General features: G+C 54.1%; 3 protein-coding genes across 4 annotated transcripts in view; 2 read left to right on the top strand and 1 right to left on the bottom strand.

The window, feature by feature from the left end:
• Positions 1 to 9,146: 9,146 nt before the first annotated feature.
• On the top strand, positions 9,147 to 17,477 carry TENT5B (terminal nucleotidyltransferase 5B). The gene is made up of 2 exons (XM_004592359.2): positions 9,147 to 9,843; positions 15,841 to 17,477. Exons 1-2 carry the CDS (start codon positions 9,580 to 9,582, stop codon positions 16,873 to 16,875), a joined length of 1,299 nt encoding a protein of 432 aa, XP_004592416.2. The 5' UTR covers positions 9,147 to 9,579; the 3' UTR covers positions 16,876 to 17,477.
• A 5,970-nt stretch (positions 17,478 to 23,447) lies between these two features.
• On the bottom strand, positions 23,448 to 25,008 carry TRNP1 (TMF1 regulated nuclear protein 1). Its single transcript, XM_058677419.1, has one exon. It carries the CDS (start codon positions 24,901 to 24,903, stop codon positions 24,202 to 24,204), a length of 702 nt encoding a protein of 233 aa, XP_058533402.1. The 5' UTR covers positions 24,904 to 25,008; the 3' UTR covers positions 23,448 to 24,201.
• Positions 25,009 to 53,992: 28,984 nt separating this feature from the next.
• Positions 53,993 to 60,948, top strand: part of KDF1 (keratinocyte differentiation factor 1) — a 7,126-nt gene continuing 170 nt past the window's right edge. Inside the window, exons 1-4 of one of the 2 annotated variants that reach the window (XM_058677401.1) lie at positions 53,993 to 54,139; positions 58,580 to 59,650; positions 60,082 to 60,156; positions 60,589 to 60,948. The exon at positions 60,589 to 60,948 is cut by the window's right edge and continues 170 nt beyond it. In XM_058677401.1, the coding sequence (XP_058533384.1) occupies positions 58,612 to 59,650; positions 60,082 to 60,156; positions 60,589 to 60,671 (1,197 nt within the window). In that variant the 5' untranslated portion in view covers positions 53,993 to 54,139; positions 58,580 to 58,611 and the 3' untranslated portion in view covers positions 60,672 to 60,948. Of the gene's footprint in view, positions 54,200 to 58,579; positions 59,651 to 60,081; positions 60,157 to 60,588 lie in introns of both variants that reach the window. The other variant, XM_004592205.3, reaches the window with a different exon arrangement.

The raw sequence follows: 60,948 nt of genomic DNA, 5'->3' as shown, positions 1-60,948 counted from the left end.
AAGCCAGCTCAGGTCGCTGGCAAAAGTCTGTGCCCAGGCCTACCCGGAGCCCAGCTGTTCCAGGCTGGGCCCTGATTGGGCCACAGAAACCATCCTTTGGCTTCCATGCAAGCCCAGCAAAGGCCCCAGCTCAACCCCAGACTCCTATCAATGCCTGGAGTCTCAACGTGTCCAGAGAGGGGCTGATCAGTGCCTCCCACCTCTGTGCAGGGGCTCAGGCCACCAGAGGGAAGACAAAGCCTGGTTCAGACCCACGCCTGGAGCTGATGCTGTGACCTAGTGGGAAGAGCCACCATCTGCAAAGCTAGCATCCCATTTGAGCACTAGTTTGAGTACCGGCTGATCTGCTTCTCTGTGCCTGAGAAAGCAGTAAAAATGGTTCAAGTGTTTGGGTCCCTACACCCATGAGGAAGATCCAGATGGGGCCTCCTGCCTCCTGGCTTCAGCCTGGCCTGCCCTAGCTCCAAGCCATTGTGGCCATCTGGGTGTGAATCAGTGTATGGAAGATTCTCTGTCTCTCTCTCTCTCTCTGCCCTTTCTCTGTGGTTCTTTCAAATAAACAAATATAGGGCCCAGCACAGTGGCCTAGCAGCTAAAGTCCTTACCTTGAACACACTGAGATCCCATATGGACACCGGTTATAATCCTGGCAGCCCCGCTTCCCACCCAGCTCCTGCTTGTGGCCTGGGAAAGTAGTCGAGGACAGCCCAAAGCCTCAGGGCCCTGCACCTGCATGGGAGACCTGGAAGCAGCTCCTGGCTTTAGATTGGCACAGCACCGGCCACTGCAGTCACTTGGGGAGTGAATCATCGGATGGAAGATCTTCCCCTATGTCTCCCCGCCTCTCTATATATCTGACTTTACAATAAAAATAAATAAATCTTTATATATATAGAAGCTCCTGGCTCCTGACTTCCAATCAGTCCAGCTCCAGCCGTTATGGCCACTTGGGAAGTGAATCAGCAAATGGAGGATCTTTCTCCTCTCTGTAAATCTGGCCTTCTAATAATAAATAAGTAAATCTTGAAAAAAAAAAAGTCTTATCACCCCCTTGCTTGGGTGACATGTACCCAGGCGTAGGCCCAGGCCCCAGTCTGGAGAGGAAGCTGGGGAAGGCGCAGGAACCTCATCCGAGAGCCTAAGAAGTGCAGGAAAGGACCTGGCCTGGCTTGCCAGCTTCTCCACATGCATAATGGGACGGTTCACCTTCCAGCTCCTGTCTCCAAAGTCAGGAATCCTGGCCGGAATTCTGAGCCCCACCCAGGGCTCAGCCGAGTCAGACTTCTGGATCAGCTGGGCCTGGAAACCCATAAGGTGAGACAGTCCCAACCCTGGTGACCCAGCCACAGCCTTGTCATCTGTCAAATGGCAGTAACTCCAGGGGTGTGATGGTGACAAGACAAATGGTGATAAAGCCCTCCTGGAAGGACGCTTTGGGCGCTGTGGTCCTGAGGGTTCCAGCAAGGACCAGGGCATGCGTCCCCCAGGACTTGCGGGGCCCCTGTCTGCCCAGAACCAGCACAGCCACTATTGAAGCCACTATTGAAGCCTTGCCTAGACAGAAGGAAAGGGGGCAGAGGCCAGCTGGGCCGTCCCTCCCAGACAGAGCCCAGCCTAGCACCAAGCGAGGGTGGCGGTAGCAGAAAAGGGCGGCGGAAGAGGGTGGCAGAGGAGGAGAAGGGGGGAGGGCTTGTACACCACAAGGGGGTACGAACACGCCCTCGGATGACCAATGCCAGGGCGGGGCGGGCGGGGACGCCTCTATGCCCAGCGGTCACGCCGCTCTGGGCAGGGGCTCCTCCCGTGGGAACTACTGTCGGGGCTGGCCTTGGCGAGAGGGGCTGGCCCTGCAGCAGATGGGCAGGCCCTGGGAGCTGCCTGGAAGCGCCGCCTCTACAGCCTCTCCTCGAAGGTGACTCAGAAAGCCACCTGCCGCTGCAGACATGGGCCCCAGGCAGTACTGCGGACTATCCTGTCGGTTCTTTACATTTCATTTAGGGGGCTGGCTGGCTGCCTCCCCAAAGTTAGGCATGTGTAATGGGATCTAAGCCTGAGGGTCGTGTCCATGGTGGGAGACAGGCATTCAACAAGCCCATGGATGACCTTTCTCTTCTCTTTCTTTCTCTCTCTCTCCCTCTCTCTCTTCTCTCTCTCTCTCTTCTCTCCCTCTCTCTCTCTTCCTCTCTCTCTTTTGCTTGCACCCAGTCACACAGGTTCCTGAGGGCACAGCCGTGGTTTGGGAGGTGGCCTTGAACTCCTAGGAGCAGGACATGCAGATTGGCACCTTCCTGCGTGGGGTGAGCAAGTGCCAGGACGGGTCTCAGATTACCTAGCCTATGTGAGGGGCAGCGGGGAACATGGTTTCCGTGAATGTCTAGAGACTCGAGACACCCCTGCACCCCGTCCCCCAATCGGGGATCCAGGCAAGCAGACTCCTCACAGGTAAGTGGGTGAGACTACCCACCCCACATGGCCAAGGGGGCTTGAGAGGCCAAGGGAAGCGGGAGGGGGCCTTAATGCACTGTATCAGCTGTCCCTGTTCACAGGTGCCAATTGCTGAGGTCTCGAGTCTCTAGGCATGCATGGAAACCATGTTCCCGCTGCCTCTTGCATAGGCTAATAAGCCAAGACCCGTCCTAGCACTGACTCACCCACATTCCTGCACCTCAGTTTCCTCACCTGTGAAATGGGCTCCCTCACCAGCCATCTCCGCCTGATGGGCTGCACCAGCTGGTGGACAGGGAGGGACCTGGTGACTGAGGGAGATGCAGTCCACCTTCTGTCCTGCTCGGGCCTCTGCCCAGCTGCATCCTCTGGTGCCCCTGAGCCCGATGTCCATTCAGGCTCAGCCCTCAGGCATCCCTTCATTCTCTCTCTGGGACTCCACATTGAGTTTCCAGGGGCTGGGTTACCCAAGAAACCAAGCCAGGTAAAATCCCCGATCCCCTCTGGAGCTTCCTGTGCCAAGGAGGAAGCAGGTAAGAAAGACACAAGCAGATGCAGGTATTGGGTGCCAAGTGAACAGAGCAGCAGAAGAGGCCAGCTGGTGTGGGGGGAGCCTGCTGTTCTAAGTGGACAGTCAGAGAAGGGGATACACTGAGGGGGAAAAAGAGGGGGAAGAGAGGTCAACTGGCTATCAGATGCAGCAGAGTGAGTGCAAAGGTCCTGAGGTGGGAGTGGACCTGGCAGGTTGAACGACCAACCAGGAGGCCTGGGGAGTGTGGGCAATGAGTGGGAGATCACAGCCCTCGGGTGATTGGAAGGGCGTTGGTTTTTAGTCCAAGTGAGACAGAGGCATTAAAATGACGTGAGCCAGGGGCCAGTGAGAGATAGAAAGGTCTTCTATGCACTGGTCTACTCGCCAAATGGCCGCATTGCCTAGAGCCAAACTGATCTGAAGCCAGGAGCCAGGAGCTTCTTCCAGGTCTCCAACATAGCTGCAGGATTCCAAGAACTTGGGCCATCCTCCGCTGCTGTCTGAAGCCACAAGCAGGAAGCTGGAAGAGAAATACAGCAGCCAGGACATGAACTGGCACTCATATGGGATGTGGCACTTTGCAGGTGGAGGATTGGCCTGTTGAGCTACTGTACAGCCCTCCCACCCAAAAAAAGTTTAGACCTTGAAAGATTTGTAGAGGCCAATACTATGCCATGGTAGGCTGACTACGCCTCTGTCTGTGGTGCTGGCATGCCCAATGGATGCTGGTTTGAGTCCCAGCTGCTGCACTTCTGACATAAGCTTCCTGCTTATTAAGGCTATGGAAAACAAGAGGATTGTTCAAGCTCTTGTGCCCTTATACCCATTTGGGATACCTGGATTAAGCTCCTGGATCCTGGCTAAAATCACTGAGGCCATTTGGGGAGTGAATCAGCACAGGGAATATCTTTATTTAACTCTATCAAGAAAAAATAAATAGAATCCAACTATCAAAACCACTTGAGCAAGACTCTTGGAGCATGCCACACATCGGGGACCTGGGATGGGGGGAGGCTGGGTGGGGCTCCTCCCTTTATCTCCCCCTTTGCCCCAGATTTAGAAAAAAAAAGAATGTGGAAATAATGATCTTACCCACTTTCCTGTAGCCCTTGAACCTTTGTGCCCCAATTAACCATGTAAAGAATGTCAAAAATTTTAAAATAAATGAATAAATAAATAAAATCCAACCTCAGCAGCATGGAGTTTGAAAAGACTATAAACATACAAGTGGAAATGGGAGTGAAATTAGACCGGGAGCTTATAGGTTTCTGACATAAAGAGGTGAGACTGTGCTGGCCCAGTTAATTACCCTGATTGTATCAGCACTCACACACGTGGTTGCTGTAGCCCAGAAATATGTAACTAGCATGTGTTCATTAAGAATAAAACAGGGTCCGGCACGATAGCCTAGAGACTAAAGTCCTCACCTTACACGCACTGGGATCCCATACATGTGTGGGTTCTAATCCTGACAGCCCCACTTCCCATCCAGTTTCCTGCTTGTGGCCTGGGAACACAGCAGTTGAGGATGACCCAAAGCCTTGGGTCCCTGCACCCACTATGGGAGACCCAGAAGAGGCTCCTGGCTCCTAGCTTCAGATCGGCTCAGCTCCAGCTGTTGCAGCCACTTGGGGATTGAATCATCAGATAGAAGATCTTCCTCGCTGTCTCTCCTCCTCTCTATATATCTGACTTACCAATAAAAAAAAGAAATAAATCTTTAAAAAAATAAGGAACAAAAGCAGAGGCCCAGTGTGACAGTCTGGTGGATAAATACTCTTGAATTCACCAGGATCCCATATGGTGCTGGTTTGTGTCTCTGCTACTTCACTTCCCTTTCAGCTCCTTGCTTATGGCCTGGGAAAGCAAGAGAAGATGGCCCAAAGCCTTAGGACCCTTATACCCACGTGGGAGACCCAGAAAAATTCCTGGTTCCTAGCATTGGATTGGTTCAGCTCCAGCCGTTGTGGCCATTTAGGAAATGAACCAACTGATAAAAGATGCTTCTCTCTGTCTCTCCTCTCTGTAGATCTGCCTTTCCAATAGAAATACATAAACCTTTAAAAAAAGATCGTGCATCCAATAGGCTGATTTTTTCTTTTTTTTTTAAGAGTTATTTATTTTTATTGCAAAGGCAGAGTTACAGAGAGAGAAGGAGAGACAGAGAGATCTTCCTCCACTGGTTCAATGGCTGCAATAGCCAGAGCTGAGCTGATCCAAAGCCAGGAGCAAGGAGTTTCTTCTGGGTCTCCCATGTGGATGCAGGGGCCCAAGACCTTGAGCCATCCACTACTGCTTTCCCAGGCCATAAGTATGGAGCTGGATGGGAAGTGGAACAAATTTGGTGAAAGGAGAGAGATGTGTGGGTTCAAAAGAAACTTAAACACTGCTCGTGGGCGGCGCGATACCCTAGCATGCCTTGCATGTGCCAGGATCCCATATGGGTGCTGGTTCTAATCCCAGCAGCCCCACTTCCCATCCAACTCCCTGCTTGTGGCCTGGGAAAGCAGTCGAGAATGGCCCCAATGCCTTGGGACCCTGCACCCACGTGGGAGACCCGAAAGAGACTCCTGGCTCCTGGCTTCAGATCGGCATAGCTCCAGCCGTTGCAGCCGCTTGGGGATTGAATCAATGGACAGAAGATCTTCCTCTCTGTCTCTCCTCTATGTATATCTGGCTTTCCAATAAAAAATTTTTTTTTACTTTAAAAAAAAAACGCTTGCAATAACTATCAGCAAGAGAGGGAGACTCGCTAGAGTGATTTTGAGAAGGATGGGACAGCGGGCAGACAAGCAGGATCCCCACCACCACCACTGCCACAGCAGGAGAGAAGGTGGAACAATCAAGGCCCAATGGAAGGTGAGGGAGGGTCTGAGCATCCCTGGCAACTCGGTCCTAGTGGTTTGTTTCTTCAGTGACAGTGATGTAAGAAGTCAGGTGATCCTCTGCTAGATCCCTGCAGAGAGAGGGTTTGATGCTGCCCTGTGGGACTGTGGGAGTGAGCAGTGCGAGTCTGATGGTAGCACTGCCAGCCAGCACCAGGGCCCCTGGAGGCTCAGTGGGCACATGAAAGAGAGCCCAGTCAGCAGGGCAGGGTCTCCCTCTGGCTTCAGCCAGAGCTGGGGATTCCCCAGGGTGTGGGTGCACTTAATAAGTGGCGTGGGAGGGAGAGTGTGTATGTCAGGAACTAATTACAGCTGTGCGCCACAGAATCCAAGCTGCGTAAAGAGGGAAGTCAAGCCCGCGGGAGGTGAGGAACGGTGCCCCATAAGTGGGAGGTCAACAGATCAAGGGCTCTTGGTAGATCAAGGCACCATCAGAATTGGGAAAGATGGGAGCTGGTGTTGCACGAACAGACGAGCTGCTTGATCTCAACGTGACGCAGGACAGGCATGAGTGCAATTACAGGTAATGACCAGGTCCAGTCCCTGGGCCATGAGAACCTGCAGTGGGGTGAAGCCCAGGGTGGTGATCCTCGCCAAGGGCGGCTCACCTGCGTGTGATTGAACTCATGACGTCATCTGCCAAGGCCGACTCAGCCAAAGGTGGAAGTGAGGAGCTCTGGGGAGCTCTGGGGCCTTACTTCTCTGGACTGCAGGTTTCTCATCCACCAAGCAAGTGATGAGTCCTAAGCCTGTGTTCTGACAAGCGAATGACAGACACTGCTGGACAGTGTTGACAAGCGCTGGACATTTCCATCACCCTGGAGAGCACCTTTTAAGGTCATAATGAAAATAGGAAATTGGTTGAGGGCGGTAGGGAGGTGCTCGGGTGACATCTGAAGCCAGGGGCCCTTCATGACACACCTCAGCTGTCCCTCCACTTGTTGGGACTATGGGAAGCTGGTCCTGGTGAAGACAGAAGCCTCTGCACGCTGTCCACTGCCCTCGCTTTCAGCCTCCGACAGCTCCAAGTCACCTCCGTCCCCACCACCATGACGTCCACATCCTGTAACTCGGCAAACAAGTGGATAATTAGCTTTGGGAATGGAAGCAGGGTGGTTTACAACAGGTGAATTGTCCAATTGCTTTTCCTAGCCCAGACAGAAAGACGAGAGAAAAAGAAATGAGTTTTCTATCTGAGACAGCGCCAATCAGTGTGTAAAGTGAGGGCTCGTCTGGGGATGGCCTTCCCCTGCCTATGTTTCAGACCTAGTTAATCCCCGTCACATGGCCTACTGGTAACTTCTCCAAGTGCTGGCTGTCCAGGGACAAGTATGGGGAGATGGGGCAGAAGTGGACCCACCAGGCCAAGTGTGTGGTTAGGGAGACATTCCATGAGTATATGCAACGTACCTCTACTCATTCTCTCTCTCTTTCTCTTTTTCTCTCTTTCTTTCTCTTACCCATACACATAGGCTTCTCTCTTAGTGACCTTTCTTTATTTTTTTCTTAGCTGTCTATGAAATGCTTTATTTATTTATGACTATTGTTTTTCTCTCTAGAAAGTTCCAGAAGGGCACAGAATTTGCCAAAGTAGTTCTGAGCTTAACCCAGCACCTGGTACACAGTAAGTTCTCGGTTAATGTATGAATGGATGCATGGATCTTGTGGGTGGTGCCAGAGCCGTGCCAAGCACAACTTTGTGATCTGTGCCAACAACTCCAAGAGGAGTGGCTGCAAAATAGGGCTCTGGAGTCAGGAGACCTGGACTCAAGTCCCATGCTGCCAATTAGTGGTTTGCCCGACCTTGGGTCTGGCACTTGACCTCACCAACCCTCAGTTACTTCATCTGCATGTTGGGCACACAACCCCACACTCCAGGATGTTTTAGAAGTCAGAAATACATAAATCATACCTATGCAGCAGGTACCCGGCAAGGCTTAGCTTCTGTGTTTCCCCTTCTGCCCAACATGGCATCGGGGGTAGCAGACATCTCCAACTCTTCTCAGCATTCGCCTGAGGGACTGAGGGCACAAGTGTAGCAAAATAGCAACCACCACCCAGAGGATTGGAAGGGGCTGTCCAAGGCTGCTGGGCTGAGCAGCGGGTCCCCTCCCCAAGAGCTAAGAGCAGCCCTCAGGTTTGCAAGGAGGAGAGAGGGGACGGGCCAGCAGCTGGCATGGGCTGGCCTCCAGGAAGAGGAAGTGGCATGGGATGGCCCAGCACGAGGCTCCTAAGTTGCAGTGCCAGGCCTGTGAGAAATCACACTGGTGACCTTGGGTTGACCAATTCTGCATCTTGGTTTTGCCTTCTGGAAAGCCGTGCGACTTCAACCCAGGCTGTCTGACAGGACAATGTTAGGAAAATGACATCCAATTTGATCTATTACTAAAAAAAAAAAAAAAAAAAAAAAAAAAAACCAGGGGCCAGAACTGTGGCATAGTAGGCTAAGCTTCCATCTGCAGCACTGTTTGAGCCCCAGATGCCCCACTTCTGATCCAGCTCCCTGCTTGTGCTTGGGGGGATGGGTAGGGGGTTACTTGAGTCCTTGGGCCCCTGTACCCATGTGGGAGACTTGGAGGAAGCTCCTGGCTCCTGACTTTAGATCAACTCAGCTCTGGCCACTGGAGCCATTTAGGAGTGAACCAGCAGGTGGAAGGTTCCTCTCTCTCTCTCAATCTGCCTCTCAGATAAAAATAAATAAATCTTTGGAATGAAGATATTTAAGAACAGTGCAGATAGTTGTTGCCACCACACTTACAGTTACAACCAGGGAGTGAAGAGATGAGTTTGAAGCGATCATGACACGCATCCTCTAGGCTCTGAAGGGTCAGAGAGAAACACAGGTCACCACGTTGCCCACTCTGCAGCTTTGGGAAAGCCCCCAAGGCAGCTCAGGAGCAGCTGGGAGATTCTACAGCCTCGGTTCATGACCAAAAGTCGGCTCCTCAGGAAGTCACGCCCCCCTGCTTAAATAGACTCCCTCTACCCAAACCCAGCCATGCTGTGGTTTGCAGGTGCTGCTCGGGACAGGGCCTTAGAAAGCATCTACTTCTGCATTCACGGGAACCGCCGGAGAACCGCAGCGCCTCGTGCAAGGAAGCCAGCGGCGCAACCTCTCCTGGCTTGTTGGAGAGCGGAGGACCAGGACCAGCACCAGACCGAGTGATGTTTCTCAATTTCTTCCAGTGAATAAAAAGACTCCGCTGTCAACTTTACGAATCCTCTTCCTCTCGCCTGCCTCTGGAGGGCGCTGTCCCTTTAAGTTCCACCCCCGGACCAATCACAATGAATAAAAGTTCTTTAAAGACCAGAAGAGAGAAGTCAGCGTGTAAAGGAGGGCGGGACAGGGGAGTGCCTTCCAGCCAATCGGACTCTCCTTGGAAAACTGACTCACGTGCAAAGCTCTGCTGGCCAATGGCAGGGGCGGGGCGGCTCTCGCTGTGTGACAGCAGCCCGGGCCAATGGGCGTGTGGCCCGCGGCCTATAAGAGTCAGCTGGAGCGGGGGTATCAGGGCGTTAGGGTTGGGGGGGTTGGCGCTTTCGGAGGTGCTCCCTGGGTTTCCCTTGCCGTCGCTGCCGCCCCATCCCTGCATCTCCGCTCCGCTCCACCCAACCCCGACCTTGATCCTAGCCGGGCTGCTCTTGCTGCCCTCCTCCCCCTTATAACCACCCCACCTCCCCGGTTTCTACCGTCGGGGTCCCGGGGCCGGGCGAAGGATGCTGTCGGAGAGCGGAGCTGAGAGCCGAGATGGGGCGGCTGCGCAGGAGGGGACAGCTGCTGCGACCTCGGCGGTGGCTCCGGCCGCCCCAGCAGACGGCGGCCCCAACCCAGAGACCTCTCCGGCCTCCTCCGGCCGGCACCTGAGCAGGCTGAGCTGGCCACAGGTGAAGCGGCTGGACGCGCTCCTAAGCGAGCCGATCCCCATTCACGGGCGCGGCAACTTCCCTACGCTGAGCGTGCAGCCACGGCAGATCGTGCAGGTGAGGGGGCGCGGGCAGGAGGGCTAGGGGTTCCATCCTAAGGCCAGCTTGGGCTGGGAGGTCCCTGAGGTCGTCTGAAAGCTGGGGAAATTGAGGGACGGGGTTGGAGCTGTAAACAGTGTACAGGGCTTCTTCCCTGGTAGACCAGACCTGCACGGATGGATCTCTTCCCCACTTGGCTTTCCCTGCCGCTGCGACCACGGTGGACCCTGGTGGAAAAGGGGAGGAGGGGGGAGGGACTTGGCAGGATGTTGAGCCGCCCCGCCCACCAGAAAGCCCTGGGTAAGGACAGAAGCCGGAGAAGGTGTGCATGCTTGGGTCCCAGAGAATTTTCAGTCCCACCCCCCACCCTCTTCACCTCATCCAGATCCCAGAATCAGAATCTGTCCTTGTGTTCCCATAGTCCTTGGCTCACCTGTCTAGGTGGAGAAATCCCCTCCATGGGCACTCCCCTCCTTCTTTTAGCTGTGGTGGTGGCAGGAGGGTATTCCAGCAGCAGCTTCCCCACCCCCCCACCCCCCGCCCCTCCAGTCCTGAGGACACCTAAGTGTCCAGTGTGGACTCGAGCCCAGGAAAGAGAAATCAGTCCATGCTTGGCTGTTTCTTAGGCTCTAACTCTTGCTCGAACCCTGTGACTCCAAACACGGCTCTTTCATCTGTGTTGCCCGGGCACTGTCATGCTCTGCAAAGCCAGAGTCTACTGTGCCCATCTAATGCCAGGCTTTCAGAGGAGTAGTGAGCTACCTAAGATTGCCTAATAAGGTGACAAGCCAACCCTGGGCTGCAGGTCTTCTGAGCACAGGTTGCCGCGGAGGCAAGGGCTCCCCACTCCTTCCCTGGCTTTCCAGCCCAACTTTGAGGTGTCAGGGGAGTCCCCTAGCAGAGGCATCCATGGACACATGATAGTGCCAGTGCGAGTTGCCAGCCAGGGCTCTCTGTTTCTGGTGAGGCCACCCAGGTAAGCCAGGTGAAGCAGACCCTGCCCCTGCCTCCCTCTACAGGAGCCTCCAGGAACAAGGGAGGGGGCTTACAGCAGGGGGGTTCCCTGCCCTCTCTTTTCCTCATGAACAAGGAATCCAGCCAGAGGGGGTGGAGGGAAAGGTGGATTCCCCGGGCCTGACTCACCGCACCCCAATGCTGTCCGCCGCTGCCGAGGCATTCCTGAGCTGCCCGCTGTCATCTGGGTGATGACAGACTTGTCCAGCCTGGGGCCCAGCTGCTAGACTTCCAGGACTGCGGCCCCCAGGGGACAGGCAAGGCAGAGCCCAGCCTGGCAGCCCCCTCCACAGGGATGTAGGTCCAGCCACCCTGAGGAGGGTCTGTGTGCTGCTCGGGATGATCCTGGCTGCCTCTATTGGGGCATGCTTGGTGCCAGGCCCTGTTGGGGACACCAGGGATGCAGATGTGACTAGGCACTTATGGCCAGGTGGCACAGACCACAAGTCCACAGGCACTGACTACAGTGGGATGGCGATGGTGGAACCACTTCCTCCTGAACCCAGGGCAGGGGGACCACAGAGCAGCGAGCCATCTGCTCAGCTTGGGAACTGGTCTAGGATGTTGGGTGTTTGCTTTCAGAGCTCAGGCCTTTGGCAGTCTGCTTTGCTGGGCTCCTTGTCACCATTTGCTCAATGGGAATGGCTCTCCAGCATCTTTCTGGTTCAGAAGCCAAAGGGAACAGCTGCCCCCACAGGGGGGGAAATCTGTCTTCTGGCAGGACCCTGAAACTGATTGGGATAGGGCAAAAGAGAAGGGGAGATAGAGGAGTGTGTTTGGGGCATTGGCAGGGTAGTGAGGGATGTTGGTTACTGCCTTCCAGCTTCTCGCCAGTGCTGAGCCATTCCATAGCCGAGGACCTGAAAGCTTTTTTCCCCTCTGCCTCACAAGGATTTGCCTACAGCAACCATCTCAGCAGCCAGAGACATCATTCCTGCTGACACTGGGCTAAGGGCTCACCCCAAAGCCCCCTTACCTGTGGCTCTGCAAAGCTTGGTTCTAACTAAGCCTGGCTCCCAACTGGCCCTGTGACCTTGGACCTCTGCCTTCTCAGAGCAAGGCATCTAGCTGCATAGCCTGATCTCCAGCTGCAGCCAGAGGGCCTGCATTAGGTGGTACTGTGAGTTGCACAAGCCTGCTGGCTGGCTGACAGCCGGTCTTTTTCCCTCCCTGCTGGGTCTCACAGCAGCTCCCAAGTAGATGGTTCAGGGAAGGACATTGGCACAGGAGAAAGGAGGGTGCAATCCCTGCCCCCTCTGTGGCTGGAAAGTCTGATTCAGGAGGCGCCAAGCTGCCCCACAGCCCTGGGGCGTGGTAGTATCTGGGGATCACCTGCCAAACTGGCTGTTGTCACACCTAGGAGAGACAACAGCCACTGACTGGCTGACACAGCTGCCTGTGATGCAGGGCCTCAGCAAGAGCACTGCTACCTAGTCATCAAGCCAAATGCCAGGTCCCAAGTTGGGCACCGGCTGGCTCAGGAGCAGGTACTGGCACCTAGTGAGGTTCTGTCAGCTCTAACAGCACTTGGGGAAGGAGCTAGTCTGTTCTGTAGGTCTGTAGGGTCCTTGGACCAAAGTCATTGGCTTCTCTCATTAGCCCACAAATCAGCTGATGGTATGAAAGAGAAGTCTCCAGGCTGGATTGCAGCAATTGACCCTGGCTGGCTGACCAAGACACCCTTAACCCCACCAGCTGCTCCAGCTCTGGGTCTCAGGACTTTGAGGGTTAGCCTCACTGTGAAAGTATCAAAGGCAAGGAGGTTGGGAACAATGGTATCTTTAGTCTCTGCTCCTTCCAATCCTAGGGCTGCAATATGCCTTGGAGACAGCCGAACCTGGCCTTGAAGGTACCTGGTACCTGCCAGAGACCCCGAGCAGGTGCCTTCTTCTGAGCCACGGTGTCTGCGTGGATAACCTGGACATCAGAAGATGTGTCCCTGGTGGACTCAGGTGCAGCCCAGCACCTGGCACTCAGGAGATGCCTAATCGCTTACTCCTCCCTGTGCTTGCCACCACCCTATTGCCTTAATAGCCTCTTCCCTCAACCTCCCGGAAGCCTTCCTGGAGGAGCCACCCTTCAGGATTGCCCCACTGAGCTTGCCTGCTCAGCATTCAGCTGCATTCTTTGCAGTAAGTAATTCCCTGGGAGGTGAGGCGGGCAGCCCGGCCCAGAGCGGGGCGCTGACTTGGCAGCGTGGGGAGGTTACAGAATCACAGTGAGCAGGAATGTTGCCTGGTCACTTTCCAGATGGTGTGAAGCACTTTGGGTTGCTGAGAAAACCAAATGTCCAACCCTACTTGGGTCTTCTCCCTGCCTCCTGCCCAGGGAGGTGCCTGCAGTTAAGCAACAGGTTCGAGAACCCTTGTGGGTTCCCTGAGGTGTCTCTCCCCACCTGGCCAGAAATTCTGACTCAATCCCCTTCCCAGATGTGGAAAGGGTCTGACTTTGAATTCCCACCCTTGCCATTTCTGAACGGTCTCTCCTCCCAGCCTCAGTCCTCCTCTCACCCTAGTGGGTCCTGTTGCCTCCCTGAGGCTTATAGAGATGAATTAAGATGAGTTAACACCTAGAGACTTGTGAACCCCACCCAACTGGGGTCTCATCTCAGCCTAGCAACTCTGTGACCTTGGGAGTGTTTCTTAACCTTAACCTCTCTGTACCCCATCTGCCGACTGGTATCCTGATACTGAAAGATGCAATTGTTGTGAGGGTTAATGTGGCAAGGAACAGGAGATGTTAAGCAGGTCCCAGTGTGCCTGGACAGTTAGCTCGGTGCACAGTGCAAAGCCATGTGTTCCCCTTGCAGGGTCAGAGAAGTAGACTAATGGAGGGAGTTGGGCATGGACCCTAAGTTTAATTCCCAACTCTGCATCCTCCAGCTGTATGGATATGGGCCAGCTATTTGGCCCCACTGTACTATTCTCCATCTGCAAAGTGGGCATGGTAATGACTCCACTTTTCTTTTTTTTTTTTTTTTAAGATTTATTCATTTTATTACAGCCAGATATACACAGAGGAGGAGAGACAGAGAGGAAGATCTTCCGTCCGATGATTCACTCCCCAAGTTAGCCGCAACGGGCCGGTGCGCGCCGATCCGAAGCCGGGAACCTGGAACCTCTTCCGGGTCTCCCACGCAGGTGCAGGGTCCCAATGCATTGGGCCATCCTCGACTGCTTTCCCAGGCCACAAGCAGGGAGCTGGATGGGAAGTGGAGCTGCCGGGATTAGAACCAGCGTCCATATGGGATCCCAGGGCGTTCAAGGCGAGGACTTTAGCCGCTAAGCCACGCAGCCGGGCGCAATGACTCCACTTTTCAAACCTTCTGTTTTTGAAGATTGATTTTCATCTATTTGAAAGGCAGAGTTAGGGCTCGTCACGGTGGCCTAGCAGCTAAAGTCCTTGCCTTGAATGTGCTGGAATTTCATATGGGTGCCGGTTCTAATCCCGGCAGCTCCACTTCCCATCCAGCTCCCTGCTTGAGGCCTGGGAAAGCAGTCAAGGACAACCCAAAGCCTTGGGACTCTGTACCCATGTGGGAGACCTGGAGGAGGTTCCTGGCTCCCGGCTTCGGATCGGCCCAGCACCGGCCGTTGCGGTCACTTGGGGAGTGGATCTTCAGATGCAAGATCTTCCTCCTGTCTCTCCTCTCTGTATATCTGACTTGCCAATAAAAATATATTAAAAATAAATAAAAGGCAGAGTTAGAGAGAGAGAATATTAGACTTTCATACTGGTTCACTCCCCAAATGGCCGTGATGACCAGAGTTGGGCCAACCTACAGCCAGGAAGGAACCTGCAGCTTCTTCCAGGTCTCCCTTGTGAGTTCATGGGCCCCAAGCACTTTTTCCCCCGCTGTTGCTTTCCCAGATGCATTAGCAGAGAGCTGGATTGGAAGTACAGTGGCCAGGACATGAACTGGCACTCATATGGGATGCCAGCACTGTAGGTGGAGCTTAGCCTGCAAATGCTAGTCCTGAATTTATATCTTTCTTTTAAAATATTTTTTCATCTTCTGAAAAACAGAGTGACACACACATATACTCACAGAGAGAGAGAGTAGACATGTCCTTCCACTTCACAACATCTAGGCAGGTCAGTTGAAGCCAGGAGTCAGAACTTCATCTGGGTCTTCCACGTGGGCAGCAGGGGCCCGGACCATTGGTCCACTAACTACCACCTCCCAGGCACATTAGCAGGGAGCTGGATGGAAAGTAGAGTGGCCACGACTCAACTGGCACTCAGCTGTTGGTGCAGGTGTCGTAAACCGTGGCTTAATTTGCTGTGCCACCACACTGCCTCAAGCTCACTTGTTAACATATGAGAGTAGTTGAAAAATTCATGGAACTACATATTATATCAAAAGTTACACATGGATTCCAACATTCTTTGCAACAAAATAAATGTTTATTTAAAAAGAGATACCTTCTCATTTTACTTGAAAGTCAGAGTTGTAGAGGCAGAGAGAGAGAGACAGAAAAGAGTCTCCATCCACTGACTGGTTCACTCCCCCAAATGGTTGCAATGGCCAGAGCTGAGCCATTCCAAAGCCAAGAGATAGGAGTTTCCTTGGGGTTTCCCGTGCAGGTGCAGGGACTCCAGGCCTCATGCCATCCTCTGTTGCTTTGCTAGGCCACAAGCTGGAGGCTGGATCAGAAGTGGAGAAGCCAGGACTCAAACCACCCACAGGGGATGCTAAAGCTAACAGACAGAGGACTAGCCTGATGTTGGCCCCAAAACAAATATTTTAGTTTTATCTTTCCAATGTAATGTGTGTAAAGTGCCAGATTAGGACCTCGCACTTAGCAAATTCCATGCATGCTTGCTATGATTGTTGCTACTCTGGGTATCCCACCACTCAACGGAGGATTCGAGGGGTAAAGGATTTTGCAAAGTTGTAGGGGCTGCTAAGTGCTCACAGGTGATGGGTGCTGCTGTGACCTCTGCATGCAAGTCCCCAGAGGGTTCCTGATACCTGTGCTCATGCCCTCCTCTCCGCAGGTGGTCCGCAACAACCTGGAGGCGCAGGGACTACGAGTGCACAGCGTGCGACTCCACGGCTCAGCTGCCAGCCACGTCCTGCACCCTGAGAGTGGCCTCGGTTACAAGGACCTGGACCTGGTGTTCCGGGTGGACCTGCACAGCGAGGAGTCCTTCCAGCTGACCAAGGCCGTGGTGCTGGCCTGCCTGCTGGACTTCCTGCCGACTGGTGTGAGGCGCGCCAAGATCACGCCCGTGACCCTCAAGGAGGCTTACGTGCAGAAGCTGGTCAAGGTGTGCACGGACACGGACCGCTGGAGCCTCATCTCGTTGTCCAACAAGAGCGGCAAGAACGTGGAGCTCAAATTCGTGGACTCGGTGAGGCGCCAGTTTGAGTTCAGCGTGGACTCCTTCCAGATCGTCCTGGACTCGCTGCTGCTGTTTGGCCAGTGCTCGTCTACGCCCATGTCTGAGGCCTTCCACCCGACTGTGATAGGCGAAAGCCTGTACGGGGACTTCAATGAAGCCCTGGAGCACCTGCGGCACCGCGTCATCGCCACACACAACCCGGAGGAGATCCGTGGTGGCGGCCTGCTCAAGTACTGCCACCTGCTGGTGCGTGGCTTCCGGCCACGGCTGCTCCCCGACGTGCGCGCGTTGCAGCGCTACATGTGCTCACGCTTCTTCATTGACTTCCCGGACCTGGCTGAGCAGCAGCGCACGCTCGAACGCTACCTGGAGGCCCACTTCGGTGGTGGCGCTGCCGACGCCCCGCGCCGCTACGCCTGCCTCGTGACACTGCACCGTGTGGTCAACGAGAGCACCGTGTGCCTCATGAACCACGAGCGCCGCCAGACGCTGGGCCTCATCGCCGCTTTGGCGCTCCAGGCGCTGGCGGAGCAGGGCCCAGCCGCTGCTGCTGCACTGGCTTGGAGCTCTCCCCGCCCAGACGGGCTCTTACCGACCACCATCAGTTATTACGTGACCCCCGTGACCCCCATGCAGCCGCTGCTGGCTCCAGCTCACTCCTACCCCACCTGGTTGCCCTGTAACTGACTCACACCCTGGGCAGAGGACACCAGGCCTTGCCGGATGGTATGGGGCCCTCAGGAGTGGGTGGAGGATGATGGGACCAGGGACAGACAGACTGCATGCCCAGCCCTACTGCAGGGGCCGGCTTTCAGTAGAACTCCCCCAAGCAAGGCTTTGGGGTGGACAGGGACAGGCTAAAGCCCCTTGCCACTCTGAGTGGGGACGATCCTTTGGTGATTGCCCCACTTCTGGATCAGGGTGAGATCCAGGAGCTTTTTGTCTTGGAAATTGCTAGGCTTCAAAAGGAAAAGCAAGTCTGGGAGGGAGGTAGCCTCCAGGCACAGCAGGGGTGGGGGGTGTGGATATGCCCCCATCTCAAAAGGGTCTTCTGGCCAAGAGCCGTGCTCCCAAGGTCTATAACCCACACTCCCTGCCCCCAGCATGAATGGGGACTGCTCACTTTGTGGGGCAGGGAAGGAGTCTGGACCACTAACAGGGCCCCGTGGTGGTCCAACCTGGCTAATCACTGGAGAGGGAAACTGAGGCATGAGGCTGACTCACAGGTCTGGGGAGGGATGGGGAGAGACTCCTGAAAGGCATACCTCAAGACCTGGAAGAGGCTGGATTGAGGCCCAGGAAGGCACCAAGTAACCTGGGGTGGGCTTCCCCTGTGCCGCCGCAAGCTGGTTCTGTGGGAGGTTTTGGGGTGCAGTCCCCTGCTCCTCCCCTCCCCAGCTGGGTTATGGGGCTCTCACATGAGGGAGGGGACTCTGTCCCCACCCACCTCCTCTTCCATCCCCCTGGATTTGTTGTTGTTTTGCACTCTTAGCACATGCCAATAAACACTGTCTACACTGAGCCTGGCACCTTGCGTTCTCCCAGGAGAGAAAGGAGCTGGTGTGGCTCTGGGAGCTACAGGGTGAGCCTGGCTTGTGGTGTATGTAGACAGGTGGGGTGCATTTGAGGGACAGAGTTCCCAGAGGCCTGGGCTGTGGCAGGGGGTTGTTCCAGCTGCCCTAAGTACCAGCCCCAGGAGCTTGAGTCTGTGTGTGTGTTGCATCCACCTCTTGGGGAACAGTGAGTGGCAGTGTTTTCTGTCTGGACTCCTAACAGGTGGGTGAATCTGGACCAGTGCCCCCTCCAGAAATGGCAGCTAATGGGGCAGGAGTTTGAGTAGCAGTAAGTTGCCCACATCTCGTGCAGCAATGTCAGGGTCAAGTCCTACCAAGCACCTCAGCTGTGATCCAGCTGTCTGCTCATGCGGTCCTGGGAGGCTGCAGTGAAAGTTTGAGAACTTGGGCCCCTGCCACCCACAGGGAACAACCAGATGGCATTCCAGGCTCCTGGCTTGGGCCCCTAGCCCAGCCCTGGCTGTTGTAGACATTAGGGGAGTGAACCAGGAGATGAATATCTGTCATTCTACCTTTTTTTTTTTTAAAGATTAACTTTATTTCTAGTTTATTCCCTAAGTGGCCACAATGGCCAAAGCTGAGCTGATCTGAAGCCAGGAGCCAAAAGCTTTTTCCGGGCTTCCCACATGAGTGCAGGAGTCCAAGGACTTCAACTGCCATTCTTCATTGCTTTTGCAAGCCACAGAAGGGAGCTGGATGGCAAGTGGAGCAGCAGGGACTAGGGCCAGTGCTTATATGGGATGCTGGCACTGTAGGCAGAAGCCTAGCCTACCATATCATGGTGCCAGCCCTGTCACTCTGCCTTTCAAATAAAAACAAAAAGAGCAGCTGAGAAGGGGGGATTTGAGTCTCCCAGAGCCCAGATGGCTTTGGCTCACCCCAAGCAGGTCCTCTGGAGCGGGCAGGGTCTCTTCCAAGCCTGGCTGGGGCTGTGCCAGGGCACTCGCCTCAGGGCATCAATAGGCACCCTGGACGCTGCCCATTGTTTGCCCTACCTCTTTGATCCTGGGATGGCAAAGCCCTTTACACAGTCAGCTTCATTAGGGGCCTCAGAAGTGGTGGCTTGGATGATTGCAGCCAGGGTGGGATAAACAAGAGTCGGCACCCCACCCCCAGTACCTCCTGCTGCTGGAAGGGCAGGTGGAACTGCTTTCTCTACTAGATAACCAAAACCAGCACCTCCCACCTGAGCTGTGCCCACCAGCCAGGGCTCTGTGCCTCCCACTTCTCTATCTGGCCATTCGTGTCTGAACGTAAGAGTAGTTCATGACCTAACTGTAACAGGCTCAGGTTGCCCAGGTGGGGAGTGGGCTTCAGCCAGATGTGTTTGATTTAGGAGGGAAGCCCCTGCGGGGCATGTGTGTCCACAGTGACTACCATGTACCACTCTGGGGTAGACAGAACATAAACCATCCAGGCCCAGGAGACCAGCCACATGCAGCCCGAAGGCCCAGGAGTTTCCCCAATGCAATACAGAAGTCGGCGAGCACCTGCCTCATCACACGGTAACACCGTTGGCCAAAGCCTTCAAGGTGGTGGGAAGCCAGCCATGCAGATGTCAGGGGAAGCTGTTCTGGGCTGGGGAAGTCATCCATAAAGGTTACATGTGCTTGCCAGGTGCGTCAGTGGGACAACACGGGTGCCAGAGGGTGTCTGGCTGAGCTGTACGCCACCTGATCTCTGTGTGGATGTGGTGTGTTCAACATGACCATGACATTTTGTCACTTTGCAAGTCAGGGGCCCAGTGTGACAGCAGCCACAGCTTGTGGTGACTATCTGGGGCCTAGGGTGGCCCCTGCTTGCCTGTGGGTGTGTTTGGGAGGGGTGTGGTGTTGCTGGGCGTGACACAAACACTGACTCAAGGAGTGACACTGCTCTCCCACTGGTGGGGATGCTAGTACAGGCAGGAATCAGGAACAGGAACTGGAGACCAGCAGAAGCCAGACAGGCAGAGGCTAGCCCTGTCCTGCATCCTTCCAGCCAGGCCTCGTGGGGTCCTCTCTCCGCCCTTCTGCTCTGACAGCTGGGGAGGCTGCCATGGAAGGATGGGGCATCAATGACTCCCTTGTTCCTGGCTTCCTGTGGGGTTTGACTAGGACAGGCCCCAGCAGGAGAGTGAAGGAAGCCTGTGTTTATTCGCCCCGCCCAGCCACCACCCAACCTGGCTGCCACCAGGCTTCCTGGCCCCATGAGACAATAGCCTGGCCACACAGCTGCTGCCCTTGGCCCTGCAGACCATCCCTAAGGCTGCCCACTGTGGCCCACCCTGGTCAGTTTCTTAAGCCCCCACCCATCCCTTATACTTGCCAGCTGGAATGTGTCCAGTCTGCCGCAGGAACCCTGACTGACCAGCTGGTCCAGGGCCACCAATCCAGGCAAGCACACACTGACAGGGAAGACTTCCTGGGGAGGGTAGGTCATGGGGAGACCCATGGGCACATGGTGACAGGCCCAGTTTGCCCATGCCAACCCAACAAACTGCTCACAGAACTGGCAACCTCAGGAACTGTGACGAGCAAGGACGCAAAGTGAAGCAGCCCGGAACACACACATGTCCGCCTCACCATGTGGGGGGATTTATTTTTCCTGAACACGTGTGTTGGGGGCTGCACTGAGACATTCCCGCATGGAGTTCTTCATGTCCTGAGCGGGACTCCAGGAGCTCCTTCCCTTCCACCCTAAGCCTGGGATACAACTGGACACAGAAAGTTAGCGTAGCCGTCGCCCCTTCCCTTCCCTCGGGAGCCAGCAGGTGCATGGGGCAGGGCGGGGGGCGGGGAGAGCTGTACCCCTACAGGAGAGAACGGGGCAGTGGGTGCGGGAAATGGGATCTCTCAAGCCTCAGTCTTCCCTCCTACAGAACTTGGGCACTACCACATGGCATCCACCCAGGCAGTGACAGCCACCAAAGCAGAGGGACTCGAGCTGTGCCATGGCCAGTTTGTTTCTAAAGCCTTTTCATGTGAGGACGAGAAATATTTGCCATGCTCCTACACCATCAGATTGCATCTCAGGGACCTCAGGGTACACCCCAAAGTCAAGTGCATCTGCACATATGGCACCGGAGTGAGAACTCCCCAGCCCATGTGAAGCGAGATCTCCCATGAGGAGAGTGTCAAGCTTGTATAAAGCCAATTCTGGAAGTCTTCCTGGAGGAGGTGCCCAGGGAAGGCGCAGAGTCCCAGCGTTGGAGTCCAGGTCCACCGTGTGGAAGCTCGGAAGAGCTGAAAAAAAGCATTCCCAGGGCTTGAACGGCTTTTCTCCCAGCCACCTGCCCCCATCCACCCCTCCACATGCACTTTCTCCCGAGGGTGGTGTGGCAGTGACCCAGGATCCACTGGTACAGGTTCCCTGGGGCTTCGGTCCTTGGCTGGGATCTCCACTGGTCTGAGCAGCTGGAATGGAATGTTCCGGGAGGAAAGGCTTGCTCCGCCCCCTCCCCTTATGGAGCTCCCCAGGACTGCTGGGGGTGGGGGGAGACGGTCTAGGGATTCCAGATATGGCGATGATGTGCTGGACCAGCCAGGGCTTGGCACACAGGCCTGGCCCAGGCCCCTGCTGCCCAGGACTCTGACCGACTCTCCCCACCACGTCCGCATCGTCCACCCGCTGCCCTGACTCCAAGCTGAGCTCCCCCTAGCTCTGGCCCAAAGCACAAAACAAAAACACAGAGAAGAGACTGGTTAAGAAACAGAAAAGGATGGCCCCCCAACTTCCCCAGGGACTGAAACCTCAGGTGACCCTTCCCGACCAGCACAGATCCACAGGGAGGGTGCGCCCAGACTCTGAGGGGAGCAGAGGGCCCCCCTTCTGGTATCCTTCCAGGGTCTCCCCGGAACTGAGGAACAGGGGGCACTATGCATAACCTGAGAGAAATTCCCACGCCCCCACCCCACTCCTACCAAGTAAGCTCTCACACAGCCTAAGGCTTAGGGACCTCCGCTGAGCCCTCCCCACCCTGCTCCTGCATGGCCAAGCTAGAGGGAAGACATGGGTTAAGAATCTCCGAGGTTTCCCTCCTTCAGTTGGAAGGAGGCCTGGGGTCTGAGGTGGTCTCCACACATGGGGCTGTGAGGATCCGGGAGCCTCACGGACACCTCAGCGGCAGCCTCCTCACTAGGCGGCCCCTCGGCGTCACAGCTACCACAGCTCACACGTGGCAGCCTCTTTCAGGAAGCCCTTCCAGAAAGACCTTCACCGCCTCGGCGCCCCTTCTCCACGCGGGTCTCCAGGACCACCGCGACACGCTGGTTCTACCAGGTCCTTACAATGCAAATTCCGGGAAGGACTAGTGGGCGGGGAATCGAACCTGCTCCAGGACACGCCCCCAGATCCCGCAAAGCATCTCGCACTGCCCTCTGGCGGCGGCAGCCACGCACTGCTGGGGCAGCGCAGAGAGGGCAGAGCCAAACTGGCTTGTTACTTCTTCCCTTTGCTGAGATCCCAGATTGACTGGTGACCATCTACCTCCTCAGTGCCCAGGTCCCCTAAGATCTCCACATAATCCGCAGGATTGGGGGCTGAAGTCGTGGAGGCAGAAGACGGTCTGTCCCCTGCCCAGGAGCCGAAGCGGGCAGTAAAGGCCTAAGAACAGCGCTCCAGCAACACCTAATGCCCAGCACCAAGCACCATGATGACACCAGGGAGAGCTGCCTGAAGGAAGGTGGCAGCTCCTATTCCACCCGTAGGAGGAAATGTATCCAGGCCCTCTCTAGCAGGCGTTTCCGCTGGAGCCCTGGCTGCAGCCCTGGCTGGACCGGGCAGGAAGGGAAGGAGAGCTGGCAGCAGGGCAGTGCACTGCGCCAGAGCTGGGGTTCAAGTCACTGAGTGTGGTGAGCTCTGACCTTGACCCCGGGCTACTGCGAGCAGAGAGAAGAGGCAGGACTGCACAGGATCCCATGACCAAGCGCCATGGACCCCACAATACACACCCACTCCACTTTCTCTAATTCTCTGCCCACCTGCCCCAACCCCACATTGGGAGAAAGCTGATTATCAACAAATCCTATACAACAGCAGAACTGTGGTGGCCTAGAGTGCTTTACGCCATTAGCTAAAAGCTGCTCTGGACAAAGCACCCTCCCAGGCAACCCAGAAACCCAGCAGTCCTGGCTGGGGCCCAGCACTGTGGCCTGAGCTCCCTTAATGTGTCATCCTCCGTCCCCCTGGATCTCCAGACCCTCTCTGCGCAACCTCCCCCCCCAACACACACACTGATTTCTTCCCCAGCTCAGGGGTCAGCGTAGCGAGGCCGGGGAGAGGGGAGTGCACTGGAATTCAGTTCAGACCGTGGATGGCGGCCAGAAGCCAGCTGTCCCCTCACCCCTACCCAGGGCACCATGGGAAGGACACCTGCAGACCTGGCCTCTCGCTCTTCCCCTCGCTGGCCTGCGCACTCAGGAAAGCCCCCGTGCACTCTGCAAGATGTGGTCTTTCGGTCAGCTCTCAGCTACAGGAGCCAAGAGCAGTGGACACCCTTGGGATGATGGAAAGACCAGGAAAGCCTCCCCTGGCTCCACCTGTGTCCACTGCCCCACGGCCCTTCTGGGGGGCTGTGACACCCAGCTGGCAGACCACAAGCGTGAGAGAAGCTGCAGGGAACTCTGGTGAGCAGCAAAGCCACAGCCAGGCCACTTGCAGATGGAGGAGGGGAAGGGCTGAAGGACATCAGGAGAGCTGCAGCTCTCATTTCAGGTCTGGCCCTTTAAGCCCCTCCCCGCTTCCAGGAGGCTGATGCCATACCTGCCCCCTTGGGGCCCCCTTACAGGGTGTCACCTGGCTCCAACCCTGGTAGAGCCATCCTAGAGACAGGTTGGGAAGGGAGGGCGGGGCTAGGCCAGCAGGTGCCAAGCTCTCCATCCTGGTTTCCCGGGTGATCTAAGCAACCTCTCTGAAACTCCATCTCCTCCAAAGAGCGTCAGGGGCTCTGTCCTGCAGTCCCCAGCCGGCGCCACCCCATCCCGGGTTCTCATTATTCTGCCCTCTCCAAGGTTGGGAGTTGGACTGTGCTGGAAAGCGGCGGCCTCAGAGGGCAGACTTTTTGCAGCCCCAGGAATCAGGGCAGGGAAGGCCGGTGCGGTGTCCGTACAGCGGGCTCCAGCGCGCCCAAGTTTGCCATGCGCTCCTCCTGGGAGCTGGGCATCCCCAATTCTCACCGTCTAACTAAGTCTCTAATAGTGGGGTGGGGAGTCGGGGAGAGGTGAGTAGCTTTATTAGGGACCCAGGGAAGGGAGCTTCCGGGCCCTGCACCCCCACCGCCCCGCCTTTCGAACGCACCAGTCGCTACGACCGCACCGCCACCTCCTTTCCTGAGCCCTGTCCTCCGGTGATCGGCTTGGTCATCCACGCCGGTGACTCCGCCGTCCATTCCTCCACAGCGCGTCGGTCGGTACCTCGGCGATGGGCCGTCCGGGGTGGCCAGGGGTCCGGGTGCTTGGGATCAGCGCTGGGGAGAGGCGGGGCCGCGGGGCGGGCTGCGGCGGAAGGGCGACTCGGGCTCAGGGCCGTGTCCTCGCCGCAGGCGCCCGGCGCCCCAGGGCACGCAACCACCCAGGCCGAGCGCCGAGGCGAGCAGCGCTGGCGGGCGGCCCCGGCGGCCGCGGCGGGAGCCCTTCTTGAGGCGCGACCCGTGCGCCGCCAGGTAGAGCTCGGCCTGCGCCACGCCGCCGCTCAGGCGGCCCAGGCTCTCGGCGCGGTGCGCCAGGCGTAGCTCAGCCGCCAGAAAGACCCGGTGCAGCTGCAGTACGCGGCTCTCCAGCTCCGACACCAGGCGCCGGCGGCCCTCCACCTCCAGCAGCCGCCTCCGCGCTTCGGCCAGCTCCAGCGCGCGCCCCCCCGGCCCCGCCGCCGCCGCCGCCGCCGCTGTGCCCGGGCCGCCGTTCGCGCTCCCTGCCGGCCCGGTGACCCCCGCGCCCGCGCTAGGGCCCTGGCGCCAGCGCTGCAGCTCCTGCCCCTCGGCCGCGCCTGCTGCCGACCCCTGAGCCGCTTCGGGCTGCGACGACGCCGGGGTCAAGGTCGGAGTTGGGGGCGGCGGGAGCTGGGGAGACGGCAGGGACTCCCGGGGCGGCGGCGGCGGGGACCCGGGTTCTGCCGGCCCTTCCTGGGCCCCCGGGCCGCAGGCACTGATGCGGCAGCCCGGCATCCCCCGGTCCCCGGAGGTCTGAGCCTGGCCGTCCGCGCGCGGGTAGACGGACAGCCAGCAATTGGAATAAGGTGGCCGCAGACCCGCACGCCGGCGCCGCGCCCGCCGCCCGCGCGACTTATAGAGCACGAGGCGGAGCGATGGGCAACGTAGCCAATCAGCGGCGAGCATGCCCGGCACCTGCCCCCCAGCCCCAGGCATCCGGGGTGGGGGGGGCCTTCCTTCCCCAGCCCTGCAGATCCCTGGTCCTGGGCCCCGTTCCGGTGCCTGGAAATCGCGACATCCAGGCTCCACGTGGGACACGGCTTTGCTCGAGGCCCCACAGCATGACAGCGACAGCCTGCGATCCAGCTCCGGAAGCCTGACCCCATGGGCTGTGCCCCTTCACACCCTTCACGTCACACGGGGAGAAGAGGGGAGTACCTGGCCAGGTTAGAGTTGCACCTGGAGCCGAACAAACCCCGCACCAAGCAGCTGAGCCCTGCAGAAGTCAGTGGTCTCCCTGGGGAGCCCCAGGATGCCCAGTTCTTTCTTCCGTGTGTGCCCCTCCCCGCAAGTGTCCCCACACCTTCCCCACAAAGAGGAAAACAGCCCCAGAAGGGGTAGCGATGGTTTGCTCAGGGTTGGCGCCCGCCCAGCTAGCCAGGGCCTCTCTGGGCTCTGGTGCCTCCTTCCCTGGGCCGTTAGCTCATCCTTGCCAAATGGTTCGGACTCTGCCTGTCCTCTTGACTTGCAACACCGGGGACCCTTGCCACACCTTTCCCAAACACAGGTCCGGGCGCCATGGGCCTGCCTCAACCTCCTTGAGCCTGAAAGTACCAGTAGGAATGGGAAGTCTTCGAGATGGGTGGGCCCCAGGACCTAGAGGCAGAAACTACTGGTCTGCCGCCAGCGCAGGATGAGCGAGGGCAGGGTGATCACCGCCCCACCTTGAACGCGAGGTCGATGGGGGAGCCGCCATCACCCGGTGAGGCTAAGAACAGAGCCTCAACCCGCCCCCGCGTTCTGAGGGTTTTCAGGTGCCTTAGACTGAGTGACAGGGACACGTGGGCGAGACAGCTTGGCTCCAGGGAGGCTCAGCCAGGAATAGGGAGGGGGGCGCCCAGCTCAGCCAGGAGGAAGGGAGGAGGGCTTACAGAACTAGGGGAAGAGGGAAGGTACCCAGCGACCACTGATGGGGGCTCAAGGTAGGGAGGGGGAGAAATCTGGTAAGGGTGAGCAGTGAAGATGCTGGGGCGCCAGGAAGGGGAGGGTCTCCCTGGCAGACAGGAGCTGGAGGCTCACAGTGGACGCCCCAGGAGGGTCCCCCCCACCCCACGCCAGGAGGAATGCCCTGCTGAAAGGTGTTGTCCGCTTCCAGTCGTCCCCCTCTGGGTCCTCTCCTGGCAGGTGCCCTGGCCCCATCTTAGGGAAGGCTTGGGCAGGTGTTTTGCCTGTGTCAGATCACCTGCTCCCAACTCCTGGGGGAGGAAGGGAGGGAGAGAGGAGCCACATTAAGCCCTAACCCATCATCTGCATATCCCCAAAACCTGATCAGCTCAGAATCCCAGCCCCTCTCCCCATCTCACCCCACACACTCCCCTCACCTCAGCAAGAAACTTCTCCAGGGGGAGAAGACTCAACATGTTCCCCAAGTGAATGGACGCCCTCACATGATTCCCAAAGCTAGAGGGCCATTCCGCTGCAGGGAGGTAGCCAAGTAAGACTTTTTTTTTTTTTTTTTTTTTGAGATTTATGTATTTGAAAGGCAGAGTTACAGAGAGGAAGAGATAGAGACGAGGCCTTCCGTCCCCTGGTTTGCTTCCCAAAGGTTTGCAACGGCCAGAGCTGAGCAGGTCCAGGCCTCCCACATGAGTGCAGAGACACAAGCACTTAGACCATCCTCTGCTGCTTTCCCAGGCACATTAGCAGGGAGCTGGGTCAGAAATAAAGCACCTGGGACTTGAATCGACACCCATGTGGGGTGCTGGTGCTCCAAGTGCAGCTTCACTCACAGCACCCTGCACCAGCCCCCAGGTAAGGGTTTTAACACAGGTCTGGCCCACCTGCAGATCATCCCTCTACTACCCTCCAGCAGTGCCCCTGCTCCAGTGCTCTGTGGTGTGGTGTTTCCTACAAGGCATGGTTGCATGTTGTTATTTGTTGGTTTAGTGAGTAACAATCCCCCCTGCACTGGCTTTCATTGTCACCAGGGCTCCCGGATAGGATGTGGAAGCATTGGCCCCATCAGGCAGTTGATAAACATAGGTTTGAATGAAGCATAGCACAATTCTAGGACTAGGAGTCCCCTTACTCATTCAGTTTTTATTTCTTTTGGTTTTTTTAAGATTTTTATTGTTTAAGTCAGATATACAGTGAAGAGGAGAGACAGAGAGGAAGATCTTCTGTCTGTTGATTCACTCCCCAAGTGGCCACAACAGCCAGAACTAAGCCTATCTGAAACCAGGAGCCAGGAGCTTCTTTCCGGGTGCAGGGCCACCCTCGACTGCTTTCCCAGACCATAAGCAGAGAGCTGGATGGGAAATGGGGCTGCCAGGATTAGAACTGGTGCCCAAACGGGATCCGGGTGCATGCAAGGCAAGGACTTTAGCTGCTAGGCTACCATGCTGGGCCCAACTCGTTATTTCACTCAGTCAACAATTTGTTGCTCCCCTCCCCTGGATTCACTTCTGGAACAGAGAAGCCCTGCCCTAGGTGAGTTTCATAATTTAGTGGGGTTTGCCCTGGTGAGGCACCAAGAGCAGCCCTGGGCCCAGATGGAGGGGATCCAGAGGGTGTCCTGTAGGAGGTGACATTTAAACTGAGATCCGAAGCATGCAAAGTGGGTGGGTGGAAGGGAGGAGTCTGGACAGGACACTGTGTGCCAAGGACCAGCGGTGACACAAGTTTGGCTTCTGCTCACTTCCTTAGCTGAGTGCCACACTCCCAGGAAAAAACAGGGCCACAGCACCCTGGCTGCTAGTGCGTAGCCACCCTGGCAAAGACAGCATGAGGAATACATTCTTTGTAAATATATATGCCTACTTAAAAGGCAGGCAACGGGGGGAAGAGAGTGAGAGTCTATGTACCAGTCTACCCTCCAAGAAGCCACGATAGGCAGGGCAGAGCCATGCAGAAGCCAGGAGCCAGTAACTCTATCCAGGTCTCCCATGTGGGTGGTAGGGACCCGAGTATTTGGTCCATTGTCCCCTGGTTTCCCAGGGGTATAGCAGGGAGCTGGGCCAGAGTAAAGCAGCCAGGACTCAAACTGGCACTCACATGGGATGCCAACATTGCAGGTGCAGGTGGCAGTTTAGTTCACTGTCCCACAACACCAGATCCCAGGAAATACATTTGTTAACTCTATGGATTGCTGCAGTTTTTCTTTTTTTTTTTTTCATAATAAACTTAATAACAAAAACAGGGTTGGTGTGAAAGACAGACCAGTTCATTGAGGTTGCATGGCTTCCTCACACTGGTGCCACTCTCTCTGAAGATGGTGGGCATGGCCTCCTGGTGAGTTAGATTACCAGGGTCCTTGTCCTTGCTCCAGGGCTGCCAGGGACTGTATCCGTCATCCAGCAGCCCTGGAGGGCATGGATGCTTCTCTGAGCAGAAGCCAGTGTGGAGCATAGCATGTTAACCCAGCACCTGTGGCATCCCATGTGGGCACTGGTCCCTATCCCAACTACTCCACTTTTGATCTAGCTCCAGCAGAAGGTCCAAGTGCTTGGGCCTCTCCACTCACACGGGAGAGCTGGATGAAGCTCCAAGCTCCTGGCTTCTTCCAGGGCTACAGTGGGAGAGTGAATCAGCAGATGGAAGAATCTCTCTCTCTTGCTCTCTCTTTCACTACCTTTCAAATAAATATGTAAAAAATAAAAAGTGCTGAAAATAAAAGAAGACTAAAGGGAGGGGTAACGATCTCTTCCCATCCACCCCCCGCAAAAAGTAACATTTTTATAAAATATGCACAGTTCTGTTGTAGAAAAGTTGGAAAACAAAAACAACACTAAAATATTTTTTAAAGACTAAAGAGAGGGCAGGATCTGAAACCAGAGAATCATGTGTTTGAAATCCTTGCTTATCTGTGCAACCTTGAGAAAATGCAATTTTCTTCTCTAAACATCAGGATCCTCATCTGGGAAATGAGACTGGAGATGCCTTGCCATGGACAAGGACACGGCACGATGCAAGCTCTGCGTCCCAAGCCTGTGATCTGCATCACAGACCCTGCAGGAAGAGGCAGCCCAGACAGGATCAGGTTCCAGAGTACTGGTCAGTTTCTCTCTCCCCACCCCAGGAAAGCAGAAGCCGACAGGAACCCAGGGGTTGGAGATGGTGAGTAGGGCAAGGCTCCAGCGGGATCCCTTCCTTCTGCTGGGCATGGGGTGAGGCGGGGTCAAGGCCCAAGGTGTCTGTTTCCATCCCAGCCTAGAAGACTGCCCTCTCCCTTTCTGTCTCTTCCTGGCTACCTGGCCTGGCACCCCTCTAGGATATGATCTCAGTTTAATAATTTAGCAGATGCAGACAAAGATAGCAACTCTGAAAATAACCCAAGCAGGGCCTGGCCTCCAGCTCTTCTTTCTCCAACAGCCTCCCTTCACCCCTCCCCACCTCTCCAGGCCCCTGCACTCTAGACCTGCCTGCGGTAGACACCTGATTCAACACCTCCCTTCCTCCCACTCCCTCCTCAGCACCTCCTCTTTCTCTCCATCCTCCTATTAGAGCTTCTCCATCAATTAGGCCTTAAAGAGATCTGGTCCCCATGAAGGCTCACCTGCTGCCAGCTGTCCCACAGCTCCATCCAGAGAGCTCAGTCTTTCTTTGTTGTTAATTTTTCTTGTGCTGAAAATGTGTCCCAGTTATTCTTCCTAGAATAAAAGACTGGGACTTTTGTTCACGATAAAAGAAGCAGGTGCCATGTGTTTATGCTGTGTGTGTGTGTGTGTGTGTGTGTGTGTGTGTGTGTGTGTGTATTCGCACGCGCCTCATCTGACAGGTAGAATTTATACCCTTTGCCACTTGAAGCGTTGTGCAAATCACACCGCCTCTAGGGTTTCAGCTTTCGCATCTCTGCAACAGTCAGGTGTTGATGGGTAAGTAGGACAAGGCAAGCACTCTAAGGGTCGAACTGTGTCTCTCTGTGTATACTTGCCCAGCAATGTGACTGGGCACACACCAGGCTCTGCCACCAGACAAGGTGCTAGGGGCACAGCCATAAACTAGAGAGGCACCTCTAGTTTGGGTTGGGCATCCAGGTTTGGGATGGGCATCCAGGTCCAAGTGCTGGTTCAAGTGCCAACAATTGCACTGCTGGTCCAGCTCCTTATTGATGTGCCTGGAAATCAGCAGGCAATGGCTCAAGCACTTGGGTCTCTGCCTCCCACATGGGAGACCTGGATAGAGTTTCTGGTTTCTGGGTTTGTTGTGGCCCAACCTCTGCTGTTGCAGCCATTCAGTGAACTACTGCATGAAAGACTTTCTTCTCTCTCTCTCTCTGCCATTCTGCCTTTCGGGAAAAAAAAAAAATTAATAAGCCTAAAGAGAGAGAGTGGAACAATTCCTGTTTCCAAAAAGCTTGCATCTCAGGAATTAAAACAAGTGACTCTTATGAACTGTACCTTAAAAGAGTCACAAAACAGCTGTGGTTTCCTTGATGCTTCCTCGGAGCTGGGTATTGATTCCATGCGGCGTGTCATTACCTCCCCACTCACAGGGTCTCACTGTCATTACCTCCCCCACTCGCAGGGTCTCACTGTCATTACCTCCCCACTCACAGGGTCTCACTGTCATTACCTCCCCACTCACAGGGTCTCACAGTCATTACCTCCCCACTCACAGGGTCTCACTGTCATTACCTCCCCCACTCGCAGGGTCTCATGGTCAAGGAGAGTAGACCTAAGCCAAGAAGACGATGCCCAGGCAGTGCACATCCAGAGTGCTTCCCTAGAAACTGTGACCAAGGAGGGAACGTATGATGTGACAGAGATGGGACGCAAGAGGGTTTCTCCATAGGAGATGACATTGAAGAGGTGTAGGAATCAGTCATGGGAAGCAAAGATTTTCCTGTAGAAAACACAGCAAGCACAAAGCCCTTGGGACCGGAAGCTCAGGGCCTTCAGAGCCTGCAGAGTCAGCAGGAAATCAGGGAGGGTAACAGCCGGGGATGCTGGTGAGCGTGAGGGAAGGTTTGGGTTGGGGAATCACCCTGATCTGATTTGTTCTTAAATGATCACACCATTGCTGTGCAGAGGAAGACTGAATGGGAGCAGGAGAGGCAGGGAAGGGACCCCCCCCCCCTTAGGAGACTACTATAATCCGCAGGCCGAGGATGGTGCCAGGCACTGTGGCAGGAAGTGGGGTGGGGTGGGAGAAGGGAACTGAGTTTTAGTGTGGGGACCAATGCATGGGAGTGAGCAAATAGGCTCTGGGTTTGCAGCAGAAAGAGTAGGGTGAATTATCCGTAAGTAAATGTTTTATAATACCTGCTTATAAATATATTTATTTGTTTGAAAGGCAGACTGATGGAGATAGAGGGAGAGACAGAGGTCTTCCCCCTGCTGACTCATTCCAAATGGCCAAGCAGGCACTAGCTGGAAGCCAGGAGCTAGGAACTCCATCCGGGTCTCACAAGTGGGAGGCAGAGGTGCCAGTGCCATCCCATTCATGTTTCTCTGCCTTCCCAGGCACTTAAGCTAGAAGCTGGCTGAGAAACAAAGCAGCTGGGACTCAAATCAACAGTCTGATATGGGATGTGAGCTAAAGTCAGGTACAATGGCTTAACTCAATGCCATGATGCTAGTCCTTCCAGGAACACTCATTTTTATTGGAAATGAAGATCAGATGTAAGAGGAGAAGGAGAGACAGAAAGATCTTCCATCCACTGGTTCACTCCCCAAATGGCCACAACAGCCAGAGCTGAGCTGATCTGAAGCCAGGAGCCAACAGTTTCTTCTGGGTCTCCCATAGGGGTGCAGGGTCTCAAGGCTTTGGACCATCACCTACTGCTTTCCCAGCCCATAATGAGGGAGCTAGATGGGAAGTGGAGCAGCCAGGACACAAAGCAGTGCCCGTATGGGATCCTAGCACTTGCAAGGTAAACATTTAGCCGTTGAGCCATCGTGCTGGGTCCCTCACAAGAACTTTTTTTTTAGGATTTATTTATTTTTATTGGAAAGTCATATATACAGAGAAGAGGAAAGACAGAGAGGAAGATCTTCCATCCGATGATTAACTCCCCCCACGTGACCACACCGGCCAGAGCTGAGCCAATCCAAAGCCAGGAGCCAGGAGCTTCTTCCAGGTCTCCCACATGAGTGCAGTGTCCCAAGACTTTGGGCCATCCTCAACTGCTTTCCCAGGTCACAAGCAGGGAGCTGGATGGGAAGTGGGACTGCCAGGATTAGAACTGGTGCCCATATGAGATCCTGGCGCATACAAGGCAAGGACTTTAACTGCTAGGCTATTGCGCCAGGCCCTCCCAGGAACTTCTTGGCCAGCCTTCATGTGCATGCATTTCAAACATCTTCACTTCAGAATACACATCTTTTGATTCTGTTTTCCAAACGCTTCTGGAGCACCTTCACATACCTTGCAGGAGCGTATACATTCAGTTTCAAAAGGGAAAATGTTTGAAACAATTGGCACCAACAGAGTATCCAGACAATGCAATGTGAACTCTTGTGCACTGGAAATTGAATATTCACCCTATAAAGTCATCCTCATCACCCATCAATCTGATGTAAAAAGGCAAAACTCAACCAAAAACTAAGAGGCACTAGCATTGCTGGGAAAAGCCTGCATCCACAGAAGGTAGATATACCTGGGAAAGAACTGTGTTCTGATCAACCACGTGGGTTAGACATGCGAAGCCTGCAGGTGGTAGCTGTTCCTGGCAGTCACCATGGGAGAGTTGAGCTGGAGACTTCAGTCTGATGAGTCATCCGCGTGTACGTGGCACCTAAGGCTGCCCGAGAGGAGAAGGTATATAGAGAGAAGTGGACAGAGGACAGAGGCTGAGGCTCTGCCACCTGTGGAGGTCAGGGTGAGGTCGAGGAACCAGCCAAGGAACCAGCAACAAAGGAGGCAGGCAGAGTGCTTTGTGCATTGAAGGTCTGACGCAACAGACAGGGACATGTGTCCAGCAACAGGTGGTTCCTTGCACGGGAGATGGGTCAGAGAGCAAGAAAGCCTGGTGCTCTGGCAAATTGCCTCCTGCCACCAGCCTGTATCAGTGCTTGCTGTGTACCAAGCATTGTCCCAGGCATGGTCAAGCCATGCAGCCCAGCTATGGTCAAGCCAGGTACAGAGCCCCCACCTCTGAGCACTCTTAATGGGGGCTTTGGGGGGAGTTAGAATCAGCACAAATGACTTCAGATTGTGTCACCCATGCTGTGAAGGAAGCCAGCAGGACTGCACAGAGAATGACCCAGAGGCTGAGTCTGATGGGAAGGTCAAGGTGTGAGCATGGGCCCTATAGTTGCTGCCTTGCCATCATGCCCTGAACCCCTTCAGTTAACAGCGCCTTCTATGCCAGGGCAGGGCAGGGGTGACGGCCTCTAATGCATTCAGAGTAGGTTTGTGGAGAGGCTGATGGCAGCCCACCTCCGGAAAGGGATTTCCAACCTGGCCTGGGCGATGAAGCGCATCGCTAATCCATTTCCTGGAACTAAAACTAATGGGAGGAAAGAGACACTCTCTCTCCTTGGGAATTGTTAACCAAACAAATTATAAGCTGGAGCTGCCATCTGCCACGGGGAAGGTACTTGCGTGAGGTTGACACCACTTGCAGGAGAGTTGGAAAACCTGGAGTGTAGGGGATTCAAGTGAGCACCTGGTGCCAGCTGTGCCTGAAGTGGATAGTCTCTGGGCTTTGCGGTGAAAGGCGCACCCGAGAGATTCTCCTGTATTCTTTTAATCCATCTTGAGCAGAATGGGGGTGCAGTTTCCTCTTCTTTTTCATCAGACGGGCACCAAGGATCCGGGCTGAGCAGAGTTGGGGAGAAGCAACCCCAGTAGCAGGACCAGGAAGTGGTAGGACTTGGCAGCAGGAAGTTTAGTTCCTTGGGCTGCAGTAAAGCAGGGGTAGCTGTTCATGTAGGAGACCCAGATGAAGTCTATGGGTTCTGGGTTCGCCTGGGCCAGCGATGGCTCTACCTGGCACCACCATGGCTCTTTCAGACATTTAGGCAATAAACCAGGGGAGGGGGGAGCTCTGTCCCCTCTCTCTATAACTCTGCCTGTCAAATAAATAAATGAATCAGAAAGGAAAGAAGGGACGGAGGAAGGGACGGAGGAAGGGACGGAGGAAGGGACGGAGGAAGGGAAGGAGGGAGCAAAGAAGGAAGGAAGGAAGGAGAAGAAGAAAAAGGAGGAGAAGAAGAAGAAGGGAAGGAAGGGAAAGAAACCCCAAAATGATAAACTACACAACTGTTTTTTTTAGGGACCAGTACAGTGGTCCCTAAATGGGATCCCATATGGGATACCAAGCATGCAAGGCGAGGACTTTAGCCACTGGGCTACCGTGTGGGTGCCAGCTCATGTCCTGGCTGCTCCACTTCCCTTCCAGGTCCCTGCTTGTGGCCTGGAAAAGCAGTCGAGGATGGTCCCCAAAGCATCCCAAGGCCTCAGGACCCTGCACCGGTGTAGGAAACCCAGAACATGCTCCTGGCTCCTGGCTTCAGATCAGCTCAGCTCCGGCCATTGCGGCCACTTAGGGAGTGAACCAGCAGACAAAAGATCTTTCTCTGTTTCTCTTCCTTCTCTGTATATATGCCTTTTCAATAAAAATAAATAATTCTTAAAAATCATATTTTCTAAAGGTATTTACTTATTTGTTTTCTTTTTATTTGAGAGACAGAGAGCAACAGCTAGACCGGGCCTGCTAAAGCCAGGAGGCAGAAATAGTCCAGGTACCCCCATCTGATGCTTTTTTTCTTTTCTCTCTCTCTCTCTTTCTCTCTCTCTTTGTTTCTTTCTTTCTTCTTGTTCTTCTTCTTCTTGTTCTTCTTCTTTTTTTATGATTAAGAAAATGAATTTCCCCAGCTGGAGGCAACTGCCTAGGTTGTCTTGTATAGTGCTGGGAGAAAAGCAACCAAGGCTGGCAGGCATTCTGGCTAACACAGAGCTATACCAGTGTATCAGCACAGTTTCCTATTCTATTCTATTTTCTTTTTCTAAAGATAAGTGGGAAAAGCAAGGAAACCAGGTCAGGACATGCCACCTGACCCCCCCCCCCCAAGGCAGGAGAGCTGCTGATTGCCCATAAGAGGGGTTCTGGGAAACTATTGGAGTAGGAACAGCTGAGAGTATGTTTGGCAAGGGAGGAAAGAATTCTGGGGGCTTCCATGACCAGGCCACTGTACTTGCTTGTAGGCGAGGAAGCAGAAATAGAGTGGTTTAGAGGGGAGAAACTGGAGGGCCTGTCTGATTCAGGCCAAGGCACCTGCCCACATGGGAGACCCATGATCCACTGGCACACATGGAAGCTGAGGATGAGGGCATGTCTGGCTGGCTTAGACCACAGAACCCACCCGTAAGTGTCCCAGCAGCGGGTGGGTCACATCAGGCTGAGCTGCAGCACCCACTGGAACATAGGATACTGTGGCGACTTGTTGGCTCACCTCTGTGGGACTGCAGCACCCTCCAGTGTGCATGGAGAGTTGGGGGTAGTGAAAGACCTAGCCAGGCTGGACCATGGAACTCACCTGACAGGAACCCACCTGATACTCCCAGGAGCCAGGGCTGACAGAAAACCAGGCAGGACCCACCGGCACATGCAAAGGCCAGGACTGAGGATAGTCATGCCAAGAAGGGCTGCTGATCTTACTGGCATGTGTGAGATCCTGGACCTGGTAGGGAAACATGGAGAACTTCCCTGTTGGGCTGTAGCTGAGGACAGGCCAGGTCAGGCAAGGCTACAGCACTCATCAACATTTGTGTGTGCCTAGTCTGAGAGCAGGAGAGCTGGGCCACACTGCAGCACCCCACCCACTGGCACGCACAAGACCCAAGACAGAGTGTGGGCTATGCCCGACTGGGCTAGGCTGCAACATGTGCCAGCCAGAGCTGGGCTGTGGCAGCACACCCAGGATCCAAGACTGAGAACAGGCCTGGTGGAAGAACCCTGGGGACTCCCCTGCTGGCCTGCAGTTCCCACTGGGAAGTGCGAGAGCCAGACTAGGGGCAGACAGCATCCATTGGCGTTTGTGAGAGCTAGAATGGATATGGGACAGAACAGACTGGGCAATGGTACAGCATCCATTGGCAATTGTGAGAGCTAGAATGGGTATGGGACAGGCCAGGCTAAACCATGTCACCTGCCAGTTTGTATGAGAGCCAAAATGGTGTGGGCCAGTTGAACTAGGCTGCAGTACCCGATGGTGAGTGCCAGGACTGAGGTCTGGCCATGTCAGACTGGGCCACAGCAGGACAGCCAGGATTGGAAGTGGACTTGGTAGGGAAACTTGGGGAACTTCCCTGCTAGGCCATAGCCTCTGCTGGTGAGCAAAAGAGCCAGGGCTGGGAATAGACCAGGCCAGGCTGGTCTGAAGCACCTGTTGGCATTTGTGTGAGCTGGGTCTAGGGGCGGGCTGGGCTGAGCCAGTCTACAGCATTCACTGGCATAAATGAGAGCTAGGACAGGGTGCAGGCCAGGCAAGGTTGGAACGCAACACTCACCAGTTCACATAGGGATTGGGAGTAGGCTGGGCTGGGCTAAGCTGCTATATGCACCAGTGAGAGCTGGGCCTGGGGACAGGCTGGGCTGAGCTAGGGTGTAGCACCTGCTGCTGAATGCCAAGACTGGGGATGGGCCATCTCAGACTGGGTCATAGAGGCTTTTGGCATATGTAAGACCCAGGGAGTGGGCCTGGTAGGGAAATTGTAGGTACTACTCTTCTAGGCTGCAGTTCTCACTGGTGAACACAAGAGCCAGGGCTGGTGGCAGACCAGGCTGAGCAAAGTGGCAGCACCTGTCAGGATGCATGTGGGCTGAGTCTGAGGGCAGGTCAAGCTGAGTTAAACTGCAGCACCCATGGATGTGCGAGAGAGCAGATGGGTTACAACAAAGACTGGGCTAGGCCACAGCATGTGCTGGCATGCACAAAAACCAGATCTTAGACTGGTATGGTGGGGGTTATTGAGGGCCACCCCAACAAGGCTTTGGTGCCCACTGGTGTGTGTGTGAAAACTGGGCCTGTGGTGGGCTTGGCTGGGCTAAGTTGGGCTAGGCCACAACACCTATCAGTTCACATGAGAGATGGGGCTAGGACAGAAGTGACCAGGCAGCATCCACCCATATGTGCGTCAGCTGGTACAGGTGATAGACAGTCAAGTTTAAGCTCCCCACAGCCCAAGCAGGTTTCTTGGGGGCACTCCCCAATTAGATGGCTGGATTTAAACCATGGCCACAGGGAAAATCACAAGATATCTATCTTGGATAGGTCCAACCTTGGAGTGCATGTGTTGGGACTAGACTGCCTCAGTTCCTGATGCCTGTGCAGTGGCCAGCGTGCCCAGATGCACATGGCGGACATGACAACCAGCTGCCAGTTCATCTGAGCCAGCAGAGGATGTGCAGTGCCTTGTCAGAGGATGGAAAGCAGAGCAGGTTGGACCACTCTCTTGGCGAAGTTTTGCAACATGTTCCTGGGCCTGTGGATGCATACTGAGGTGGATTTTGGAAAGTCCTTAGTAAGATTTTGTTTCTCAATCCTGGTGCAGCACTATCAAAAACCATTCAGGGGGCCCAGTGCAGTAGCCTAACAGCTAAACTCCTCGTCTTGAGGATCCCATATAGGCGCTGGTTCTAATCCTGGCAGCCCTACTTCCCATCCAGCTGCCTAATTGTGGCCTGGGAAAGCAGTGGAGAACGGCCCAAAACTTTGGGACCCTGCACCCGTGTGGGAGACCCGGAAGAAGTGGCTCCTGGCTTCAGATTGGCACAGCACCAGCCATTGCGGTCACTTGGGGAGTGAATCATCGGACGGAAGATCTTCTCTGTCTCTCCTCCTTTCTGTATATCTGACTTTGCAATAAAAACAAAATAAATCTTGAAAAAAAACAACAACAAAAAAGCACTCAGAACTATCAAAAACACTCTAGTAGCACCCTCAGAACCCTTTCCCCCGTATCAGGGTTTCTAAGGCATCATTGCACAAACATCTGCCCAACCCTAGGTACTGATGTAGTTTGACAGCAAGATGTGGCCCCCTCCTATTCCCTTCCTGTGCACACAGGAGAGGAAAAAAATGAAACATTTGTCCCACCTTCCTTCCTCTGTACCTTGACCCTCCCCACCCTAATCGGAGAGCCACTTGGGTGTGCATCCCTCTCAACTATGTAAACAATGTTAAAAAATAAAATAAAATAAAAATAGATCCTGTATGTAAGAAACAACTTTATAGGGCCCGGCGCAATAGTGTAGTGGTTAAGGTCCTCGTCCTGCACACCCGGGATCCCATATGGGCACCAGTTCTAATCCTGGCTGTTCCACTTCCCACCCAGCTCCTTCCTTGTGGCCTGGGAAAGCAGTCGAGGACAGCCCAAAGCCTTAGGACCCTGCACCCATGTGGGAGACCTGGAAGAAGCTCCTGGCTCTTGGCTTTGGATTGGCTCAGCTCTGGCCGTTACAGCCACTTGGGGAGTGAATCAGTGGATGAAAGATCTTCCTCTCTGTCTCTCCTCCTCCCTGTATATCCAACTTTCCAATAAAAATAAATAAATCTTTAAAAAAAAAAAAAAAGAAACAACTTTATAGAATAATTTGTATGTTGGTACTGTTCGAAAAAATACCCCAAATTATGTATATTATACTTGATGAAAATGTTTTCTCTATTTAATCATGCCAAATTTTATTTCAAAACTACCACTCTTAGCAGTATTCAGCTGTAATAAAATTTGGTTATATAATTAAAAAAAAGAAAGGTAAATGTTTGAGTAGATACATGTGTTTGCCCTGAATTGAACACTATGTAATGCATACATGTATGAAGACATCACAGGTATCCCATAAACACATGTAACTGTAATTTTTCTGGAGAGTGAACGCCTGGATGGAGCACCCCCCTGAGCTGTAGGCAGCTCGCTCACCCCACAGGGAATTCTTCTGTTCCCAAGGATAAGCCTGCCTGACAGGAGAGCCCAGAAACACTCCGTCACATTTAAAAATATGTAAAAAAAAAAAAAAAAAAAAAAAGTCTCTATGTTGGTTGAGCGGCTCCACATGTTGATGTGCCAGGAGCTGCACTGTGCTCCGCCTGGGGGTGGCTGGGCTGCCATCAGGCTGCAGGGTGCAATGAGGAAGCCCACGGGCAAGGGGACCCTTGGGGTTCCAACAATTTCTTGAATTTCTTTTCTTCCCTCTTTTTTTTTTTAAATTTATTTTCTTATATTAGAAAGGCCAATTGTCAGTGGGTTGGAGAGACAAAGATCTCCCATTCACTGCTTGACTCCACAAATGATTGCAACAGCTGGAGCTGAGCTGATCTGAAACCAGGAGCTTTTGGGTCTCCCACATGGTTGCAGAGTCCCAAGGCTTTGGGCCATCCTCTACTGGTTTCCCAGGCCACAAGCAGGGAGCTGGATGGGAAGTAGACCAGCCAGGACATGAAATGTATCCATAAGGGATCCTGGCACTTGAAGTGGAGGATTAACTTGTTGAGCCACAGTGCCAGCCCCTGCTGGGTTTCTTCTCTTTTTTTTTTTTTTAAGATTTATTCATTTTATTACAGCCAGATATACACAGAGGAGGAGAGACAGAGAGGAAGATCTTCCGTCCGATGATTCACTCCCCAAGTGAGCCGCAACGGGCCGGTGCGCGCCAATCCGAAGCCGGGAACCTGGAACCTCCTCCAGGTCTCCCACGCGGGTGCAGGGACCCAAAGCCTTGGGCCGTCCTCAACTGCTTTCCCAGGCCACAAGCAGGGAGCTGGATGGGAAGTGGAGCTGCCGGGACTAGAACCGGCGCCCATATGGGATCCCGGGGCTTTCAAGGCGAGGACTTTAGCCGCTAGACCACGCAGCCGGGCCCGCTGGGTTTCTTTTCTAAGATGTTTCCTTCAGACATGTATTTTTTAAAAGATTTATTTATTTTTATTACAAAGTCAGATATTCAGAGAAGAGGAGAGACAGGAAGATTTTCTATCCGATGGTTCACTCCCCAAGCAGCTGCAATGGCTGGAGCTGAGCCAATCTGAAACCAGGATCCAGGAGCTTCTTCCAGGTCTCCCATGCAGGTGCAAGGTCCCAAAGCTTTGGGCTGTCCTCGACTGCCGTCCCAGGTCACAGTTAGGGAGCTGGACAGGAAGCAGGGCCTCCGGGATTAGAACCGGCGTCCATATGGGATCCCAGCGTGTTCAAAGGAAGGACCTTAACTGCTACGGTATTGCGTCAGGCCCTCAGACATGTTTTGAAATGTCGTCTGGATATTTCATCAGAAACTGTGAGTGCACTGTTGGACGTGTGTGTCTGTGATGGAATTAGGGAGGTGGGGCTAGCCAGAGGGGCCCAGGTCTGTCAGCACAGCTCTATTGCACTGCCCAGACCATGTGGGCAGACCACTGTCAGCCTGCGTGACAGTACCCAAAATCCTGCACCACCCTAAGCATTCTCTGTATGCTGCCCAAACGCCCTTCTACACACAGCTTCTTCCAGGCTGCATGCAGAAACTGCAACTTCCAACATTGTGAACATGGAGCCCGGTTAGCTAGAAATCTCCAATATGGCTGTAGTCTGCATCCCTGTGATGACCTTCAGGTCATGACAATGTTATAATAATAAAAAAATCCATAGCTGACACTCCCGCTGCCATTATGCACCTGCACCATGACACTTTTTTTTTTAATATTTATTTGTTTTTACTGGAAAGGCAGATATACAGATAGAAGGAGAGACAGAGAAGATCTTCTATCCAATGATTCACTCCCCAAGCAGCTACAACGACCAAAGCTGAGCCAATCCGAAGCCAGGAGCCTGGATACTTTCCTGGGTCTCCCACACGGGTGCAGGGTACCAAAGCTTTTGGGCTGTCTTCAACTGCTTTCCTAGGCCACAAGCAGGAAGCTGGATGGGAAGCAGGGCCACCAGAATTAGAACCGGCGCCCATATGAGATCCTGGTGCGTGCAAGGTGAAGACTTTAACCGCTAGACCACAACACCAGGCCCTGCACCATGACACTTATGAGATTTCCAAAAAAGGACAAAGAAATTGGCAGATGCAGCCCCACCCCCAACTTCCACCATCATTAAATATTTAAGTAAGCCTGTCAGACATCAACCCCTATAGCTGGCCCGTCTAGCTGGCCCGTCCTTCCTCCCTGGCTGTGTGCTTTTATTTTTTTTTATATAGTATTTATGTATTTGAGAGACATATTTTATAGAGAAAGAAGGAGAGGTAGAGAAAGATCTTTCATCCACTGATCCACTCCCCAGTTGGTCCCAAAGGCCAGAGCAGAGCTGATCTGAAGCCAGGATTCAGGAGCTTCCTCCTGGTCTCCCATGTGGGTACAGGTCCTAAGAATTTGGGCCATCCTCCATTCCTTTCTCAGTCCACAAGCAGGGAGCTGGATGGGAAGTAGAGCAAACTGGCACTCATATGAGGTGTAGAGGATTAGTCTTTGGTGCCACCCCACTAGCCCTATGACATTGCTTTAAACAAAGCTTGCTTCTTTCTGACTTCCCTGAGTTTTTCTCTCAAGCAGAGACAAGAGCCTAGACCAGGCCTAGCAATGGACTGCCCACAACAACTGGAGCTCAGGAGACAGGATTGAGTTGCACACAGGAATTTGAAATGGTCAGCACCTAGACAGCACATATTCATTCACTTTTTAAAATATATATATTTCTCGGGCCCGGCGGCGTGGCCTAGCAGCTAAAGTCCTCGCCTTGAAAGTCCCGGGATCCCTTATGGGCGCCGGTTCTAATCCAAGCAGCTCCACTTCCCATCCAGCTCCCTGCTTGTGGCCTGGGAAAGCAGTTGAGGACGGCCCAATGCATTGGGACCCTGCACCCGCGTGGGAGACCCGGAAGAGGTTCCAGGTTCCCGGCTTCGGATCGGCGCGCACCGGCCCGTTGCGGCTCACTTGGGGAGTGAATCAGTGGACGGAAGATCTTCCTCTCTGTCTCTCCTCCTCCTCTCTGTATATCTGGCTGTAATAAAATGAATAAATCTTTAAAAAAATTTTTTTTTAAATAAAATATGTGTATTTCTCGAGCCTAGCATGGTAGCCTAATGGCTGAAAATCTTTGCCTTGCATGCACTGGGATCTTTAAAATCTATTTATTTATTTATTATATATTTATTTATAAATGATAAATTTATATTAAATTTATATTGTAAATATTAAATAAATAATGAGAGAGAGGACTCCCATCTGCTGCCTACGACAGCCAGGACTGGGGAAAGCCAGGCGAATGGAACTCTCTCCAAATCTCCCATGTGGTAGCAGAGATCCCCTAGCGGCCACCTCTCAGGTAGGTGTGCATTAGCAAGGATGCTGGAGTCAAGAACAAAGCCAAGACTCAAACCCAGGCGGTCTGAAATGGGAGCCAGGCATCTTAACCATTAGGCCAAATGCCTGACTCCACTCCCAGCAGTGAAGTACGTATTTAAGTGGGCCCCACGACTATAGGATCTGTGGGATGGGAGAAGAGGCAGGGAAGAGCCTGGAGTATTCAGCCACAGAGCAGTCAACGAGGAGAGGGGGCCCATTCCTTGGCTGCTTTCTCTTTGCTTTTCTGTTTTGTGTCAGAAACTCAGATGCGGTGGATGACATTGGACAAGGACAAGGCCTCGCTGTAGGAGGGGAGAGCTGTCAGCTGCTATTGGAGGATTAGATTCCGGCTGACTACTTCCAACGGATACAGCAATAAAACTCAGAAGCTCCCGGCCAGATCAATCACAAACAAGAAAGGGAGTTGGCACACACAGTGGTAGGTTTGACGAAAGGGACTAATACAGCTGTAACAGAGCCTCAGAAGATAATAGAACATTTATCTAAGCATTGTTAGCACAACAAACTTTAGACAAAGGTGCAACGAACATACGGCCAGAGAAACCAAAATGTATGGTGTCAAAAATGCAAAAATGCAAGGACAGTAGGAAAAAAAAAACACATAATGCCACTTTAATAAGAACACAGATGCAAATATTGAGCAAACCAAATCTAGGAATCAACATCATGATTAAGTTGAGTTTATTCTAGGAAGCCTGATTCAATAACAGAAAATCTACCGCTGTAATGAAGCATATTAATATGTCAGAGAAGAAGAGCCAAGTAAACATTTCAATTTGTATGGAAAAGCATCTGATAATTCAATAACTCCGCCAGTTAGGCACAGTGCCCAGCTAACTTGAGACAGCTCCCCCTCCTGGGCTGGTAGAGTAGCTACATCCATGAGTTGAAATTCTGTAAAGAAAATCTGTCTTGCCTCTGGGTCCCACTAACCTGCGTGTTCCTGAATCTGAAGAAAATGAAAATACTTTTGCGGGTCCTCTCGTACCCCAAGGACAAATCATCCCCCAGAAATATGAATGAACACATCTTTTTCAGGATGGACCTGTGGGGGGAGGAAAGCAAAAAGGGTGTGAGCCCCCAAAGCCTGCAGGGCCCCATGGAACCCCAGGAAGGTACCTGGATGTTCACCTCTTTTTATGTGACATTTGTACTTTTATGTAAAAATAAATATTATTAAAGTATGTATACAAGCATACATGCATTTTTAGTTCTTGTTTATTTTTAGAACCATCCAATTTAAGGTTTTCTAGTTCAAGTTTTAAAAAATTTCTTCACTTAGGCCCAGCATAGGAGCCCAGTGGCTAGACTCCTCACCTTGCATTTGCCGGGATCCCCTGTGGGCATTGGTTCATGTCCCAGCTGTCCCGCTTCCCTTCCAGCTCCCTGCTTGTGGCCTGGGGAAGCACTCAAGGATGGCCCAAAACCTTTGGACCCTGCACCCGTGTGGGAGACCCGGAGGAGGCTCCTGGCTCCGGTTTCAGATCGGCTTGATATACTCGGCAAATGAGCCAGCAGATGGAAGATCTTTCTGTCTTGCCTTCTCTCTGTAAATCTGACTTTCCAGTGAAAATCAATGAATCTAATTTTTTTTCATTTATTTGAAAAGCAGAGTTACAGAGAGAGGGAAGGACAGAATGAGAAAGAGATCTTCCATCTGCTGATTCACTCCTCAAACAGCCACAACAGTCCTGGGTGGGCCAACTGAGGTCAGGAGCCTGAAACCGCCTGCAGGTGATCCATGTGGGATCCCACTGCCCGACACCATAAGGGCATGCAGGCTGTGGGACCAGGGTGGTGTTGTGAGCAGGCTGGAGGTCTTTTTTTTTTTTTTTTTTTTTTGATTAATTTATTTGAGAGGCAGAGTTATGAGGGTTCTTCCTTTGATTCCCCAGATAGACACATGCACTGGGCCAGGCTAAAGCCAGGAGCCCCGAGTTTCCTCCACTGTCTTTCCAGGAGATAGCAAGCGCTAATCAGAAGTGGAACAGGCAGGACTTGAACTAGCACCCATATGGGATGCCGATAAAAGACGCTGCAGATAACAGCTTAACCTGTTGAGCCACAGCACAGGGTCTTGCTCAAGAGGTTTTGCAGCCTCTGGACCTCTGCCCAACCCTTGGGGCTCTCTCTCATCGGCCAAAGCAGCCCCATAGTAACAGAGCCTGGATTTCCCAACAGCTGGATGGGGTGGGGGCTCTGAGGGGGACTGAAAGAACAAAAGCTCCTTCCTTGACTGTGCTACCCGCCCCTCCACATACACACCTGCATCCACCATTCTCCTCACTTTGTCCCCTTTAATTCTCCCCCGCCCTCTGGGGTCTGGGATCATGTCTACCCCTCTCCCAGCCTCACCTGGCATCCTTTCTCACACTGGTTTCCAGTCCCGCTACAGAGCACTCAGGTTCCAGCAAAGAGAGGCCTTTGCTGTGAGCTCACCCCTTCCCCCTCCAGTTCTCTCCCCGCACCAGCCTCCCCCTCCCACCCCAGGCAAGTCCAAAGCAGGGGTGTCGCTTCCCCCACGGGGGTCGGAGTTCACCAACTCCAGCTCCCATATATGTGAGCTCCTGAGCTGCCTGCTCCACTTGGCAGTGTGCTGCAGAGAAGAATGGGAACAAGTTCAAGTTAAACTGGGCTAGGCTTTTAATGTTTATTTTTATTTGAAAGGCAGATTTATAGAGAAGAGACACACAGAGAGATCTTCCATCTGCTGGTTCACTCACTCCCTAAATGGAGTTGGGCTGATCTGAAGTCAGGAGCCAGGAGCTTCTTCCCAAGTTGGGACCCAAGGACTTGAACCATCCTCCACTGCCCTCCCAGGTTATAAGCAGACAGCTGGATCAGAAGCGAAGCAGCCAGGACTAGAACCGGCACCAATAGGATACTGGCACTGCAGGCAGAGGATTAGCCTCTTGAGCCATCATGCTGGCCCCTGGACTAAGCATAAAGGTTCCCACCTCCCACCCATCTCCCCACTTTAACCCCAGTCCTGGGGCTACACCTGATGGGCTCGCCTCCCTTTTGCCCTTCTCTCCCTTGGTAGAAAACCTGCCCAGCCAGAGCTACTTCATGCTCTCCACGGCTTCTACCTGTGACTCCTCCCCCAGTTTCCCTCCATCCTTCATTCCTCTAGACTTGGGGATCCCTGAGAACAGAGCCAGGTTTCTGCTACCCCTCACACAGCAGTCCCTGGAGGCTGATTCCCTGGGGATTCCTGAGGTCAAGGCTGGGAACTCCATCCTGACTGGGGCCTCCTTGAAGATGAGTCTGGGTCTGCCCAACCCCTCCCCTTGCCATCACCTCCCTTTTGGTCTCCTCACAGGCCATGCTCAGGGGAGGTGACATAAGTCCAGGACAGAGGGAGAGGCACTCCCAGGCAGCTCCCCCTCTACGCTTCCTGAAAGTTCACCAAGGATTGGACAGGTGAAAAGAAACCCAAGATGTAATGAGTTGGATTTGGGATGCACTACTCCCTGTTCAGATGAGCCTCAGTTTGCTGCCATCCGTGAAGTGGGAAAATGGCCATCAAGAGGCTACTTTACCTCTTTAGTTCCAAGGCCAGAAGGCAGTTTGCTCCTCCCTGCACTAGCTCCACCCTCTTGTCTGGCCAGGAACTGTTTGTTCTAACACTCTTCCACCAGGAAGCACTCTCAGAATCCCTGCCCAGGACTTGAGCGGCATCAAGCTGTCGCCTCTCCCATGGTAGTGACTTCTCTGGGTATCCACTGCGGGATCCATGAAGCCAGTCCACCCAACCCTCCCCAGGGGCTCCAGGAGACTGCCTCTGTTCTTTATCCTTACTGATCCGCTCTCGTTGGCCTCACTCTCACGCCCCCATTCTAGGCCTGGCAGGTGCTGCTATTGGCTACCTCCGGGCACAGTGCTCCTCAGGCTGCCGTTTGGGAGATCCTGGGGCAGAACAGTACTCCACAGCCCTGATGCCCACAAGCCAGCCCGCTGTACCCTTCATTTTCATCAATTGCCTCAAGCCACTGCTGAGTTTTTTGGTTTGTAATTTCTTTTTTGTTTGTTTAAAGATTTATTTCTATTGGAAAGGCAGCTCAGGTTTACAAAGAGAAGGAGAGACAGAAAAAATGATCCTCCAGTCACTGCTTCATTCCCCAGATGGCCACAATGGCCAGAGCTGAGCCAATCCAAAGCAAGGAGCCAGAAGCTTCTACGGGTCTCTCATATGGGTTCAGGGGTCCAAGGCTTTGGGTCATCCTCTAATGCTTTCCCAGGCTATAAGCAGGGAGGTGGATGAGAAGCGGAGCAGCTAGGAAACAAACTGGGGCACGCATGGGATCCTGGCGGATGCAAGGCGAGGATTTCACTAGGCTACCATTTCAGGCCCTGAATTGTATTTTGAAGACCCATTTATTTAACAGAGTGACTGAGTAGGAGAAATGGAAAGAGAGACAGAGATCTCCCATCCACTGGTTCATTCCCCAAATATCTCTGGTTTACTCTGCAAATGGCAACAGTCCTTATTTTTTTAAAGATTTATTTATTTTTATTGCAAGGCAGATATACAGAGAGGAGGAGAGACAGAGAGGAAGATCTTCTGTCCATTGATTCACTCCTCAAGCGGCCACCAATGGTCAGAGCTGAGCCATTCTGAAGCCAGGAGCCAAAAGCCTCCTTCGGGTCTCCCACATGGTGCAGGGTCCCAAGGCTTTGGGCCGTCCTCAACTGCTTCCCCAGGCCACAAGCAGGGAGCTGAATGGGAAGCGGGGCCACCAGGATTAGAACCGGTGCCCACATGGGATCCCTGTGCATGCAAGGCATGGACTTTAGCCACTTGGCTGCTGTGTTGAGCCCAACAGACTTGATTTAAAGTCTTGGATCTAGCAGTCCAGAGCTCCACCAGGTCTCCCACTTGGGTGCAGGGACCCAAGCATTAGCAAGCAGACCAGCTGGGACTCAAACCAGCACTCTGTCACGGCATGGTATGGCAGGTGGCAGCTTCACTTCCGATACTACCTGAGTGTCCCCCAGTCTGTGCTCAGTGTCAGACCACTGGGTCAGGGCTCCAGATGTCCATGTTCTGGTGTGGTTCCCTCCCAAGCTCACTCCAGGTGTGGCTACACAACTTGTGTCGGCCAGTGGGCAGTTGAGAGCAGGCAGCGGCGTTGAGTGTGCAGGAGCTAGTCTCAGCTGCCCACCCCAAAGAGGACTGGTCAGACTCTGAATGAGGGACAGACACAGAAGGAAAGTGGAGCCGCTGGGCCGGTTGGACCCCTGCCCAGCTCCTAGGTGCTGAATTTGACTGCAGGGGTCCTTTCTGTCTCGTAGGTGGTTGAGGGGGTGAAGGCGGTAGCCCTGGCTCCAAGAAAGCGGAAGAAGTCAAGGTGCTTCCTTCACTTTCATCTTCCAAAAACAGTCACGCCCTAGCCTTGGGGGTTGCCCTGGGTCAGTGCTGGGGTCTCCCAGACCTCAATCAGGCCCTCTGGGCACTTCCTTCTGGAACAGGGAAAAGGATGAGGGAGACAGCTTTGTGAGGCAGTCCAAGCAGGGGTCAGATAGCTGGGGCTCCCAGAGTGAGCTTCAGAGAGCAAGTGAGATTGCAAAAGAAAGTTTGTGTGTGGCTGGAGTAGCCTGTTGCTCACCAGAAGTAAGCAGGGGGTGTCAGCATGGGCCATGTGTATCCAGGACTGTGCGTGTCTGAGAGTGACAGCAGCAGGGTGTGGGAGTGGGGGTGTGGGCAGGAGAAGGGCTAAATAGGCTTATGGATGTCACTGGCATGGAAACTGAAGCCCAGGCCTAGGAGTCAGCAGCCCAGCTCGCAAAACCAATAAGCAGCAGAGGCCAGATGGGAGCCCCAGCTGATGCCACACACAACCAGAGAAGGAGCAGAGAGCCAGAGCTGAGCCAATCCAAAGCCAGGAGCCAGGAGCTTCTGAGTTTCCCAAGCGGGTGCAGGGTCCCAAGGCTTTGGTCCATCCTCTACCTTTTTCCACAGGCCATAAGCATGGATGAGAAGTAAACCAGCCAGGACAGGAACCGGTGCCCGTATGGGATCTCAATGTTTCTAGGGGAGAATTAGGCAATTAAGCTGGGTCCCAGAGTTCACACTCTAAACCTCTGTTAGTCTGCCCCAAGTTAAGCCCATCTTCCATGACAAACACTGAAGTTATAAATAGGGTTGTTTCTAGGATTCCAACCCAGTAACCGAGATTCCGGCAATTTCTGCTGCTTGTGCTGCCCCCTGGTGCCCTTTTCAGAGAAGTACACCCAGCAAGCCAGGTCCCCACAGAAGGGACAGAGTCTGACAGGTTGAAGCCAGTTCTACACAGCAGTCCACATTCCCCTGCCCCACCGACCCTCCACAGCCCCAAGACTGAAGGCGATGAACTACTAACAGCATCCTGGGGGTCATCCATGGTGCAACTGTGGTTTGCCTTAGCTATTTCACACACCCTCAGCTAGTCTCAGTCTTTCTCACTGTCGCCCTCATGTTCAAATGAACAAATCTCAAAAAAATTGAGGAGCTAGCATTATGGCATAGTGGGTTAAGCCACCAGCTGTAGCACTGGCATCCTGTATGGGTGCTGGAGACTTGTTTACTCCACTGCCAATCCATCTCCTTACTAATGTGCCTGGAAGGAAGTTCTTGGGCCTCTGCACCTGTCCAGGAGACCCAGAAGAGATTTCATCGCAATTGGAGTGGCGGGATTGACAGTAATTTAGGACTGTTGAACTATCAAAACCTCTTCAGAACTTCATGGCATTGTAAATTTCTATTTTTCTTCCTGTTGTTGATTTTGTATTGTGGCTTTTCATTTAAGGAGATGTATAGCAATACATGCAGACTATCATATCAGGATATGAGGATACAATGCAGTATGCATCTGTACTTCCAGATCAAAGATGGACTACCAATGAAACTATTAATTGTATCTTTGACAATAGGATTCTGGACTCTCTGCCGTTGTCCACGCCCGCAATGATGGACATATGACAGTTTATGAAGAACTATATCATAATAATAACTCAGGGAGGAGGGGGGACTTGAGGTAGAAGTAAGGGAAATTCCAAGGCCTATGGAAAATATCATAAAATGATAATTAAAAAATAGTATCTGTTCCTGCTAGGTCAGGAGGTGGGCTGAGTAGAGCTGGTCCATGGACCCACCCATGAGCGCAGGATCTGGCATTGGGAAAGGTTCTGATGGAGGAGCCTGAGAAACGCCTCTGTCGGGACACAGTCCCTACAGGTGAGCACAAGAACCACAATATAGAGCAGCCCAGACCAGGCCAGGGAACGATGCCCAGCGGCATACATTTGGCGCAGGTCGGAGGCAAACCAGGCAAGGCCAGTTCACCCACTGGCAAATCCAAGCACCAGAATGGAGTGTGAGTTGGGCCGGGTCCGGTTGCAACACACACCAGTACACATTATGTCTTTACTGGGTGCCGGCTGGACTGGGCTAGGGTTTAGCCCCCACCAACCTGAGCTGGAACTGGGGATGGGCCAGGCCAGGCCAGGCTACAATATGCAATGGCAAAAGCTGAGGTGAGGCCGGCCATGTCAGACCAGGCTGGGGCACCCAACCAGCATACACAAGACCAAGTGGGGAGGGGACAAAGCTGGTAGGGGGAATGTGGTGGGCTCCCTGCTGAACCATCATGAGCGTGAGTTGGGATGGGGGCAGACCAGACCCAGCAGGGCTACAACACCTGTGGGCCTCATGTGAACTGGACGAGGGAAAAGCCAGGCTGGGTTGACTGTACTGGTGTAAGCATAGGTCAGAGTGGGTGTAGGTGGGTTGGGCTCTGCCACAGCATCAGCTAGCAGATGCTAGCATGGGGGGCTAAATCTGTCAAGCCAAATTCTGCTAATTCTGCAGAACCATCTGGAGAGTGCATGATCCGGGAGTGGGAATGGGCCCAATAGGGAAACAGTGGGCACCTCCTTCCTGGGATGCCATTCTGTCTAGTGAGCATGAGAACCAGGACTGGGGCAGGCATGGCTAGACAGAGAGTGGCACATGTCAGCAGGTGTGTGGACTGGATAGTGGGGCTGGTTGGGTTGAACTAGACTTCAATGCCCATTGACAAGTATGTGAACTGAATGGGATGTGGAACAAACTGGACCAGTCTGTTGTACATACTGGCAAGCATGGAAACCAGGGTAGGGGGCAGGCCTGGTGAGGGTTATTGGGAGTAGGCCCAACTAGGCTTCAGCTCCCACTGGTTTACATGGCCAAGTGTGTGGTGTGCAGGATTGGTATGGGCTCCAACACACATTGGTTGTGTAGAAGATGGGGCTGGAGACAGAACTGACCCAGCAATTGCAACCACCAGCATATGCATAAGTGGATGGGGCAATGGACGGTGCCAGACCCTGTACTGGCTAGCACACCTAAGAATCTGGCCTGTTATCACTTCAGACGAAGTTTCTTTGGGAATCCCCCCAATCAAACTGCCGGACTCAGAATCCCAACCATGAAGAGAATTGCAGTTTCCATGGTCTGACCATGGAGTGCGTGTGTGAAAGCTGAGCCTCCTCAGTGGCTCCAACGGAGCAATGGACAGCATCTCCAGGTGCACATGGAGGATATGGCAGTACACTGGAGCCTGCAGAGGACACCTGGTACCACAACAGAGGACAGAACAAACTGCTCAACTAGCCCAACCAAGTATTGGCAGTAAAAATCTGGGCAAAGGGAGATACAAAGATGGACTATGTCAGCCAGTGGATTCTGAAAAGATCTCATCGTGCGTGGAATGGTGAGATTGGCAGCAACTCAGAACAGGTGAACCAACCGAGCAGTGCCCTGGGAGCATGCCCCACATCGGGAACCCTGGGACGGTTGGGAGGGTGGGTGTGGCTTCTCCCTTTGTCTCTCCTCTTCCCCCATACAGGAAGGAAAAAAAGAGAATGTGGAAACAATGGTCTTACCCACTTTCCTGTAGCCCTTGACCCTTTGAACCCTAATCAACTAAAGATCATCAAAATAATCATTTTTTAAAAAGAATGTAAAAAATTAAAGGGGCCCGGCGGCGTGGCCTAGCGGCTAAAGTCCCAGGATCCCATATGGGCGCCGATTCTAATCCCGGAAGCTCCACTTCCCATCCAGCTCCCTGCTTGTGGCCTGGGAAGGCAGTTGAGGACGGCCCAATGCATTGGGACACTGCACCTGTGTGAGAGACCCGGAAGAGGTTCCAGGTTTCCGGCTTCGGATCGGCGCACATCGGACCGTTGCGGCTCACTTGGGGAGTGAATCAATGGACGGAAGATCTTCCTCTCTGTCTCTCCTCCTCTCTGTATATCTGACTTTGTAATAAAATAAAAAAATCTTTAAAAAAAATTATTTAAAGATTCATTTATTGATGCACTTATAACTCACTGGGTGGGACACAAAGATTAGTTACTCCTCACTGGGGTATTGAAGATTTCTCTGCACACCCCTCCTAAACATGCTCACCTAAACTGTTGACATATATCCTGTTAGAATTATAGAGTTAGACCACCTGAAAAACAGCCAGGTTCAGCGAAAATGTGCTTCAATGCTATAAACTGCTAAATACTAAAATTAAAATAGGCATGAGACAGCTGAATAGCAATCTAAGCCATTTTAAGGTGTATGGAACACGGTTGAATATAAACCAAAATTGAAATGTCTATGAAGAAGTCACAGGTTGTGGTTGAGAACCTGCATTTCCCTATTAACATATTGGTTAATCAATACCATGTCAATTAATGCCACAATGTTGTAAATGGTTGGAAATATTATGTTGGGGCTTTTAATTGATTGGGATGATACTCAGCTGGCTCTACCTTCAGACCAGAGATGGTCTCACCAAGAAACCATTGAACTTACCAGGACAATAAGATGCTGGACTTTATGCTTAGTAAATACCTCCAGTGAAAGAATGTCAACTGAATTTGAACTATGGAAATGCAACAAGGTGGAGCAATCCGCCGTGGGGGGAGGGCGTGGGGAGGGGCCGGGGGAAATCCCAGTGCATAAAAAATGTATCACATAATGTAATGTAATCAATTTAAAAAAATGAAATGCAAAAAAAAAAAGATTCATTTATTTTTATTGGAAAGACAGGTTTATGAAGAGAAGGAGAGACAGAAAGCTCATCCTCTTCTGGCTCACTCTCCAAATGACCACAATGGCTAGAGCTGAGCCCATCCAAAGCCAGAAACCAGGAGTCTTTTCTGGGTCTCATGTGGGTGCAGGTGCCCACGGACTTAAGTCATCTCCTGCTCCTTTCCCAGGTTATAAGCAGAGAGCTAGATAGGAAATGGAGCATCTGGGACATGAACCTGTGTCCATATGAGATGCTGGTATCAGCAGGCGGAGGATTAGCTTGCTAAATCATCACAGTGGTCCCTGTGCTGGGTCTTAGGACACAGAGGTTGCCTCCTGCCCCCACTACTTGCAGAATGTCACATATCCCTGGAGGGGTGTGGCAGGAGAGGCTGCCAAGGAGAGGCTCTGTTGGAAGCTGACCACCCATGCCCAGGGTCCCAGGATTCTTCCTCTGTATCCCTCAGCCCCTTTCTCACTCCTCCCTGGTGCCAGTACTATTGACTCCACAGACAAAGCTCAGGGCAATTCCTTGCTTAAAGTCAAATGGTTCATTCTGGGTCCAGCACGTTAGCCTAGTGGCTAAAGTCCTCACCTTGCATGAGCCAGGATCCCATAGGGGCATCGGTTCTAATCCCGGAAGCTCCACTTCCCATCCAGCTCCCTGTTTGTGGCCTGGGAAAGCAGCCGAGGACGGCCCAAAGCCTTGGGACCCTGCACCCGCGTGGGAGACCCGGGAGAGGCTCCTGGCTTCAGATCTGCTCAGCTCCAGCCATTGCAATAATTTGGGGAGTGAATCATCAGACGGAAGATCTTCCTCTCTGTCTCTCCTCCTCTGTGTATATCCAGATTTCCAATAAAAATAAACAAATCTTTTTTTAAAATGGTTTGTGCCAATTGCCGAAGCAAAGTCTCCTCTCTGGGCTTCAGCGTCCACATCTGTGAAGCAGGAAAGCCAGCATGGGCTCCGCCTCACAGAGCAGCAGAAAGATCAGCTAACACCAGGCAGGTGAGGGGCTCAGGGTGCGCCCTGGAGCTGCCCCCTCAGGGGAGCAGGGACCCCAGACTGCCTGACCCCTTGCCATCTTGCCAGACCACCCTCTTCATGGCCCCTTTTGGTCGCCCCCCTGCTGGTCTGGAAAGTGTTTCTCAGGGTGGCACTGCCCACTCCTGCAGCTGAGAGACCTGCCCCAACCTGTGGATTTCCCTGAGCAAGTGACAAGACGAACTGACCCTAGGGCAAAGCAAGGGCTTGGAGCACAGCCATTCACACACGTTCCTTGTTTGTGCCAGGCCCTGTGTGTGGGCATTAGGAATACAGGCAGCAGGACTAGAGCAATCCTCAAGGCCAGAGGCTACCAGAGGGGACAGAAGACAAGAAAGTAATGTGGCGGGTATTAGGATAAACCAGGTGGTGTGTGTGTTTAAAGGGGAGCTGGGGGTGTGCGGGGAGACGGGTATCAGCGAACGCTTCCCAGGAATCGGCGCCCGACCCTTGCCTGCCATTCTGCGCCTGGACTCACTGGCCAGACGAGGCCAGACGGGCTTGGCACCCCAACTCCAGACGCGGGGCACGCCCCAGAGGGGTGGAGCCTCGGCCCAGGTGCGCGGTGAGGCGGCGCTTCGCGGAGACAGGAAGTGTGTCCCCAGCGGCGGCCCGTGCCGCGCTCCCGCGAGACGCTCACCTGCGCCCCAGGTGAGCGGCGAGGGGGGCGGGGGAGGGGCTGAGCTGCAGGCGGTTCACCTGGCGGAACAGGTAAGCCCCGCGTGGACTCAAGGGGACGCGAACCCCGGCGTCGTCAATGGGGAGCGTCCGCAAAGCCTGCACCCGGACGGGGGAGGGTCCGGGGCCCGGCTTTTCGGGACCCACCCTCCCACTTCCGGGGTGCCCGCAGGCCCGGCCGAGGAGCGGCCTGAGTAGGCTCCCCTGGCTGGGCGGCCGCACAGTGGGGTAAGAAAGATCGTGGTCGTCCCTGGGGCCGCGCCGGTACAGGGCACGGTCGGCCCGGGCTCACCCCGAGGAACGGCGTCGGGCGGCTGGCTGCCGAGGGCCCAGCGGCTGGAGAGGCTGGCGCCCGGCCGGAGCGCAATACCAGTGTCCGGGAGCAGTACGGGGGTCTGGGTCCTCTGCCTAGGGGTGAGTCTTCGTCTACGCCTTCGGAGTGCATAGATGCCCCAAGCCCCAGCCCACGGCTGTTTGGTGAGCAGGGCTGGGCACGGACCTGGGGCAAAGGCTGGGCCGGCAGGGCCCGTCCCTGGGACCGCTGGGTGGAGGAAGCGGTCCCGAGGCAGACCCCTGGAAAGAGTGTTTGCGCGCGGGAACCGAAAGGGAAGGGGACCTCGTCGGACTCGCGGAAGGTCCCAGCAGGGCGAAGGAGGGCCGGGCGATCCAGCCGCCAAACCCGCTTCTTGGGACGTCTCACTTAAACCTCCCTGGGGGCCCAGAAGGCATCACTTTCTAAAGGAAGCTGCAGCTAAGAACTCGCCTCCGGCCACGACGGGACCGGATCCTCCCTTTCGCCTTCGGCCTGCCTTGGTAGGATTTTGGAAGCGGGGACAGGAGCGAAGGATTTAGCTAGAGTTTAACAGGCTGGGAGGCTTCAGAGGCCAGAGGGTGATGGGAACCCCGGTGGAGCACGACCTTCAGACACCTCATCCTATGTACATTGGAGGGTGCCTGGCCCAGAGAGAAGCAGGTGGGCCCAGAGGCTGAGGGAACCCTGTAACTCAATCTGTGTCTCCTGGGTAGGTGTTAGCGACCCTCCCCCTTGAAGCATGAGCTGCTGTATCCACAGGATAGCATCTGGTATATTGTACAGTTGACCCAAGGCCTACCCCCTTCCCCTGCTGGGACAGTGCATTGAACAGCTGGCATCTTGGGGGCTTTGGAGCTGGGGAGGGAGAGTCTTGCAGTCCCGAAACTTCCCGACTCCGTGCAGTTGGATGGGCAGTGGCACCCACTGCTGTGATCTCGAGGTCTGAGCCTGCAAGGCCTGGGGCTCCTGAGCAGGGCCTACGTCCTTCTTGGCCGTGGGCTTTCCATGGAGCTGTGAATGGGTGCCTTTACCCCTCTCGTCACAAGGAACAGGCATCTCTGTGTAGCAGATTGGAGGCCTCTCTGGAGATGTGGAAGGGACGGCAGATAAGTGGGGCCAGGCTGATAGGGTTCAAGCAGATGTGCGGCTTTAGACAACTTCTCTAAGGCTGTGTGTGCTTTGTGGTAGGAGAGCACTGCGAGAATTGTTTACTACCTCCAAGGCACACAGCATAATGTGAGCCATCAGCAGTCAGCTCTGTGAGTGGATTTTCCATTCCTGAGCGTGGGGAATTTTGTTTACCATGGCAGCCATGGGTTTTAGAACAGCATCTGGCGTATAGTAGGTCTTCAGGGAATATTTGTTGATTGCATAAATTGGTGTCTATCTAGTTGTACACTGCTCAACCCACTGCTGAGGTTTGTGGCCACCATTTGGTCTTGGGTTCTGAGAGCACCTTGCACATTTCGGCTTTCCCACATCTTTGGAGATGGGATTCCCACCCCCCCCTCCCACCCTGCTGCTTCTTGCTGTTTGCAAGAGCACCCAGCTGCCCCTCCTTGTCAGCCAGACTCAAGGTTCTACCCTGAGGTCTAGCACCTACTGTCCCCACTCTGTGACAGACACCCAGTCCCCACGCCTAGCAGGCTCGCAGGCCGGGGGAGATAGACTTAACTCAGGACTGCCGGTGTAGGCGTTTCCAGCCAAAACTGCCAGCAGCAAGTGGCAGCAGGGCAACTCACACTGCACTGGAAGTCCGGGGGTCCTTGGAGAAGCGAGTAGAACCAGGGGATGAGTTGAGAGTTGTAGGATTAAAGAACCCTTGTAGAAGCTGGTATTGTGTAGTACATTGGTTCAGCTTGCTACTGTAATGCATGCATCCCATATGGAGTTCCAACCAGTTCCAGGCTCCTGGCTTCCAGCTTTTTTTCTTTAAAGACTTATTTATTCTTATTGGAAAGTCAGATATGCAGAGAGAAGAGACAGAGAGGAAGATCTTCCATCTGCTGATTTACTCCCCAAGTAGCCGCAACAGCTGGAGCTGAGCCTATCCAAAGCCAGGAGCCTCTTCAGGTCTCCCACGCAGGTGCAGGGTCCCAAGGCTTTGGGCCATCCTCCACTGCTTTCCCAGGCCACAAGCAGGGAGCTGGTGCAAGTGGAGCTGCCAGGATTAGAACCGATGCCCATATGGGATCCCAGCTCGTGCAAGCTAAGGACTTTAGCCACTAGGCTATTGCACCAGGCTCCTGGCTTCCATCTTGCACAGTTCCAAAGATGGGGGTGGGGGGAGACAGATTTTATTATATCTGCTGGTCCTTTCCCCAAATGGCCACTCTAGCCTGGGCCTTCTTCCAGGTTAGGTCTACCATGTGGGTACAGAAGCACCAGCATGTAGGCCAACTTCCACTGCTTTCTCAGGTGTATCAACAGGAAGCTGGGTCAGAAGTGGAGCAGCTGAGACTGCAGTCGGATGCCCACCCAGTGTCTTTACCCCCATATCACAGCACTGGCCCCACAGGCAGCACTTTTAACCTGCTTTGCCACAACTCTGCCTCTGTTTCTAATACCATCCCAGGGGGTTGAAATCTCAGGAGGTTTTGACATTTGACCTGCTTTCTTCCGGGGGATAAAGGGCACAGAAGATGAGCGTTTATGGGCCTGCTTGGGTTCTCCAACACACACGTCCCAGCTGCTCCACTTCCAAACCAGCTTCCTGCTAATGCTCCTGGAAAGTAGTTAAGGATGACTCAAGTCCTTGGGTCTCTGCACACATGTGGAAGACCTGGAGGAGGCTCCTGGATTCAGTCTGGCCCTGCCCTGAACTTTGAGGCCATTTGGGGAAATAAACCAGCTGATGAAAAATCTGTCTCTCCCTCACTCTTGCCCCTTAGCTCTGCCTTCCAAACAAATAAATGTTTTTAAAGATTTGTTTATTTATCTTTAAAGAGGAGGAGAGAGAGGAAGATACTCCGACCGATGGTTCACTCCTCAAGCGGCTGCAACGGCTGGAGCTGAGCCAATCTGAAGCCAGGAGCTCTTCCGGGTCTCCCACACGGGTGCAGGGTCCCAAGGCTTTGGGCTGTCCTCCACTGCTTTCCCAGGCCACAGGCAGGGAGCTGGATGGGAAGGGGAGCTGCCGGGACTAGAACCGGCACCCCGGGCGTGCAAGGCAAGGACTTTAACCACTACACTATCGCACCAGGCCCTTCTTTCAAGATCTTACATGTCGGGCCTGGTGGCGTGGCCTTTAACCCGCCAGGATCCCATATGGGTGCTGGTTCTAATCCCAGCAGCCCCGCTTCCCATCTAGCTCCCTGCTTGTGGGATGGGAAAGCAGTGGAGGACAGCCCAAAGCCTTGGGACCCTGCACCCATGTGGGAGACCCAGAAAGAAGTTCCTGGCTCCTGGCTTCGGATCGGCGCAGCACCATCCATTGCAGTCACTTGGGGAGTGAATCATCGGACGGAAGATCTTCCTCTCTGACTCTCTTCTCTGTATGTCTGACTTTCCAATAAAAATAAATAAATCTTTAAAAAAAAAAAAAAAAGATCTTACATGTGGGTGCAGGGTTGTTAGGTGCAGGATTTGGGTCATTCTCCACTGCTTTCCCAGATCATAAGCAGAGAGCTGGATCAGAAGTGGAGCATTGAGACTCAAACCAGCACCCATATGAGAACCCAATGAAATGGGTAAAGGCTTAGCCTACTGTACACCACAGTGCTGGTCCCAATAAAATCTTTTTGAAAATAGTTTACATTAGAAAACCAGCTCAGGTGAATGACTGAACTGTTTGCGACTTCACCTGGGAAGCCTGCCCGCCATAGTGGACAGTGTGCCTACACTGAAGTCCTGGCTGTGTTCCTGGTTCCAGCTGCTGTTACTGGACACCCTCAAAGGCAGCAGGTGATGGTTTGAGTGGTCAGATGTGTGTCACCCATGTGATAGATTGATTCCCCAGCTCCTGGCTTCAGCCTGACCAGTGCTTGGCTGTTGCAGGCATTTGAGGAGTAAATCAATAAATGGAGCATTTAAGCTCCTCCAATCAGCCCAGCTTATCCCCAGCCTCTGTACCTGACTGCTTCCCGGTTTGTCCCCTGTAGGTGCCTGGCTATAACAAACCATGCAGTGAGCCATGCCCGGCCCCAGACACCCCCGCCCGTCATCTGGGCCACCACGTTTGGGACCCTGGGAACAAGCCACAGAGCTATGCCTGGAGACATACGATAAGCCAGCCCAGCCTTCACCAAGCCACCGAACTCACAGGCCAGACCCCAAGGACCCAGGCCACTATGGCCCCGAAAATGTCACCTTCATCTCTAGCTCAAACGAGCCAGGTGCCGAACCCCCTGCCTGCTGCCTGCTCTGGCGACCCTGGGTATGGGACTGGTGCCGCACTGCCTTCTGTTTCCGCCGCTGCCGGGACTGCCTCCAGCGCTGGGGAGCCTGTGTGCGGGGCTGCAGTCCCTGCTTACCTGCTGGGGACTCCACGGAGGGGCCTGCCGAAGCCAGCTGGGCCAAGGAACACAACGGCGTGCCTCCCAGCCCTGACCGTGCACCTCCTAGCCGGCGGGATGGCCAGCGGCTCAAGTCAAATGTGGGCAGCAGTTTTAGCTACCCTGACGTCAAGTTCAAAGGCATCCCTGTCTATCCTTACCGCAATACCATGTCCTCAGCCCCTGATGCAGACTCCTGCTGCAAGGAGCCGCTGGCCGAGCCCCCGCCCATGCGGCACAGCCTGCCCAGCACCCTCGCCAGCAGCCCCCGCGGCTCTGAGGAGTATTACTCCTTCCACGAGTCAGACCTGGACCTTCCCGAGATGGGCAGCGGCTCCATGTCCAGCCGCGAGATTGATGTACTCATCTTCAAGAAGCTGACAGAGCTGTTCAGCGTGCACCAGATCGATGAGCTGGCCAAGTGCACGTCGGACACTGTGTTCTTGGAGAAGACCAGCAAGATCTCAGACCTTATCAGCAGCATCACGCAGGACTACCACCTGGACGAGCAGGACGCCGAGGGCCGCCTGGTGCGCGGCATCATCCGCATCAGCACCCGCAAGAGTCGCACCCGCCCGCAGACCTCAGAGGGGCGCTCCATGCGGGCTACTGCCCCTGCCACCACAGCACCTGACAGTGGCCATGAGACCATGGTGGGCTCAGCTCTCAGCCAGGATGGTAGGTGGGGGGGTCCTGCGGGGCTGAGGGGCAGACTAGGGGAGGCTGCTGTGGGTGTACCCCTCAGCCGTACCCTGTCCTTGATTTCCACTCCTGTGCTTGCTCCTCCCCAGCTCCCACGCTGGCTCTTCTGGCCACTGCTGTGATGTCCAGAAAGGCCAAAGCCACCTGTTGTCATCAAGTTCACCTTATTGACTCCTTCTAGCCCCTGCCACCAGCTACCAGAGTGGTATCCAGGCCCAGCCTGGGGAGCAAGACCTGGGGACCCATATGGATGTGGACCTCTGGCATGGCTTGCCTTAGCCCCACACTTCTACCCCTTCCTTATTGCACAACTACCCACATGTCCTGTGTGTCTGGAAGCCCTGTGGGGGGTTGACGGGCTGGAAGGGTGCACTAATGACCACTGCTCCTCTCGGTTCCTTCCCTAGAGCTCACAGTGCAGATCTCCCAGGAGACCACAGCAGACGCCATCGCCCGGAAGCTGAGGCCTTATGGAGCCCCAGGTGTGGTCCTGACCTAGCATGCAGAGGATGGGGGACCCTGAGGGCCCCCTCACCCCACTTAACTCCTGGGGTGGAGGGGATGGGATCAGGAGACGAGGGGCTTGAGCAGCCAAACTCAACTCATCCTGCAGGCTGGCTTACAGCAGGGCCAGGTGCCCAGAACAAGCAGGGAATGTTTGAACCCCAACCTACACTGGTGCTGAAAGGACACCCTGTGTGGTTCCTATTGCCGTGACCTTGGCCTTCCCAGCCCTCTGGAGCAAGATCATTACTCTCTCAGAGAGGGAGGCTGGGGTTCAGAGAGGTCAACCGAGTGTCTCCCTGTCAGGATCATACTGAGTCAGGCCCAAAGCCTGCTCTGCTGCTTCACCCCACCACGGGGCCTGATGAGCTCCACCCCTCAGCCTCTTTCCTCCTCTCCCTCTCCCCCAGGGTACCCAGCCAGCCATGACTCGTCTTTCCAGGGCACCGACACAGACTCGTCTGGTGCCCCCCTGCTCCAGGTGTACTGCTAACCACACCAGGCCCCGCGACGCCGCCCTCCCTGGGAGAAGCATGGCCTGCAGAATGAGGGGCCGGAACCCTGCTCTTGGGGGTGGCTTGGCCATGGACCCAGCAGTGTCCACTCTGGTGCCTCCTCCCTTAGCTGGATTGGCTCCTGGACCACTTGTATTTTATTGGGCCCTGGTGCCCACAGCTCCGGCCGCCTCAGTTGGCCTGTTCCTTCCAGCTCACGGCCTTTGGGTGGACTGATGAGAGAAAAGTAAGGACTTAAGTTACCTTCCGAATTGA

The sequence above is a fragment of the Ochotona princeps genome, chromosome 2 (genome assembly GCF_030435755.1).
Source record: "Ochotona princeps isolate mOchPri1 chromosome 2, mOchPri1.hap1, whole genome shotgun sequence".
Classification (NCBI taxonomy): domain Eukaryota; kingdom Metazoa; phylum Chordata; class Mammalia; order Lagomorpha; family Ochotonidae; genus Ochotona; species Ochotona princeps.
This window is presented reverse-complemented; position numbering and strand designations above follow the sequence as displayed.

Excerpts from the sequence above, each read along its gene's own strand:
- TENT5B (XM_004592359.2), top strand. The coding sequence starts at position 9,580 with ATGCTGTCGGAGAGCGGAGCTGAGAGCCGAGATGGGGCGGCTGCGCAG. Across the intron at positions 9,844-15,840 it reads AGCCACGGCAGATCGTGCAG|GTGGTCCGCAACAACCTGGA; the intron begins GTGAGGGGGCGC and ends TCCTCTCCGCAG.
- TRNP1 (XM_058677419.1), bottom strand. The coding sequence starts at position 24,903 with ATGCCGGGCTGCCGCATCAGTGCCTGCGGCCCGGGGGCCCAGGAAGGG.